Below are 72089 nucleotides of genomic sequence, written 5' to 3'. Positions count from 1 at the left end.
CCAATCATGTGACTCACTCTCTAATTAGTTATATTGTAAGGTCTAGGATGAGATGTCTTTATGTGAGTATCCATTAATAATGTATTTTATATTAAAATGGATAGATATATTTTATTATTAAATTGGTTGGTTTGATTAATACAAAAAACATATTTTATTTTTATTTGCATTTAATTAGGGAAGTATGTGAATTATGAAAATGTTTAGCTATATATTGAAGTGCCTTTATTAGTAAGTGATTAGGTGTAAAAATGTCAAACTTTTGTCAATATTCAAAATTGTGTGTGTCAATATTAGTAAATTAAAAATAACAGTAAAATGTTAGAAGTGCAATAATACAATATAATAATAATAATTGTAGTGAAAATAGGTTTAATAATAATAATTGTAGTGAAAATAGGTTTACAATGTGATAATTATATTACTGAATTAGTGCTTATTACGGTTTAAATAATAAAGTAACAAGTGTGTGAGTAAATAATGTGAAAATGTGTTAATAAATACATTATTATCATAATATGTCTTATATACTAATAAGAATTATAGTATAATTAAAGTGGAAATAAGCGATTGTTTCTATTCAATAACGAGCGGCTTCATTGATTGGTCAGAGCATTGGAATTCTGTTTTGTTTTTGTTAGTATAACACCCCATATGGGTTATAACATGTATGTCTAAATTAGTGGCATTTACCTGAACACGCCTTTAGTGTACTATGCATATGCTTGTACGGCCCTTTCCTCCTACAATCACCCTCTCCGGGCACAATGAGGTGCCAAACATAGTCTGGCAGTCTAAAACAAACAATATATAAATTGCTATGTGGGAGATTTAATTGCCTGCAGCGTGACGCGTATACATCACTCTACGTACATTGCCGCCAATTACGGTAAAAATCTCTGCTCATATTTCCTTGCAGCTCTATGGGGTGTGAGGATAAATGAGCGGAGATTCCAGCCATAACATTGGTGCAAGGTGTCTCTGCTGATGTTTCGGAGACACCTTGCGCCAAATTGAATCTCCCCCTATGTGTCAGCACATACATAAGTATATAAGTAGCAGATTTTGTGCACAGTATTGCCATATTGAGGTAAGCCAACATGAAGGCATCTCCTGTAGGTCATAAATGTGTAACAATAACTGTACTCAGGTTGTCACAGTTAAAACCTTCCTGAGTTTCCATTTGTAAAGTATGCAGCACCCATGAAGGGAGGGGTCTGACTCCCAAGACAAATTACAAAGCAGTGAAACCAAGGAAATATATAGCTATATTATACACAAAATTTCCCACTTGTGTATATATATATATATATATATATATATATATATATTCACTGACACATATTGACTTATATATTGTTTGTTTCTGAGCGCAGACTATCTTTGTTTTCACATATTCAGTGGTCTTAATTGTCCTGGCATCACTTTCTCAAATGATTTTATTCACTTGTACACAATTCATTCATTTAAAGGATAGTCGGGATATGCGGAATTCTTAATATGGAAAAGAGATATGCATTTGTGGTGCGCATGTAAAGTACAAAATTGCATATATTACACTAAAAAATGGGGCCTTGTATCCAGATGTAAATGACCCCCTTAATCTTGTAAATCTACCCTTGCTGCAACACAACATAGTTTTGCCATCTTGCAGAATTGCACATCCTAGCTGGATTTACACTTAGCACTAAGTCGTGCCCTCACTTTCATCGTCTAACTTACACTAGATAGGTAATTGCTGATTGACTGTGTAAATGTTGCACCTAAATGCATGGTTAGTAAATGAGCTTCGATGTGTCCCAAAACTAAGACTTGCATAGTCCTGATTTTCCTCAGTATTCTGGATAGTCAAAAGGATGAAAATTGTCCATTTAAAGTAATTGCCTTGGATTGCATTGTGTTTACTGGAAGGGTTTGGGATGCATTGTATAACCTAATTGGTGGAGACATCTGGCAGTAAAGGTAGATGAAGGTATTCTCCAGAGTGATGCTCTCACCAGAGTTAAAAAAACAGAGGCACCGCTGACTCCGCCCTATGTGTAGCTGCAGCTGGTCCTGTCTATTGTTACTGCACAGGTGATAGTGAAGACGGAAGGAATTCAAAGGTATGTTGAGTTCCATTGAAGTGCTAGCACTGTTTGCTCTTTATGTTAATATTTACAATTCAAAATTATGTATATTGAAATAAGGCTGCATTTTCATTACATGTACTATAATTAGTAAACATATCCACCTTTTACACTCCCCATTTTATAATTGATCTATAGTATTGCATATGGTTATGTTTTCTATGTAAACAATCACTAGTTAATACCAGAGACAGCGTAACATAACATTAGCCATCTCAGAATCACTAGTCACATGACAGGTATAAAAAAGTAAACAGTTTAGAATAACTCTGCAATAGTAGAAAACTTGTGGAGTTGTTTATTTAGAATGAATAAAAACGTATTGTCTTATGAAGAATGTAGATTTTACATCAGCTAAATTCTCCAGTGTTGCTTCAAAGGTATTCTGTGAATTCTCAAGGTACCCGGCAATATCCAGCCCACATAATTGCCACCAGAAAAATAGTGACAGATGTTTCAGAAGCAAATCATATCTTTAATGCAAAAAACATGAATTCTGTTTTTCTTGGTAGATGAGAGGAAGTTATTGACATCCAGCTTCCAGTTTTGCACGCTAAGGTAGTTGAAGTGGAAACAAGTCTATGTTACAGAAAATATGCATACTAGCATAAAGATAGAAAAGTTTCTTGAAGCAATGTTTTACAGCCTATATGTAAATTAAACTTGATATACTGCAGTGTTCTGTCTTTTATCTTTGTCACATGTACATGTTACCTGGTGCACAAAAGTAGAAAAATAAGAATGCTTTTAATTTGAAATTTCCTGCATTATATTATTTGTGTTTCTAATGCAACAGATTTGGTGCATTGTTTTTATTCCCCTTTATATATGAAGATAGATTTATACAAGCATTGCAGCAGTATGCGGTTAATACATATAACATGACCCACTAAGAGCTGATATTTAACCAACAACATGTTATAACAAATCTATATACATGATCAGGAGACAGCATAGAAATGCTTTTAGGATTGATTGATTTACTGAAAGAGGAGCTTGAACATGTGGGGTGCACAATAATTTAAGATGTATTTGCTCACCAAGGGAGCAGTAACTCTAACTATGGCTCTGATCGTGCATGACTATCCTTAAAAACAGTGCTGTCTCTATCAATAATTTGTTGATTGAAGACATTCACTCATATAAAACTTCCCTCGCTCCAACCAGAAGTTGGGTCCCTGAGTTTGGTCATTCAGAAGATGCTTACCAGCTGGTACTTTGCTAATGGGTCCTTTTCCAGCCTCTGGGAGCAGGAGAGCTGAATCACAGGGATGCGGACACTTTTCTGACAGTAGTGCTGATGATTGGGTGGCTAACCGGCAAACAACAAAATTTCGACACTTTTATATTTGATTTTCTTTTTTGAACTACCTGTATGATCCTCAATAAAGTATTAAATAGTTTTGGAAAGTACAGTAAGGGAACAAGTTCCATAGTTGTGGAGTTTGGTCTATTTGTGAATCTATGTGCCCTTTCCTACTACTTGTCACGAGCCGCGGCGGTACTCACAGCCGCCGCGGCTCGCTTCTCATGCGCCCCAGCGTCCCGGCCGTCACCTTGACGACCGGGACGTCATTTCCTCTTCCTGTCCGGCCGTTACCAGGGCAACGGCCAGACGCTAGTACACTAGCGCTGCGTCCCGGCGGTGCTGGTAGCCGGGCGCATGCGCATAGCAGGCAGCCTGTGGGCTGATTAGGCTTATTAACAGGCATTAGCCTGCAACTGTGTAGGTCAGGGGCAAGCCCTGATTGGCCCTGCTGGATACTAGTAAATTAGCTTGCAGGAGTGTGTTCAACTGCTGATTGGTCTGTGTCTGTACTTAAGGCAATGAGGTCTGCTGCCTCATTGCCGGTTATAGCTTCTGTGCTCCAGTCTGCTGACCTGCTTGTTCCAGTCCCTGTATCCTGTATCTACGTTTGACTTCCCGTGTATGACCCTTGGCTTCGTATTGGACTTCGCTTGTGTTTCCTGTGACCCTGATCCTTGGCTTGTTTACCCGTTCTGCCACTTTGCCTGTGACCTCTGACCTCAGCTTGTTCATCATTACTGTTACCTGCTGCCGGCCTTTGACCTCTGCGTGGACCTGACTCTTCTTGCCTGGGTTCTCCCCAGCCGGTACACACTTCACGGCCCTCTGTCAGTCTGCAGCCCAGTCTGTCCCCACCATCAGGGGCTCCAGTGAACACCTGACTGGCAGAGTAGACTCCGGGTTGTGTTGTGCCGGCTGGAGGGGTTCCTAACATTATAACCGGCCCACTCACGGAGACAAGATTAGGATGGATGCAAGTGGATCCACACCGTCTCCGGCACAAACCCTAGCAGGCCATGTTGAGTCTTTGTATCAGATGATGCAGGGATTGGCTGAGCGTATGTCTGTTCAAGAAGAAGCCACAAAAGCTTCACAATCTCCTCCAGATCCCATCTGTGAGCCCAAAATGAATTTACCGGATCGGTTCTCCGGAAATAGAACCTTGTTTCGGAACTTCAGGGAGAGCTGCAAGCTCTATTTTCGGATGAGACCCCGCTCCTCCGGTTCAGAGCAGCAACGAGTTGGGATTATTATTTCCCTTCTACAGGGTGACCCCCAGTCCTGGGCGTTTTCTTTGCCACAGACCAGTCCGGCCATGCAGTCCGTAGACTCCTTCTTTGAGGCATTGGGTTTACTGTATGATGACCCGGATCGAGTGGCCTCCGCGGAAGCTCACCTACGGTCCTTGAAACAAGGCAGACGGTCGGCAGAAGAATACTGCGCGGAATTCCGTAGATGGTCACCTGACAGTGGATGGAACGACCCTGCCTTACGTAGTCAGTTCCGTGTCGGCCTATCTGAACAGATTAAAGATTCGCTGGTGCAATACCCGTCTCCTAGCTCTCTGGAGGATCTGATGCACCTCTCCATTAAAATTGACAGGAGATTTAAAGAGCGGAAAACTGAAAAGGAAACGTCATCACCTCCATCCGCCTTCGTTCCTATCTCCCAGGATGGTGAGGAACCAATGCAATTGGGAGCATACCGTCTTTCCTCTGAGGAGAGAGACAGGAGACGGTCACAAGGCTTATGTTTATATTGTGGCGCAAGAGGCCACTTCTCCCGTTCTTGCCCAAACAAGTCGGGAAACGAGCATGCCTAAGGAACGAGGGGAGAGTTCACTTAGGTCTACAAATTGTCTCCCAGAAAAATGCACTATTGGTCCCTGCACAGCTCACGTTCAGTGCTCGTTCTACGAAACTATCAGCCTTCATTGACAGTGGAGCTGCTGGCAACTTCCTTGACATCGAGTTTGCCCGCTCTGCTGGTATTCCGCGGATTAAACTCCAATCTGCCATTACGGTATGTGGCTTAGATGGTAGTCCGTTGCCAGGCGGCAAGATTACTTGGGAGACCCCACCATTACAGTTGAACATTGGCGCTCTCCATTCGGAATCCATAGTCTTACGTCTTATCGAATGTCCTTCGGTTCCTTTAATTCTGGGCCACCCTTGGCTATTCTGCCATAACCCCGTCATGGATTGGGCAAAAGGAGAAATTGTCCAGTGGAGCCCCCATTGTACACAGTCTTGCTTGACACTACCTCTACGTATTATTCAGTCTATTCCGGAGCAGCTCCCTTCTCAGTATCATGACTATTGGGATGTTTTCTCCAAAAAGGCTGCTGACACACTACCACCGCACCGCAATTTCGACTGTGCCATTGAGCTCATTCCGGGCTCTAAATTACCCAAGGGACGCTTGTATCCTCTCTCTGGTCCAGAGACCAAATCCATGCAGGAGTATATTGACGAAAACTTGGAGAAGGGCTTCATCAGGCCATCCAAGTCCCCAGTAGGAGCGGGGTGTTTCTTTGTACCCAAGAAGGACGGTGGACTCAGACCCTGTATCGATTATCGAGGGCTGAACCTTATTACGGTTAAGAACACCTACCCCCTTCCCCTCATCTCCGTTCTTTTTGATCAATTAAGAGGAGCCACTATCTTCACAAAAATTGATCTTCGTGGGGCCTATAATCTCATACGTATTAGAGCAGGTGATGAGTGGAAGACGGCTTTCAACACGCTCTCGGGCCATTACGAATACCTGGTCATGCCGTTTGGCCTTAGTAATGCTCCTGCCGTATTTCAGGACTTGATTAATGAGGTGTTACGTGAGTTCCTGGGACACTTTGTTGTTGTTTACTTAGATGACATCCTCATATATTCAAAATCGTTGTCTGTGCACCAGGGTCATGTCAGACAAATCCTACAGAAATTACGGGAACATCACCTCTACGCTAAACTCGAGAAATGCGAGTTCGAGGTCCAGAAGGTATCCTTCCTCGGTTATCTAATCTCCTCAGAAGGTTTCTCCATGGACCCAACCAAGGTCCAAGCAATTCTGGATTGGATACAACCGAATAACCTCAAGGCGGTCCAGAGATTCCTGGGATTCGCCAATTACTACAGGAGGTTTATTGGCGGCTTTGCTGATATCGTGGCTCCTATCGTCACCTTGACCCGCAAAGGAGGTGATCCAACTGTTTGGTCACAACAGGCAATAAATGCATTCAAAACCCTAAAGGAAGCTTTTGTGTCTGCTCAGGTTCTCAGACATCCGGATCCTAGGGTACCGTTTGTTCTTGAGGTAGATGCGTCTGACGTCGGTGCTGGGGCCGTCTTGTCACAAAAAGACCCCCAGACCCACCGCTTACATCCATGTGCCTTTTTTTCCCGTCAGTTCTCATCAGTGGAAACCAACTATGACGTGGGAAACCGAGAATTGCTGGCAATTAAATGGGCCTTTGAGGAATGGCGGCACTGGTTGGAAGGTGCTGCACACCAGATCTAACGGATCATAAAAACTTACAGTATATACAGTCAGCCAAACGTCTGAACCCCCGACAGGCTCGGTGGTCGCTGTTCTTCACTCGGTTCAACTTTATTATCACCTATCGTCCTGGTTCCAAAAATATTCAAGCGGACGCCCTGTCTAGAAGTTTCCTGGCACATCATGCTCCGGTCACCTGCCCAGATCCTATTGTTCCTGTGTCTATGATTCATGCCGGATTAACTCAAGATTTGAGCTGTACCTTACAAAGGTTCCAGAGGTTGGCTCCTGATAACACTCCGGCAGGATGTTTGTTTGTCCCAGTTCATCTAAGGAAGACAGTCCTTGCTGAGGCACACAACAGTCGGACTGCTGGGCATCCTGGAGTCTACAAAACACTGGAAATCCTTTCCCGTACTGTATGGTGGCCGTCTCTGTCTGCTGACGTCAAGAGTCACGTCCGGTCCTGTGAAGTTTGTGCCAGGAACAAAGTTCCCAGGACTCGCCCGGTAGGTCAGTTAGTTCCGTTGGCCGCCCCTGGTAAACCTTGGACACATCTGTCCATGGACTTTATAGTCGATCTGCCACCCTCTGCGGGACACAATACCATTTGGGTCGTGGTAGACCGGTTCAGCAAGATGGCGCATTTCATTCCACTCACTAGGCTTCCTACTGCTCGAGATTTGGCAATCTTGCTCATTCAACACATTTTCCGCCTCCATGGACTCCCTACAGACATCGTCTCCGATCGGGGTTCCCAGTTCATAGCGCAGTTCTGGAGATCATTCTGTACCCTCCTGGGAATCAAGGTCAGTTTATCATCTGCATACCACCCTCAGTCAAATGGGCAGACTGAAAGGGTTAACCAGTCCTTGGAGAAGTTCTTGCGATGCTACATATCGGAATTCCATGACAACTGGTCCTCCTTGTTGCCCTGGGCAGAATTTGCCTGTAACAACTCCTGTCATTCATCCACGAAAACCTCTCCGTTCTTTTGCAATTATGGTTTCCACCCCAGATCTAACTCCTTGTATTCACTCCAGTCCGTTGGTATTCAGGAGATCCGTTCCACTGCCAGGGATCTCAGAGTTGTCTGGAAGAAAGTACATTCATCTTTAAAACAAGCCTCACTTGTTGCAAAAAAAATTTCGGACCGACACCGTACCCCCTGCTCTCTTAAGGTTGGCCAGAAAGTCTGGCTGTCTACAAAAAATATCAGGCTGAAGCAACCTTGCAAGAAGTTGGGCCCTAAATTGGGCCGTTTCCCATCATCAAGCAGGTGAACTCTGTTGCATTTAGGTTAAAAATTCCGGGCTCGTTAAGAATTCCAAACACATTTCATTGTTCTCTGTTAAAACCAGTTCTTTATCCAGCTCAAGCCCAGTCTTCAGGCAAGCCACAGAGGTACAGTGTTCAGAAAATCTTGGATTCCAAAAAAGTGCAAGGACAGGTGCACTTTTTGGTACAGTGGAGGAACCGCGGGTTAGAAGAACGCTCTTGGGTTCCGCGGAGACAACTCCATGCTCCCAAACATTTGAAGGAATTCTTCAGGAAATTTCCAAGAAAACCTGGGTGTCGGGGTCCCTTGACCCCTCCTCAAGGTGGGGGTACTGTCACGAGCCACGGCGGTACTCACAGCCGCCGCGGCTCGCTTCTCATGCGCCCCAGCGTCCCGGCCATCACCTTGACGACCGGGACGTCATTTCCTCTTCCTGTCCGGCTGTTACCAGGGCAACGGCCAGACGCTAGTACACTAGCGCTGCGTCCCGGCGGTGCTGGTAGCCGGGCGCATGCGCATAGCAGGCAGCCTGTGGGCTGATTAGGCTTATTAACAGGCATTAGCCTGCAACTGTGTAGGTCAGGGGCAAGCCCTGATTGGCCCTGCTGGATACTAGTAAATTAGCCTGCAGGAGTGTGTTCAACTGCTGATTGGTCTGTGTCTGTACTTAAGGCAATGAGGTCTGCTGCCTCATTGCCGGTTATAGCTTCTGTGCTCCAGTCTGCTGACCTGCTTGTTCCAGTCCCTGTATCCTGTATCTACGTTTGACTTCCCGTGTATGACCCTTGGCTTCGTATTGGACTTCGCTTGTGTTTCCTGTGACCCTGATCCTTGGCTTGTTTACCCGTTCTGCCACTTTGCCTGTGACCTCTGACCTCAGCTTGTTCATCATTACTGTTACCTGCTGCCGGCCTTTGACCTCTGCGTGGACCTGACTCTTCTTGCCTGGGTTCTCCCCAGCCGGTACACACTTCACGACCCTCTGTCAGTCTGCAGCCCAGTCTGTCCCCACCATCAGGGGCTCCAGTGAACACCTGACTGGCAGAGTAGACTCCGGGTTGTGTTGTGCCGGCTGGAGGGGTTCCTAACACTACTATAAATGATAGTTAACTTCATCTCTTGAACGGAAATTACAAATATAGCACTTTGCGCCTTCTGGTAGTGGGAAAGCTATGAAGCTTGCTGATCTCCACCTCTTGTAGCTCATTTAAATATCATGCACCCACAGACGAAATCAGGCCTGATCAATAGGCAAATGGAACACACTGATCCACCCAAATTCACCTACCATACAGAACAGTTCTGTGCTTCTCCCCAAAACTCTGCATCTTTACTCTCAAAGCCTATCACAATGGCATTAAGGCAAGCTCATGATATCACAAAACAGGAGAAAAGAGATTATATGCTGTGTCACTACACTGTAAGAGCCACCCCCTGCTGAAATGATTACAGTACTTTTAAAAAGATGTTTAACATACTATCAGTACTTCAATTACTTTTTTTAGAATAATGAATTGTATACTCTTTAGTAAAGTATGAAATAACAAGTAACAAGTATGAACTGCAAGAACCATAGATATAAATTTATAAACATTACTATTAGATTTATAAAACTAGATTCAATCTTTTGGAATGTAATTTTTGCTTTGGCCTATAAGCAGCTGTTCTTAGTGTTTAGCATTTTACAGCACATAATCATCATACATTATTCCCAACTGGAAAGTAGCATTGACAGATTCCTCTTGGGTAGATTAAACTGTCTGTGTAAAAGGAGAACCATTCCCCTGGCACTGAATGTGTCTGAAGAAAAGTGCTAAAACAGCAATTACAAATATAATATGTATCACACTATCGATAGCATAAAGAAAACTCAGTGAACAGGTGATGAATGACATTAATATCAATATAGGAACTGTGTGTAGTTGTACCCCATGCAAGACAGGTTATTATAATTATTCTGCCCTTTCATTTGTCCTGCAGAACTTCCTAATAAGGAATTTAAGTTAAGCTACTGCACAGAAAATGCCAATCAGATTTGGTTGTGGGATGTCCGTGCTACCAAAACAAAATCTTATTTAAATGCCTCAGACACAGTATATTTCAGTGGTGCTTCTTAACTTGCAGTAGTACATATTTAGGGCGACCATGCTGGGGTGACAAATAGACCCTTTAAAAAGAAACATTTCACTAGATACAGTCACAATTCTTACATATCACCAGGTAAAGTCAAAGTTATAGTTTAATCTTCGGCTGGTGCACATGTGTTACCACTCGCTAGCACCATTTCCATAACTCCATGCAGTCTACTTTGCAAAAAACCCCATTCTGTAGTGAAGTACCCCCTACATGGGCCAGTTTGTGTAGTACATTGGAATATTTCTCAGTGGTGTTTATAGGGACGGATGTCTGAGCCTCCTGCTTGAGTTAAGTAGACCCATGACCTAGGATCCATATGTCTTCCCTGCCAAAGTGACATGTGTGGTATCTTGCCCTTAATATCCACCTAGTCAACATCAGGAAATTCCTCAGATGCATGCAGTTGTTTAACAGGACAGGGCAATGTCCCATGATGCTGTGGTGACGTCCTGCTGTGTGTCTGTGTTGTGCCCAGACAGTTTATAAAGTAATGATTTACTGAGCATCTGTGGGGGGTGAGGTGAAGCTAATGACAGCATCCAAAGTACCATCAGCAACATGAGCACATCAGACAAGTCAATCAGGTAACCTGTGATCACAATCTAACAGGTTTTCATTTGTCTGTCTGCACATCTCAAAACCTCAGTTTGTTCACAGAAGCCTTTGGGCTGAAATATCAGCACACACTGCTATGTATGTCAAGACCTAATAACTAACCAAAAGCAAAGTGCCACCTAAGTTTAGAGGTGCCAGCCGAAAATGAGCGTAATTACCAGCAATGTGCGTGGTGCGATATTCGCGCTCCACATCGCCGGCAATTAAATCTCCACCTTAATCTGTTTCAACCTTTGGTGTATAGAGGGCACAATAAAATAAAAATGACTAACAAGTAACACAAACAACTGAGTTATGATGCAAAATAAACATGATTAGCATGCAAGCATATATTGAGTGCAATTTGAAATGCTTATTTTGTCTATGATACATAAATGTGATTGCAGAACTAACTATACAAAAAAACACTAAATATTATTTAATGTTTCTTGACTGTGGACTTGTTTCATCTCTTCATAGAGGATGGATGAATTAATAAATAAACAAGTTGTAATATACGTGGTAGCTTACTTATTGATTAAGCCATTGGGGGAGATTTTTCTGTGGGACTTTGCGCAAGGTTCTTCCAGGGGATGTTCAGGGTTTAAATCTAAACTTAATTTTGCTCACACCTCATAGAGATGTGAGCAAAAATAAGCAATTATATATATACTGTAATTGTCGGTACAGTGCACATTAACCACTTGCACGAGGTTCCGCTTAATTGGATCTGGATGATCGACTAGGAAGTTTACTTTTATTGTACTTACTTATCAATTACATTTTAAAACATTGAAAAACTAATTATAAAATGCTATATTATAGTGTGCTATCATTGTATAGCATTGTTAGGAACCCCTCCAGCCGGCACAACACAACCCGGAGTCTACTCTGCCAATCAGGTGTTCACTGGAGCCCCTGATGGTGGGGACAGACTGGGCTGCAGACTGACAGAGGGTCGTGAAGTGTGTACCGGCTGGGGAGAACCCAGGCAAGCAGAGTGAGGTCCACGCAGAGGTCAAGGGCCGGCAGCAGGTTGCAATTCCAGTTAACAAGCCGGGGTCAAGGGTCACAGGCAAACAGGAGAAACGGTAAACAGGCCAAAGGTCAGGGTCACGGGATACACAAACGAAGTCCAAATCCAAGCCAAGGGTCATACACGAGAGATCAGCAGAATATCAATACACAGGAGCAGGAACAAGCAGGTTAGCAGACTGGGAGGCAGAAGCTATAACCGGCAATGAGGTAGCAGACCTCAATGCCTTAAATAGTAAGCACAGCCAATCAGAGCCTGGCTCCGATAGTACCTGGCCCCCTGCACCTAAATTCATTAGCCCGCAGGCTAGTAACATTTGATGAGCACATGCGCCCGGCTTCTCATTGCCGGGACGCAGCGCAGAAGCGTCCAACCGTTGCCCCAGCAACGGCTGGGTCATGGGCGGAAGTGATGTCCCGGTCGCCATATCGATGGCCGGGACGCAGGTAAGAGAGTCGCGGCGACTGGGCACTGCCGCGGCTCGTAACAGTACCCCCCCTTGAGGAGGGGTCGAGGGAGCCCGACATCCAGGTTTCCTTGGAAATTTTTAGAAGAATTCCTTCAACTGTTTAGGAGCATATAGTCGACTTCGTGGGACCCAGGATACCTCTTCTAGTCCACGATTTTTCCACTGTACTAGGAAGTGTACCTGCCCCTGCACTTTTTTAGAGTCAAGAATCTTCTGGGCCACAAATTTTTGTGGTGTGTTCCTATTTCCCACAGAAAGCCCTGTAGGCTGGGATTGATTCAGGTATAATACTGGTTTAAGTAACGAACAATGAAACGTGTTCGGGATCTTTAGTGAGCCAGGAATCTTCAATCTAAAAGCTACAGGATTGATCTGTTTGGTAATCATGGACCAATAAATTTCGGCCCCAGTTTTTTACAAGGCTGTCTGAGCTTAGCATTTCGAGTTGACAGCCACACTTTCTGGCCCACTTTGAATGAGCAGGTGGTACGGTGGCGATCCGAATTTTTTTTATCCGACAATGAGGACTTTTTCAAGGAGGACTGAACTTTCCTCCAAATTACTTTCAGATCAGCAGCTGTGGAATGAATCTCCGGGATACCAGCAGATTTGAGAGAATACAGAGAATTAGACCTGGGATGGAAACCGAAGTTACAGTAGAACGGGGAAGTTTGAGTAGATGAGTGAGATGAGTTATTGTAGGCAAACTCTGCCCAGGGCAGCAAAGAGGACCAATTGTCATGGAATTCTGAGGTATAACATCGGAGGAACTGTTCAAGTGACTGGTTAACCCTTTCAGTTTGCCCGTTAGACTGAGGGTGGTATGCAGATGACAGACTGATCCTGATTCCGAGAAGGGTGCAGAAGGATTTCCAGAATTGCGCTATGAATTGTGAACCACGATCAGAAACAATATCGGGAGGAAGTCCATGGAGCCGGAAAATGTGTTGTATGAAGAGAATGGCCAGATCTCGAGCGGTAGGAAGCCTAGTTAATGGAATGAAATGTGCCATTTTGCTGAAACGGTCTACCACAACCCAAATAGTGTTGTGTCCTGCAGAAGGTGGCAAATCAACAATAAAGTCCATGGACAAATGTGTCCAAGGTTTTGCAGGAATGGTCAATGGAACCAACTGACCTACCGGGCGAGTCCTGGGGACTTTGTTTCTGGCACAAACCTCACATGAGAGGACATGACTCTTGACGTCAGCGGACAAGGATGGCCACCAGACCGTACGGGAAAGAATTTCCAGCGTCTTGTGGATTCCAGGGTGTCCAGCAGACCTACTATTATGCGCCTCTGCAAGAACCGCCTTCCTTAGATGGACTGGAACAAAGAGACGTTGCTCCGGAGTAGTATCAGGGGCTAATCCCTGGAATCTCTGAAGTGTGATACTCAGATCCTGGGTTAACCCAGCATGGATTACGGAAGGAGGAATAATAGGCTCTGGGCTTGAAACTGGAACGCGGTGTGCCAAGAAACTTCTGGACAGAGCATCTGCCCGGACATTTTTGGAACCCGGTCGATAGGTGATCAGGAAATTAAACTGGGTAAAGAATAACGACCAACGGGCCTGTCTGGGATTTAGACGTTTGGCCGATTGAATATATTGCAAGTTCTTGTGGTCGGTAATGACAGAGATCTGATGTGAAGCACCCTCCAGCCAATGTCGCCACTCCTCGAAGGCCCATTTGATTGCCAATAGTTCTCTATTCCCGACATAATAGTTGGCTTCTGCTGAGGAGAACTGACGGGAGAAATAGGCACATGGGTGTAGACGATTAGTATGAGGATCCTTCTGTGATAGTATGGCACCAGCACCGACGTCAGAGGCGTCGACCTCAAGAACAAATGCCTTAGCTGGATCCGGGTGTCTAAGGACCTGAGCGGAGACAAAGGCTTTTTTCAGGCTTTCGAATGAGGCTCCTCCTTGGGGCGACCAGTTAGTTGGATCCATTCCTTTACGGGTTAGGGCGACAATGGGAGCCACGATGTCCGCAAAGCCATGAATGAATCTTCTATAATAGTTGGAGAAGCCCAGAAACCTCTGCACCGCCTTAAGGTTGTTTGGTTGCACCCAATCCAAAATAGCCTGAACCTTAGTTGGATCCACGGAGAATCCCTCAGAAGAGATTATGTAACCTAAAAAAGATACCTTCTGCACCTCAAACTCACACTTTTCCAGCTTGGCATAAAGGTGGTTCTCTAGCAATCTTCGTAGAACTTGTTTGACGTGATTCTGACGTACGGACAAAAATTTGGAATAGATGAGGATATCATCTAAATAGAAGACCACGAAACAACCAACGAAGTCCCGAAGAACCTCATTGATCAAGTCCTGAAACACAGCAGGTGCATTGCTAAGACCAAACGGCATGACCAGATACTCGTAATGGCCAGAGTGCGTATTGAATGCCGTCTTCCACTCGTCTCCTTCCTTTATGCGGATGAGGTTATACGCTCCACGAAGGTCGATTTTTGAGAAGACAGTAGCACCTCTCAACTGATCAAATAATACTGAGATGAGCGGAAGGGGATAGGTGTTCTTGATTGTGATAAGATTCAATCCCCGGTAATCAATACAGGGTCTTAGTCCTCCGTCCTTTTTGGATACAAAGAAGCATCCTGCTCCTATGGGAGATTTAGATGGCCTGATGAAGCCTTTCTCCAGGTTTTCTTCAATATATTCCTGCATGGCTTTGGTCTCTGGACCAGAGAGAGAGTACAGGCGCCCCTTAGGTAGCTTGGAACCAGGAATAAGCTCAATGGCACAGTCGAAGTCACGGTGTGGTGGTAAAGTGTCAGCAGCCTTCTAGGAGAACACACCCCAGAACTCATGATATTGTGAGGGAAGCTGCTCCGGAATAGACTGAATCACCCGCAGAGGCAGTGACAAGCAGGACTGTGTACAAATAGAGCTCTACTGGACAATTTCTCCTTTTACCCAGTCCATGACGGGGTTATGACGGGAAAGCCATGGGTGGCCCAGGATCAAGGGAATCGACGAACAATCGATAAGGAAGAAGGTTATTGACTCTAAATGGAGAGCTCTGATATTCAACTGCAGTGGCGGGGTCTCCCAAGAAATCTTGCCACCAGGTAACGGACTTCCATCTAAGCCACAGACAGTAATAGCAGACTTGAGTATTACCATCGGAATTTCAGCAGCGCAGGCGAACCCGATGTCAAGGAAGTTGCCTGCAGCTCCACAATCAATGAAGGCCGACAGGTCCACACAACGAGTACTGAACGTGAGCTGTGCAGGGATCAAGACAGCATTTTTCGGGGAGACAATGTGCAGACCTAGGTGAACTTTCCCCTCGTTCCCTAGGCATGCTCTTTTCCCGGCTTATTTGGGCAGGAACGGGAGAAGTGGCCTTTTGTGCCACAATAGAGACATAGGCCTTGTGATCGTCTCCTGTCTCTTTCCTCAGGAGAGAGACGATACTCTCCTAATTGCATAGGCTCCTCACCATCCGTGGAAACAGGAATGAAGGCGGATGGAGGTGAAGATGCCTCCTTTTCGGTTTTCCGCTCTTTAAATCTCCTGTCGACTTTAATGGAGAGGTGCAACAGATCCTCCAGAGAGGTAGGAGATGGGTATTGCACCAAAGAGTCTTTAATCTGTTCCGACAGGCCGAGACGGAACTGACTACGTAAGCCGGGGTCATTCCATCCACTATCAGGTGACCATCTATGGAATTCAGCGCAGTATTCCTCTGCCGACCGCCGGCCTTGTTTCAAGGCCCGTAAATGAGCTTCCGCGGAGGCCATTCGATCCGGGTCATCATATAGTAGACCTAATGCCTCAAAGAAAGCGTCTACGGACTGCATGGCAGGACTGGTCTGTGGCAAAGAAAAGGCCCAGGACTGGGGGTCACCTTGTAGGAGGGAAATGATAATCCCGACTCTTTGTTGCTCTGAACCGGAGGAGCGGGGTCTCAACCGGAAATAGAGCTTACAGCTCTCCCTGAAATTCCAAAACAGGGATCTATTTCCAGAGAAGCGATCCGGCAAATTTATCTTAGGTTCACAGGTGGAACTTGGAGTGGGTTGTGAAGTTTTTGCGGCTTCTTCTTGAACGGACAAACGCTCAGCCAAACCCTGGATCATTTGATACAAGGACTCAACATGGCCTGCTAGGGCTTGTGCCGGAGACGGTGTGGATTCGCTTGCATCCATTCCAACCTCGTCTCCGTGTGTGGGCCGGTTATAATGTTAGGAACCCCTCCAGCCGGCACAACACAACCCGGAGTCTACTCTGCCAATCAGGTGTTCACTGGAGCCCCTGATGGTGGGGACAGACTGGGCTGCAGACTGACAGAGGGTCGTGAAGTGTGTACCGGCTGGGGAGAACCCAGGCAAGCAGAGTGAGGTCCACGCAGAGGTCAAGGGCCGGCAGCAGGTTGCAATTCCAGTTAGCAAGCAGGGGTCAAGGGTCACAGGCAAACAGGAGAAACGGTAAACAGGCCAAAGGTCAGGGTCACGGGATACACAAGCGAAGTCCAAATCCAAGCCAAGGGTCATACACGAGAGATCAGCAGAATATCAATACACAGGAGCAGGAACAAGCAGGTCAGCAGACCTCATTGCCTTAAATAGTAAGCACAGCCAATCAGAGCCTGGCTCCGATAGTAGCCAGCCCTCTGCACCTAAATTCATTAGCCCGCAGGCTAGTAACATTTGATGAGCGCATGCGCCCCGGCTTCTCATTGCCGGGACGCAGCGCTGAAGCGTCCAACCGTTGCCCCGGCAACGGCCGGGTCATGGGCGGAAGTGATGTCCCGGTCGCTATAGCGACGGCCGGGACGCAGGTAAGAGAGTCGTGGCGGCTGGGCACCGCCGCGGCTCGTAACAAGCATCATAAACATTTAAAGGTGGCAGGAGGTTTCCATAATCTGGAAACACTGTCAAAAACTTCTTACAGTCATAAACTGCTTCCAGCAATCATCTCTTGACCGCAGGCATTTCATATCGTCAGTTTCCTTTATTAATATATTCTTCAATCAACTCTGGGTCCCCATTAGCAAACAAACATAATAATAATAATAATAATTGTAGAATCTCTTTAAAAATAGCATGACTGTAAATTATATGTAATAACTTCCAAAACATACCAATCTTTATTGAGGGTTATATGAAAACAAATCCCATTCTGAAACATATGGAAGCTCAGATGTCTTTTTTGTACAAATTACAAGGCTCATTTACAAATTTTTAAACTTACAAAAATTTACAAAATGTCTACGGGTAAGAGCATGGATTTGTGGGCCAAGATGGTAGTGGTTAGTGTACACCCTACAGTGGGAGGAGCTGGGTGAATCGGAGGTGTTCCTGGCTGTGCATGAATGCACATATTTTTGTAGCCACATAAAAAATGATATTTTATTTTGTATACCAACATTATTTAAATGAAGGCACATTAAGGGGGAATTCAATTAGCCGCAAAGTGTCTCACAGATGTTCCGGAGACAGTTCGCGGCGGATATTTTGACAGAAATCTCGGCTCATTGTTCTTCGTGCCCCATAGAGTACAAGCAAATTTTTCTATAGTAATTGCCGGCAATGTGTGCCATGCGATGTCCACGCACCACTTCGGCAGCGACTGAATTCCCTCCATAGTGTGTGTTTCAATGCTTAGCAGGAGAACGCAGAGGTTACCAAGATCGGGTCTTATACACAGATGCATTTTGCACATTCCAGCTGCACTTCTGCAGAAAACCTCATTAATAGACACTTTGACCAATGTAATAAAACCATTCAAACACACATATGTGACACATGCAATATTAGAGTACAGTCCTCACCACCTTGTGAGATCAGAGCGGCAGAATAACAGGGTTTGCACATCTTTGAACAGTGGCTTAACCTATGAGAAGATATCACAACTAAATCATGGTCTAATGTGCAACATAGATGGTTTGAGTCCACTTTGGTCACTATGACATTACAGTTATTAGGGAGAGGGGACATCTGCCTGATCCAGAGGACTACATGTGCCCATTTTATGGTCCAGTCTGCTGACATTACTGGTCACATTAATCATCAAGGTGAGACCTATCTAAGAGATATGGCACTTTCTGCAGCAGCAAACCAACAAAGAATAAATAATGTAAATTTGGAAACCAGGAATGAATTTCTGTTATGATAGATACTGGGTCACTTCACAGAGAATTGACTAAAAACTGGTCAACCCTGCAGTAACCAACTGAAAGTCTCCCCTGTCTGCCAGCTACTTGTCTCTTAAATAAACAAAATACACTTGTAAGCAACTTGTATGTAACCAGGTCAGAGCCAGTGATTTTGTTACCTCTGAAAATTAGGACACTGCAATTTACTGAGCTCCCTCGAACTCATCCAGGTCTGCCAGGCAAAGGAACGTTAGTAGCCTCTAGCATATACCCCTTGGTATGATCAATACTGTTCTGTGCTCTTACAGATGAGCCTGTATTAGGGTTCATACGGTAGCATGTCCTGTAAAGAAAGGGGCAGCCTTCCATGTCTTAAGTATATTGATCCGCAGAGTAGAGGGTCATAAAAGCTGATCTCCCAGATACCTTGCCATTATTGCATGTTACTTATCTTTCTTTGCACTAAATAGGGCCATATTTTTTAAATAGGACTGTGCAAGTACTTGCAATATGACCTGCCATCTATACTTTCCTATGCTTATTAATTATTTAGCTAGAACTCCTGTCCCTGCACAATCCATTGTCCCTACCAGTAACTGCAATTGTGTTCCTGTGCTCTAATAGCACCTTGGAGTGACAGAGTTCCATGTCTAGCCAATTGGAGCCATCTCTCACTTACAACCTTACAGAGCTGATTTGTCTGTTTTTTTTGAGTAGCCTCTGATGCACACTGCCTGAAAAACCTGGGTTATTGCCGGGGGGAGCCCCGACGACCTGGGTCGAGGCTCAGTGTGAACATGTGTAAGAATCACACCCGGGTCTTCTGGAGTGTTATTACCGGGTCCGACTTGGGTAGCCTCCAGTCTGAACGATGAGATCCGTGTGTAGTGTGAACACGGTCTATCCGGGAATATTGCCGGAGTGCCCTGCACTGTCACCCTGTAATATCCCAGGTTCATAGATGTGGGATATTGCCAGGGCGGCAGTGTGCACATGGTATAACTAGTCATTGTCTTGTAGACTTAGATGAAGTGGGAGAAGTGTCTCCAGGAACGTCTGCGCAGACACCTTGCACCGTGGTTATGGGTCGAATCTCTAATCATTTTGGTGCAAGGAAAAGCAAGCAGAGATTCTTATCTTAATTGTCAGCAATGTGCGCAGCCGAACATCGCAGTGACACCCGCCAACCACATCGTCGGCAATTGAATCTGCCCCCGAGATTTAGCTATTACCTATCAATTGGACCAGTGAAAGTCCATTACCACTTTACTAATAATAATGTTGGTCCTCAGGGTTCAATTGCTGGCGCCAGTACAGAGTGTTCTTGGGACCCCCACCATGGATGACCAGGATAGAAGAAGTGAGCCACCGCATAGTGGCTGTGCATTGCCGTTGTAGGGTCTTGGCCACAAAGTGTTGGGGGGGTGGATGGGCTTTTTTGGACATGACATATTACATATTATACTGTTGCTCTCTCTCCTATGTGTTATTGCAGCTTCTACAACCTGCTACTTGTTTCTTGTTTGGAGCCTGTGTGGGGATCTGTTTGGAAAATGTATAGGTACATCTGTATAGGTACAGATGTTTGTGAGGTATTTTACATATGTAAATTCAGGTTTGTGAATCACTAATGGATTCAGGTTCTGATCTAGAGTCACTGTACCCTAAGGAGTTTGTTGTAAGTGTAAATTCTGGCTAAAATTCGGAAAGTATTCTCACTGTGAGTAAGTTGTTGAATGTAGGTAAGATTAGTACTTACATGTGGCAAGTGCTTACTGTAGATACATAATGGGTAGATGTACATTAATGTAACTTTGTGTAGTGTCACTTATCTGTTTGGCCGTCGAGATCTCTCCAAAGCCCTTAAGTGTGTGTGAGTGTTATCCGGTGTGGTGTTGTATCCTGGAAGTCTCAGCCTGGAAGCCCATCCGTTTCCCTGCTCTAATCTTCCCGCTATACTTCTAAGTTCTCTCTAATAGTCCCTATTTTATCCCACGCACCTGTCGCTCCCTACTACACTAATCCCCGCTTTCTTTGACTTCAGACTTCCCTCACTGTCACTGTGCCTCTTCTTTGTCTCATACATTAATCTTACTTTTATCCTTATCTATCACTATAAAACATTATTAGCTTTTCTCATAATAGTGGCTGCATCCTTGACGCTCCCCTTCTTGAGTGGGCTCTATCCTCAATTTTATTTCTTATCCCCCTGCACCACCTTCTCCCCTCTTCCTCTTACCTAGCCTCCTGTGGATTAATTACCTCTCGCTCATTTATTTTCCTCCTTTTGTCCTTGCCCACTTAGTAACACTCACAATCACTTCTCTGCTGCTGTCCCCTTCCTCCATTCACCGTTCCTATATACCCCTCTGTGTCTTACTAGACCAGAGACAATGGAAGCATGTGGAACGCACAGTTCCACTTTCTACAACCATTTCAAGCACGAGAGCTGTAAAGGTCAAAATATGTCAGTAAAAAAGTGCTGGTAATGTGAATGTGCTGCCCGGCACATTTATGTGATGTATGGCCACACTGCTAGGGGGAAGAGAAGCAGACAGAAGCCCCTCTACTCAACCCCCGCCGGACTAAAGTAAAAAAATATGAATAAAAAATGAATTAAAATAATCAAAGAAAAAACATTAATAAAAAAAAAATCAGAAAAAAAAGTTGCAATGTAATTCAGGCAAACAACAGCGATGGTCTGAGCCCCGGTACAAGACCCATCCAGTTCAATTTTTCAGAAATTCTAATTGGATGCCAAAACTGCTCATCCTGGCACTGCCTTTTTACCAAGAGCAGGCCTTATGTGTGCTGTCTATGAAGTTAACCATTTTATTTATTATCACCTCCTGGATGAGACCTATTGAACTGCATTTCATTCATAAAAAAAAGTGCTCTGCAAATCTGTGTGGATATTTTTTCCTTCCATTGCAAGTAACCTGGACATGACATCCATCGTATAACTAAAACTGGTACTTACAGCTATACCGTGGCTGCATAATATTGCAGCAAAGTTAAAAATAATTATCACATGTTTAACTAGTTTAACAAAAAAGTTGTATAAAATGTTTTATGTTCAATAAAGAACAATGTGCATATGAATGTTCCTTTCTACGGCTGTTGCTCAGTAAATCAAAATTACTTTAAGGATAAAAATGGGTCACATACTCATACAATACTTTTTAAGTATATCTAAAGTATTTTAAACGTATAATATACATGTGTGCAAAATCTGCCTCCTCCTATTAGGAAATAAGAATAACCTACCATACAATGCTTTGTTCATTTGCCAACTGTACAGCTGTCTGACACATGTTACTGCAGGGCTGAACAACCCCCAAGTAGCCAGTCAACCTAAATTACGGCTGGTTCCTAACTTTTGGAAGTTATTTCTGCTGTCAATGAATGCATCTTCCTCTACACCTTAGAATGTCTTGCTGGAGTCTACATTTTGTTTGTTTAAGTCATTAATACCACAACGTTTTGTCTATCCCTGTTCTACTGGCTTACAGAATGAACGTCTTTTCCTGATCCCCACTGTGATAAATAGGAAAACATGTAATTGATAAAAGCCTGGTATAGGATTATAGCAGTATCATTTAAGGGACAATGGCGGCATCTACTGGATGCAAAATGTATCTTCATGTTCATATGGTCAAAGCAGATCCTCAGAAGTATGGACAAATATGAACAGTGAGACAATACTGTTAATTTGTAGGCTTAATTTATAATGGATACTCTATGGGGAATTCAATTCCCCATGATGTACTGCGGAGTGCCTCCAGAACTAACTCCACAGCAAAGTAACATCACAGATAATTCCTTGCACCTCTAAATGTACGCATGAATCTCCCTGATGTTCAGTAGGACCTCGCAGTGATGTGATGCAGCTCATGGTGGGGAATTGAATTCTCCTATAGTATCTTCTTGTTACTAATCCTCATGTTATCAATAGAACATCTGGTGCAGAGTTGGACATAAATTGGGTGTAATTTACAGCCCAAAAAATTACATGCAAAAAAACTGTATCTACTCCTATATGCAGAGCTGCATAGATCATGATTACTTTACTGTATTATTTGACCGGCGAACTACAGGTCCCAGCAGGCCCTGGATGCCAGGGCATATAGTTCTACAAGTGCCAGCATGCTCTGGCAGCCATGTGTATGCTGGCACTTGCAGTTCTACAAACTCCAGCATACCCAAACACTAGACATCCAGGGCTTGCTGAAAGCAGTAGTGCACCAGAAAAAAAAATATTTCACCTTTTTATCCCACACCCACTGCCTGGGGGTATTTCTGGCTCTTTCAGCACCACCTGTGTTTTCTTCTAGTGGAGGACGGGCGCATCTTTTTTTGTGGCCCTGTTTCCCCTAAAGAATTCAACCCTGTGCTGATTAGCTAGGACTGGCTGTCATTATGACAGGGAGAATTTTCTATCAGCCCAGACTGTCATAGTCTAGTGCTAGTAGCTGCTTTTTTGAAAGGAAGACTACTCTGTTTGCCACCCCAATTTTACCGGTAAGAGCCTAGGCTATAGCTTATGGGATATTTACAGCTACCGAAAGGCATGTGTGCAGGTCTGCATCTGTCCATTTTTGAGTGAACACGCCATTACTGTATTTGGGTTGTATTTGCATGCACTTCTCTCCCCAGTTCCGTGGAGAGAAGGACACTCTGCATTAGCACATATGCGTGCAATCTCCGTGTGAGCACAAATTTGCACAATTTACACTAAGCAAACAGGCATAAATCCAACTGAGACCCAGAGTTGCAAGAACAAGGTGTCAGTAAAAAATTATTTTCAAATATTCAGTAAAATGTTCAAATAAATCAAACATAAATTCAGTTTTGGGACTATGGATGATTATTAGCTTATATGCAAAGTGTAGCAATATGCATTTCTTAAAGGGTTCTTGAACCACAATCCTGTGCAATGTACAGCAGATCTCTAGAGGTAGAGGTAGTCGCAGGGATGGAAGTGGCTAAAGGGCCCACCCACATTAACATAGCATCAAAGCTGCAGGAAGTGCACCATCCACACTACAACAGTGGTATTCTGCCACTGCCCGCACCCACTACCATATCACAGCAGGTGTAGTGAAGCCAAAACAGAGCTTCCGTGCACATGCACAAGCCCCCATGCATTCTCAGATGAGTAGGTCGGGGCACTGCAGGAGGGCAGACTGCATGTAGTGTTCCTCCCCTGTCTAGAGAGGTTATTAGAATAGAAATGTGCATATTTATTATTAAGACGAGTTGGATGTATATATGTATGGTATGTTATATAAAGGGTGCATATGATACCACAGTTTTCCTGCACAAGATCGTTAGAATCCTCACATAGTTACTTTGTGCTGTTAGTATGTTTCACTTCCCCTCCTCACATCATGACACTGCCCCTGTCACCTTCAGTCACACAATATGTGTTTTTCCAGCATGTGACTGTGACAAAACAGGAAGTTGTTATTTTGTTTAAGCCAAATGCATATGTAAATGTATTTGTGAACACTTCCTGACTTCATCTGATTTTGTTTGCAATGCATTGCTATTGAGATGAATGTAAGTATTCAACTGTGTTTAATAGAAGCGTCATGCAAGTTAAGTGCAGATAAAAATGCAAATATGTAAGTTTCATTTGGTACAATGTTTTATATTTTCACATCAGTTACATGCGCTTACAATACTTTATAAAGTATGTTAAGTGCATGATTTTAAACACCTTTGTGTACATAGCTTTAAGTCAGCCCATTCATCTCATGCTGCTGTAAACATTCTGATGATCTGATTGGCTACAGGCTCTTCTATCCCCGCCCACTTCAAAAGTAAAGTTATCCTGGATGAGCAGGAGTTGAAAACTGAATATAATAAGGCCTCATACCCACTGGTGTTAATTACATGCATATAAACCATTGTTCCTTCTCAATGCCATTGAGTACCTGGATTGAGATGCTCAGACACTAGTCAATTGTACTTTAAAACATAAAGGGTGATGCTCTACAAAACAGGAAGTATAAGTATGGTCAGTGTTCACAGGCCACATTTACTTTCTGTAACGAAAATGATCTATTTATACCATATTCAACATTTAATTCCTCCCCTCCAGGAGATCCTGGAGGGAAGGTAAAGTGTGAGGCAGAAAGGGGCGCAATGACGTTAAAGCATCATTTTGATGCGGGAGGGGGGGTGACGCGTTTCACCACAAATAGCGTCATGAAGGCTCCCAACCTGCCAACTTCACAAGGAAGTGGGCAGGATGCGGGAGTATGCTCTGCTCTCCCGGTGGTCCGGAAGACCTACCTGGATTTCGGGAGTCTCCCAGACATTCCATGAGAGTGGGCAAGTATTATATACTTCTGTTTATAACTGTATTTGTTTGAATTGTGTATATATTTTAAGAAGTGAAATAGTGAGCCAAGACTCTAAGGAGCATACTCATGTTGCTTACACTGTGCCAATCACCTATCACTGCATTAACATAGCATCAACATTAGAAAGAAAGATCATGAACGGTAAATGTTGGCTATACTGCAAGAACAATACAGCAGAGGGCAGGTATTATTATTAGTTATGTATCTTTCCTATGAATCCTTTTCCGTGGGAATCAATAATCCATATTCTAAATGTTGTTGACAATATGACATGCAGGACAGATGATGGGACAGAATAAGGGCTATAGCTAGAGCTGTGTGGGAAGGATAAACCCTAGGTCGCAAATCTGAGGGGGGCGCAGGGAGATTAATATTTTAGGCTAATTTGGTTACTGTTGAGGGCTAGATGGTGTCAGTTTCCTTTCTTGCCCCAGGTGCTGATTTGCTAGTTACAATCCTTGGAAGAACAATTACTATGTTAACACAGTGTTTTGAATATAAATTGGATTGCCACAGGCACGGATAAATGATGCATAGAATTTTTAAACCCAGACACATGCATTTTCTATAAAATTGGATGGCATAAAATATATGTAAAGGATATATTGTGTCAATGGTTATCATAGTTCCAAATTAAGCAATCAATAAAATAGAATATGTTGCAGAACAAAATATGTAACATAAACAGATTCATACTGGGCCCTTCATAGTAATCACAGGGAAAAAGGGCTAAGCGATATCACAAATGGGTTTTAAGAACAGAAATAAACCATTTTTTCTAATCTTACATATTTTCAGACTTGACAATGAGTGAGAAATCGAGCGATGTGAAAAACGAGGAAGGGATGGAGATAGACACCACCAAGGATGACTATCCCCGAGTCCAGAAGCAGATGGTATGACTTTTAGGGGACGAGGTGCTGCCTTGTGTCTTGGAACAGTTTTAGGAGACACATTGGACCCGATTCATTAAGAAAAGTAAAGCAAAAAAAAGGAGTAATGTTGCGACTTGTTGCATTGGAGGGAAAGGTAAACTTAAAATGTGATGGCAGATTTATAATTGGGGTAGGGCATGTCCTAGAGCAACTTGAAATGTCAGTGTACAAATAAGCTATCAAGTATTAGTGTGCTACATGGAAAAACAGCTAGTAATTAACTGCAAAATAATAAACTAATTTGCACCTTTTGCATTGTAACATGGTTTTGTCCAAGAGAAAACTTACTCATCATCATCTATTTATTTATCTAATTCTGCAGCGCTGTTCAGAGAACTCATTCACATCAGTCCCTGCCCCATTGGAGCTTACAATCTAAATCCCCTAACTTACACACACACAGACCGAGAGAGACTAAGGACAATTTAATAGCAGCCAATTCACCTACCAGTATGTACTCATTTTTTTTACCTTACTTTCCTTAATGAATCAGGTCCATTGTGGCAGAGTTTTTATTTAAATATCTGCTCATTTTCCCTGACATCCCATAGAGATATGAGTAGATTGAATCTTTTGCAAAAACATATCTGCAATTCTATAATAGATTACCACAGTGTATATTAGTACTGTACTTCATTGTCTGGAGAAGCTATAGTTGCAAAGCAACAATATGAACATTGAGATTTTTGAACTTGGATTAAGAAATTTGCAAGTGGCTTTCATATTAATTGACATTTTTAAGAATTACCTCTGTCAGTTCTTGGCAGGGTCACTAAAAATTGACTGATGCCTGAAAGTCAACACATTAAGCACAATCTGTAGTTTATATGCCATATGACTCACTTAATTCCTTTTTTATGCGGAAAAACATACAAATCCAGGCTACAGGGGTCATTTGTCTACAACACCACTTACATAGGTCAGAACATCCACACAAGAACAGTTTAGGGGTCCGAGTTTATAAAGATGCCACCCCTGGGCCCTATTGAGCAAGTTCATGACATACATGTTCATATCAAAGACATGTGTTTAGTGGTGGCAAGTACATTGATAGGAGCAGAAGTTTAGATATAATAACTTGCTGCTCGCCAAAATTAAAAGCAACACTTTATTTTAAATTTTAGTAAAAATGTAGTAAATAGAATTGAGCAGTATTAAACACCTCCAAACGCTATATAGACTAATAGGCTAATTTCCCCTATAATTGGGAAACAATGAGCATGAGGTCCCCTGCTGTAAATGTGCTTATCATGAATGCTTATTTTCTTGGGTACTGCCAGGGAGCAAATGCATCCAACATTACATGAGCCCCATAGTCGGCGACCTGTTCTAAGGCTTTTGTGTGACTCATTATTTGCAGGCACATTTGCCTCCCAAATTATGCAGCATCATGCAGCCAGAACATGCACTTACTGCAGTGCAATATTAACATAACTCTTATGGTGCTGCAAAGCACCATTACCATCCATGGCCCTGACTGATTTCTGTGAGTTGAGGTCATCTTTTATTTATGTTCCGTATAAGTATAAAACAGACATTTGTTATCATGATGCTGCTCTGCTTGTATGGTGAGTTTTGAGCAGCACAATAATGTATAATTACCAATATAAGGCCATACTTCTGTGTTATTTTAAAATAAATTGCTCTGGGACTATTACAGCTTTTTTATCCAACCCTAACATTTACCGCCTTGGGATCATGTCAGTTCTGAATCTTCCATATCATTACTGGCTGTTTTTACAGGAGATAGTGGAACTTAAACGAGCAGGGCCCTTAGCAAAATGTTAAAGGAATCCTCACCATAGCTCTATCCAGCAACCAACAGCGCAGTACATGAATTTTATCTTTGCCAATCAAGACAGGTACCTGAACTAATACATTATATTCATATATCATATTTAGCTTGCAAGTCAAATTGCTGCCTAAATATATATGTTAATATGAAGGGCACCTGGATTTGAAGGATTGTCTTTGAGTAGAGCCTGCTAAGCTGCTGGAACCTATAACAGTTGCATGGGTTGCTCTGAATCCAGTTATGTCCATTCTTACTAGAGATGGGCGGGTCCGGTTCCCCGAGAACCGAACCCACCCGAACTTTGGGTATCCGAGTACCGAGCTGAGCGGCTCGGTACTCTCCCGCCTGTTCCGAATCCAAATCGAGGCCGAACGTCATCATGACGTCGTCGGATCTCGGTTCTCGCGATACTTCGACATTATAAATACACGCCTCCACAGCAATCCATCGCCATTTGACAGAGGGAGAGAGCAGGGTGTAGTCACAGGCTGATTAGAGCAGGGACAGAGAATCCAATATTCTTCTTGCAATTGCTCTAACAAAAATCGCTAGAGAAGAGAGGGGGATAGAGGTTTATTATTTTTTGTTAATATTTGGCACTCCCCAGTGCTTTTGGGGTGTCCCCCATAATTGTGCATAAATATTTCTGGCTGTCAAAAGTCATATCTGTCAGCAGTATCTACCAACTAATTGTTAGCACTCCTCTGTGCTTTTGGGGTGTCCCCCATAATTGTGCATAAATATTTCTGGCTGTCAAAAGTCATATCTGTCAGCAGTATCTACCAAATAATTTTTAGCACTCCTCGGTGCTTTTGGGGTGTCCCCCATAATTGTGCATAAATATTTCTGGCTGTCAAAAGTCATATATGTCAGCAGTATCTAGCAAATAATTTTTAGCACTCCTCTGTGCTTTTGGGGTGTCCCCCATAATTGTGCATAAATATTTCTGGCTGTCAAAAGTCATATCTGTCAGCAGTATCTACCAAATAATTTTTAGCACTCCTCAGTGCTTTTGGGGTGTCCCCCATAATTGTGCATAAATATTTCTGGCTGTCAAAAGTCATATCTGTCAGCAGTATCTACCAAATAATTTTTAGCACTCCTCTGTGCTTTTGGGGTGTCCTCCATAATTGTGCATAAATATTTCTGGCTGTCAAAAGTCCTATCTGTCAGCAATATCTACCAACTAATTTTTAGAACTCCTCTGTGCTTTTGGGGTGTCCCCCATAATTGTGCATAAATATTTCTGGCTGTCAAAAGTCATATCTGTCAGCAGTATCTACCAACTAATTTTTAGCACTCCTCAGTGCTTTTGGGGTGTCCCTCATAATTGTGCATAAATATTTCTGGCTGTCAAAAGTCATATCTGTCAGCAGTATCTACCAACTAATTTTTAGCACTCCTCAGTGCTTTTGGGGTGTCCCCCATAATTGTGCATAAATATCTCTGGCTGTCAAAAGTCATATCTGTCAGCAGTATCTACCAACTAATTTTTAGCACTCCTCAGTGCTTTTGGGGTGTCCCTCATAATTGTGCATAAATATTTCTGGCTGTCAAAAGTCATATCTGTCAGCAGTATCTACCAACTAATTTTTAGCACTCCCCAGTGCTTTGCGCTCAGAATGGATTCAAAGCAGTCCACATATGATCAGAATGAGCAACCAGGTTCTGTCACCAGTCCTGATGTTAGTGTTCCCAGTACGTCATCTGGCCAAGGTGATGTCAAACAACAGAGTGTTTCCAAATTAGTGCAAAAAACAAAAGCCCAAAAAAAATTTACTGTATTGAAGCGAAAAAGAAGTGTAACTGAGCAAAAGTTAAGTGACGATAAATAAAAAATTGCAAGCATGCCATTCTACACAACCAGTGGCAAAGAGAGAATGAGGCCTTCACCTTTGGCTATTAGTGGCAGATCCCAAAAAGTTACCCAGCCTACAATTGGTGCACAACTACTGTTACGCGTCAAAGCCGAGCTGCAAGATAACAGTAAGGCATTAGAGGATAATGTTTGCTCTGATTCACAAATGACACCAATCCCTGTGGAGAGTCTATCCAACAGTGGTATGTCTAATCGTGAGCATTCTGTTAGTGTACCCATAAAGAAGGGCCCTTTCAGCAGTTCTGCTGATGTGTACCTGAACAGCCCGAGTGTAGCCGCTGATACACAAATTGAGGATGCCACTTTGGAAATAGAAGAGGATGAGGGGGAGATTTGTGGAGGTGACGAGGGCGCTAATAAGGATGTTGATTATTATGATGCAGACAGATACCAAATTGCCTTTCTCAATTTCTATTTATATTCTAGACTAGCAGAATACCCGGCGTTGCCCGGGATTTAAAGAATTTTAAGACACAACTGTGTTACAAAGTGTTTCTCTGAGTTTAAAGAGACCAGTTACTGGATGAAGCGGCATTAAACCATTCCCAATATTTAAGAAATGATCAGCAAACTGACCGTCCATTGTGTTGCCATGCAGAGAAACTCTCATATTTGTGTTTAGTCGCAAAGTGCGAACATGCCTGCAAAGATGTGATGATTTAAGGCATGCATTAATTTCATCCGCCATTGTTCCTTTTGGAATGACCGGCAATGTTTGTCGAAAATCTCCAGCCAATACAACAGTGACTCCACCCATTAGTAAATCATTGCCTCTTAAAAATTGAAGTGTTTGATTGAGGGCCTGTAAAGCATTTTTGTGTGACATGGTGGAACTTCTTCCAAGACATTGTTCCAGACATTCCAGAGTTATGGTCATTTTAGATGATTTTTAGTTGTTACCCCCCTCGTAACCCCCACCCTTAGGAGTGCTAGGGGTGTCTTGCCCCCACAATATTTGTTGTCAGACTGTAAGTCATATGTGTACCAGGTTTGGTGTAAATTGTTCCAGACATTCCAGAGTTATGGTCGTTTTCGATTATTTTTAGGTGTTACCCCCCTCGCCACCCCCACCCTTAGGAGTGCTAGGGGTATCTTGCCCCCACAATATTTGTTGTTAGGCTGTAAGTCATATGTGTACCAGGTTTGGTGTAAATTGTTCCAGACATTCCAGAGTTATGGTCGTTTTCGATGATTTTTAGGTGTTACCCCCCTCGCCACCCCCACCCTTAGGAGTGCTAGGGGTATCTTGCCCCCACAATATTTGTTGTCAGACTGTAAGTCATATGTGTACCAGGTTTGGTGTAAATTGTTCCAGACATTCCAGAGTTATGGTAGTTTTCGATGATTTTTAGGTGTTACCCCCCTCGCCACCCCCACCCTTAGAAGTGCTAGGGGTGTGTTGCCCCCACAATATTTGTTGTCAGACTGTAAGTCATATGTGTACCAGGTTTGGTGTAAATTGTTCCAGACATTCCAGAGTTATGGTCGTTTTCGATGATTTTTAGCAGAGTTATGGTCGTTTTCGATGATTTTTAGGTGTTACCCCCCTCGCCACCCCCACCCTTAGGAGTGCTAGGGGTGTGTTGCCCCCACAATATTTGTTGTCAGACTGTAAGTCATATGTGTACCAGGTTTGGTGTAAATTGTTCCGGACATTCCAGAGTTATGGTCGTTTTCGATGATTTTTAGGTGTTACCCCCCTCGCCACCCCCACCCTTAGGAGTGCTAGGGGTGTCTTGCCCCCACAATATTTGTTGTCAGACTGTAAGTCATATGTGTACCAGGTTTGGTGTAAATTGTTCCAGACATTCCAGATTTATGGTCGTTTTCGATGATTTTTAGGTGTTACCCCCCTCGCCACCCCTACCCTTAGGAGTGCTAGGGGTGTCTTGCCCCCACAATATTTGTTGTCAGACTGTAAGTCATATGTGTACCAGGTTTGGTGTAAATTGTTCCAGACATTCCAGAGTTATGGTCGTTTTCGATGATTTTTAGGTGTTACCCCCCTCGCCACCCCCACCCTTAGGAGTACTAGGGGTGTCTTGCCCCAACAATATTTGTTGTCAGACTGTAAGTCATATGTGTACCAGGTTTGGTGTAAATTGTTCCAGACATTCCAGAGTTATGGTCGTTTTCGATGATTTTTAGGTGTTACCCCCCTCGCCACCCCCACCCTTAGGAGTGCTAGGGGTGTGTTGCCCCCACAATATTTGTTGTCAGACTGTAAGTCATATGTGTACCAGGTTTGGTGTAAATTGTTCCAGACATTCCAGAGTTATGGTCGTTTTCGATGATTTTTAAGTGTTACCCCCCTCGCCACCCCCACCCTTAGGAGTGCTAGGGGTGTCTTGCCCCCACAATATTTGTTGTCAGACTGTAAGTCATATGTGTACCAGGTTTGGTGTAAATTGTTCCAGACATTCCAGAGTTATGGTAGTTTTCGATAATTTTTAGGTGTTACCCCCCTCGCCACCCCCACCCTTAGGAGTGCTAGGGGTGTCTTGCCCCCACAATATTTGTTGTCAGACTGTAAGTCATCAGTGTACCAGGTTTGGTGTAAATTGTTCCAGTCATTCCAGAGTTATGGTCGTTTTCGATGATTTTTAGGTGTTACCCCCCTTGCCACCCCCACCCCGTAATGAATTTCAATTTTAATTTTTTTTAGTTGCCTCCGTCATGTTTTAATACACTCGTATGCAAAATTTCTTGATCTTCGCTTGAAAAATGTGGATTTGTATAGAAAGACAGACAGAAGGACAGAAGGACAAATTTTCTCTTTTATATATTAGATTATATAACGGCTGAATAGTTTTCTATTTTACTCCAAGTGGAGAGGGGATCTGATGCAGACAGATACCAAACTGCCTTTGTCCATTTCTTTGTATATTCGAATTTCTAGTTCAACGGTCTATGCAGGCTGTTTTTTTTTCTATTTTACTACAAGTGGATGGGGGGGGGTCTGATGCAGACAGATACCAAACTGCCTTTGTCCATTTCTTTGTATATTTGAATTTCTAGTTCCACAGTCTGTGCAGGCTGCTTTTTTTAATATTCAACTACAAGTGTAGGGTGTAATATACACCCAAAGACGATGGCTACATTGCCAATAATCAAAGATGGAGGAGGTAGACAACCAGGTTTGTCTGTATAATTTGCAGACAAGTGTTCGAATTAAGGGCGGCCTACCAGGGATTAAACTGTTTTTTTCATAATTTATTAACTTTAGAATTACCCCACTTATTTAAGAAACTGGTGGAGCACTAAATTAGGTTATTTTAGACCAAAAAAATTGTATTTTTTGCGAAAATAGCAAAACAAAACCAAACAAAACCAAAACCAAAACCAAAACACGCAAGGGCGGTTTTGCAAAACCAAAACCAAAACCAAAACACGAAGGTAATCCAGATCCAAAATCGAATACAAAACCAAAACACGGGGGTCAGTGACCATCTCTAATTCTTACACAAGATCTTGCTCCAGACCAGTAAAACTTGATATCACTTAGCGGCACCAGTGGTTCACATGAGTTTATTACAAACAATGTATTACTGCACTGACCAAGTTTAAAGAACATGGTTGGATATCCAATCTATAGGCTCCTGAAGTGAGCCTTTATAATTAAGTTTTTAATTTTCTCGTAATATATGCTTGCATGAGCTTCATATATTCTTAAAATAACCATGAAAATGAGGGGACATCGTATCTGACATCATTACTTCTGTCTTTTCTGAGGTCATTGGTTGACAGCCCTAATTGGGCCCCATGTGATATCATGGATGGTCAAATTAGGCAGAAAACGAGTCACTCTGTGCTCAGGTCAAATAACATTATTTGCCTGCAAATGGGCAGTTTTGTTGTCTAAAGTGATTGCACTTCCAGTCTGCCACTTTAAGTCCCTTTTAGACTTAACCAGCCACAGAAGTTCCATTACTTCACTTACTGTAACTATCTTGTGGATTTATCATTTTTCTAATAGACATTATTTTAAGTGGAAGAAGAAGAAATGCACATGTGAGGAGGTGTCTTGTGTCTTTTGGGAGGGATTAGCTTTAGGATTATCGTCTGCTGGTAAGTCGATTCCTCATATTAGCCCCAAACAGTAAAGTACCAAGTCATTGCTCGCTGTATAGTCTGATACAGAAAATAATACCTCTAGATGCAGACTCAGATGAAAAAGCAAATTCTTCTTTACTGTGTGTATACACGGATGTCTAGTTCATACAGGAATAGACATACAACTAGGAGCGAACCTTCAGTTTATATAGCCCATTGTCTTGCACTTATCCAAGCTGTATTGGTTGTAATCAATTTCTAAAGTGAACAAATCATTCATTGGTACAATATTGTGAACTTGTGCCCGTGAAACATAAATCCTAAGATAACAAATGGTTTGACTTTCATTGCCTATTATATACATATCCCCAGTCACAGAACAACTGTTGACTATTTTAAACATTATATTTAGAGCCATATCCATAGATTACATAGATATAACCATGAACTTATAATACTATCTTATTGAAACTAATGTGGCTTATACATAGAGTATCTTTGAGGTAGATAAGTGGTTGATTTTTCAGTCCCTTCATGACCAGAGTGAATTACCAGCATGAATTACACCACAATACATACAGTCATTACACAAGAAAAAGCATATGTCTGAAAACACTCCAAGAAGGGACATTATCAGTAATGAGTTCATCGTGTCTACAGCACATTTGAATAAGAGTATAATATAAAATACTGTCCTAACCATTATCTTAGCCTCAAGTACCTATCTTTTATTTCTCTTTCATCCTATCTGGGGGACACTGCTACCACGGGGTTGCATGAGGGGAGCTAGCAGTTGGCACTTAAACCGTTAATTATTTGTTTAACCTACAGACAGACTCCTCCTCTCTGCATCCTCAGTGTAATTTGAGTGGACTTACTCTGTGCTGCTCTGCAACATTTTCTTACAGACTTAGAGAAATTACTTTTATTTTTCATTTATTTTATCTTTCTCTGCTTAATATTAGGTGCAGGTTCAGCGCTGGTACTTACTGGGGCTGTATTGGAAACACATTTCCTCACAGGACCTCGGCTACTACAAAGCCAGAGCACGGATGGCTCTGGTACTACAGATCACTATAAGAAGTGACAGGAGGGTGACCGGCGCTGCTAGTCGGCAAAGAGTGCCGTGATCCCGATGCAGGTCACCATTGTTAGGATGGTACCAAGTTCCCTGGTAATGATCAGAGCCGGATTAAGGGAATGGAGGCCACCGGGCTAAGGGTACTGTGAGCCCTCCCCTATTATATATAATAGAGCATAATATGAAGCTGTGAGGGCCCCCCCGTGAGGATTCCCAGAGCACTTACCTCCTATTCCTAATCCGTCCTTTCTTCACTGTCTGCAGGCTGCAGGGAGCAGGCGTTCTTCCGTCACTCCCTGTAGATCTCATGAGAGTGAGACTATGACTCATAGTTTCACTCTCAAGAGACCTCCTCAGTAATGTGTACCGCGGAAGCATTGCAGTGACAGCAGGCAGCTAACAGCATAACATTTGCTGTTAGCTGCCTGTCATTCTCCTTGAACAGCTGAAAGCCGGGGGCAGGGACGCCCCTGACCCGATGAATGGCGGTGGACCCCCCAGATGACCGAGGCCCCTGGGCCCTAGCCCAGTTAGACTTCGGGTTAATCTGGCCCTGGTAAAGAGGGAGGAGGACTTTGACCGCACACAGTCACGAATGGGATAAAGGGCACTGCAGGCTTATATATAAAAGCCAGCTAATCCGCCAGAGAGGCAAGCGGTACCGTTAGGCTGCTTGATAACAAGACAAACACGGAATAATGCATATTGGGGGAACAAGGAGCAGCATATAGAGAGGACACTCTACAAAAAGTGGGGACTTGGTGTGTCCCTGAAAAGTGCAGGAAAATGGTAGCTGCCTGTTATCAGCTACTGAGGCAAGCTGTACATCCGCCATGCTGCACACAGACATCTCTCCTCTCCTCACACTGTACATCCGCCATGCTGCACACAGACGTCTCTCCTCTCCTCCTCACGCTGTACATCCGCTATGCTGCACACAGACGTCTCTCCCCTCCTCCTCACGCTGTACATCCGCCATGCTGCACACAGACGTCTCTCCTCTCCTCCTCACGCTGTACATCCGCCATGCTGCACACAGACGTCTCTCCTCTCCTCCTCACTCTGTACATCCGCCATACTGCACACAGACGTCTCTCCTCTCCTCCTCACGCTGTACATTCGCCATGCTGCACACAGATGTCTCTCCTCTCCTCATCACGCTGTACATCTGCCATGCTGCACACAGATGTCTCTCCTCTCCTCCTCACGCTGTACATCCGCCATGCTGCACACAGATGTCTCTCCTCTCCTCCTCACGCTGTACATCCGCCATGCTGCACACAGACGTCTCTCCTCTCCTCCTTACGCTGTACATTCTCCATGCTGCACACAGACGTCTCTCCTCTCCTCCTCACGCTGTACATCCGTCATGCTGCATACAGACGTCTCTCCTCTCCTCCTCACGCTGTACATTCTTCATGCTGCACACAGACGTCTCTCCTCTCCTCCTCATGCTGTACATTCGCCATGCTGCACACAGACGTCTCTCCTCTCCTCCTCACGCTGTACATCCGCCATGCTGCACACAGACGTCTCTCCTCTCCTCCTCACACTGTACATGTGCCATGCTGCACACAGACGTCTCTCCTCTCCTCCTCACTCTGTACATCTGCCATGCTGCACACAGACGTCTCTCCTCTCCTCCTCACGCTGTACATCCGCCATGCTGCACACAGACGTCTCTCCTCTCCTCCTCACACTGTACATCCGCCATGCTGCACACAGATGTCTCTCCTCTCCTCACGCTGTACATTCTTCATGCTGCATACAGACGTCTCTCCTCTCCTCCTCACGCTGTACACCCGCCATGCTGCACACAGATGTCTCTCCTCTCCTCCTCACGCTGTACATTCGCCACGCTGCACACAGACGTCTCTCCTCTCCTCCTCACGCTGTACATTCTCCATACTGCACACAGACTTGATACTCTAAAGAATCCATTAGCCTATTAGAAGAGAGATTGCTCGACCAGGTTAACCCTTGGAATGCCAGTGTGTGATTTGTTGATACATTTGATTAACCAGCTGGGCGTGCTTGTATTTACATTTGTGTAACAGTCTGGAGGTGTGAAGATGTAACCCTGTGTGTGCTGGTGTGGGTCTTGTTAGTTGGACAAGTTCTGCTTGTGAAACAGATCCTCTGGCGGTAGCAGTGGACGTAATGACCATGCGCTGGAAGTTCCAGCTGGAATATCTGTTCCTCCCATTCCAATGCTGACCCGAGAACTTAGATGAGTGAAACAAAAAAGACTACCCATAATCCTGGTGGCTCCACATTGACCTTGTCGGGTCTGGTTCACAGACATTCTGTGACTGGCAAGTGAGCAACAGCGGTGTCTACCACTTTGTGACAACCTGCTACTACAGGGCCCGTTTCGGTTCCCGGACCTTCATCGTCTATCTTTAATGGCGTGACTATTGAAGCCAGTCTTTGGCAGACGAAAGGTTTAACGACCAGAGTAGTGGACACTATGTTGCGAACTAGAAAGTCAGCGTCTGCCCGTATATATCACCGAGTGTGGAGCATCTATATCAGATGGTACGAGCATCGTTCTTTCCACACGGGGAATTTCGACTTTCTAGACACTTGGCCTTTCTCCAAGATGGTTTGTCTGCGGGTCTTAGACTCAGCTCTCTGAGAGTCCATGTATTGGCCCTCTCTATATCCATAAGAAAATTGCACAATTGCTGGAAGTGAAGACCTTTCTTAAGGGGGTCTTGCATATCCAGCCTCCTTATGGTCAGCTCACAGCTCCCTGGGATCTGAACTTCTTGCTAACTATGTTTCAGAGCGTACCCTTAGAACCATTGAGCACAGTCGAGTTCAGGTTTCTCACGTGGAAGGTGGTTTTTCTCTTGGCCATAGCATCTGCACGTACAGTGTCAGAACTTGGAGTCCTCGCTTGCCGGTCGCACATGATAGGGCTGTTCAGTGGATGGTTCCTTCTTTTCAACCTAAGGTGGTTTCAGGTTTCACCTGAATCAGGAGATCGTAGTCCCGATCTTTGGGCCGCCAATACAAGAAATCCTTGGATGTTGTTTGTGCCCTTCGCAAATATGTCAAATGAACTTCAGACATTCGTAAGACAGATTCTCTCTTTGTGCTGTTGCAAGCTTATAAGTGGGGATGGCCGGCTATTAAGCAGACCATGGCCAGGTGGATCAATTCCACCATTAGGCAGGCCTATGTCATGATACATCAGCTTGTGCCTAGCCATATTGCCGCCAATTCCACCAGCTCAGTGGGTGCTTCTTGGGCTGCATGAAATGGAGTTTCAGCAAGTCAGCTTTGCGGAGTGGCCACCTGGTCCTCTTTCCACACCTTTACTAAGTTTTACCTGTTTAACGTTTTTGCGTTCTCAGAGGCCAGTTTTTGCTGCAGTGTTTTGCGTGTCGGGCAATCAGAGCGGCCCCTACTTTAGGGGACTGCTTTAGAATGTTCCCATGGTAGCAGTGTCTCCCAGATAGGATGAAAGAGAAAGAAGGATTTTTATACTTATGAGAAATCATTTTCTCTGAGTCCATCTGGGGGACTCTCCGTTCCCTCCCTTCTGCACTTTTCTGGGTTGTCTTACCGTTCCTTGAGGCTTTATAATTCCACTGAGGTTGCAGGGGGATGAAGAGGGGAAGAGTCTGGTTAAGCAAATAATTAACTGTTTAAGTGCCAACTCCTAGCTCTCCCCATACAACACCATAGTAGCAGTGTCCCCCAGATGGATTAAGAGAAAAGGATTTATCGTAAGTATAAAAATCCTCCTTTCCAATCAGCTTCTATTATTCACTATTCTCTCACAAGTCATAGAGTTAAATAGATCATTTGAAGCTATATTAGATCAAAAGTAAAGCAGTAGAAATCTCACTGCTGGTACTGAGGGAGGTCACATGTCAGAAATATTTGCCCCATGTAGGATAGCTGTAGCAATACTTCTGAGAAGGGGTATTTTGTTGACCACCTGCCAGTGTATGTATAAATACTGCTTGTCTAGTGTCTGATGAGAGGCACTCTGAACATACTGCTATAGTGAAAGACACCATGGTATGTCCCATGAGGTTAAGTATCTCTCAGGGCCTTCCCAAGGGAAAGTTTCAGATCTTTTCTTTTACAGCTGTTTCTTGGTGTTAATCGAGCTGCCATTGAACCTGACAGTTGGGGTACAATTATACCTATAATGATGATCCCTAGAGTAACCTTTGATGTAATCCAATTAGGGTATCCTATTGCTATAAAATCTGCATTCTGCATTGTGTGTGTTACATTAGAAGGTATTACATTCTGTCAACTTTGAGTTATAGTGAATTGAAGTTATTGACATTTTGGGGGGAATTCAATTGGCCGCGTTACTTTTTACAGTAACAAACTATTACGATAATAGTGCACTTAAATATCTTTGTCACAGTAATTTCAATGCTGGCTTTTTGCTTGCAGCTCCCCAAACCATGAGCAGAAAGCCGTGTTGATTTTACTGTGATAACGGTAATAGAGTTATTGCAGCGCTAATGTGGGGGGGAATTGTTTCTTAAGCTGCTGGTGATTACAGTATGACTTCCCTTTCTCTCGTGGCTCTTCCACCTCAACCAATGAAAGGTGGAGACTGGAGAAGCTTCTGGGGGGTGGGGTCTGTAGCTGTTGCCAGATCCACAGCAACATATAGATTTACTTGTATGAGATAACAGAATAAAACAAAGTAGGTGATCTATTGTCATAGCTGCCAACGTTTTAATAGGAGGATCATTTTGCTGCTGCATAGATACAGCTAAGCACATTGTGGAAGAAATCAAGATCAGGAGGCTTATAAGAAGTGAGAATGACCAGAGCCATGTTTATCTAGCAATCACTGGAGATCATTCACACCAGCATAAATTCAACATAAAAGTTAAAGAGAGTTTCCCAGAGAATAAATCCACTGGCATTTATAGCATAAAACACTACATATAAACCTAAGCAATATAGTATATGTGCAGTACACAATAAGATTTCCCTGAGAAAGCAGTTACTCTTATCCGAACAGAACACATTTCTTTTTTCTTGGCAATTTTCCCAGGAATTGGAACTTATATTAATAAATCTTTATCATTGTTTATTTGTAAAATGACAGAAATCTTAAGAGTTAGAGTTACAAATCATACAAAATACAAATAGCACATAAAACAGAACAAATACATACAAGGATGATAAAGGAGGTGCAAATGTGAGACAGAGAGTAGAAAGGGCCCAGCTCAAAAGAGCTTACATATGGTCTGGCCCACCTGCATTGCTAGTTAACTGAAAAACAGGGATTAATACATTCATCCCACTCCATAAGCCCCCCACCAATGTTCCTTTGCCCAAGTCACATAAAAGCATATCCATACTTCATACCTCCCAACATTCCAAAACTGACATTGGGACAGGAAGTGTGGCCATATCATGATGGACATGGCTATACCCCATTACAAAGCCCTAAAATCAGTACTGTCCCACTGAAATCTGGACAGTTGGGAGGTATCAAATAAAGCACACACATAGGACATTGTATGTATTTATAATACTTTAATATCACTATTGTTATTGTTTTGGCAGCAAATTGAGCGACAGTTGAAATGTTTAGCATTTCAAAATCCTGGGCCACAGGTTGCAGATTTCAATCCTGAAACTCGGAAGCAAAAGAAGAAAGCCTACATGTCTCAGATGAACGGGTACTACCCTACCAGCAAGTAAGAATGTAATATCATGTGCAAGCTGACAGGACCTTCGTTGGTTTCTATAACCAATCTATATAATAATAATAATATATCACTATGCACCATGCAGCGCCTGTATTCTGTGTTCTGGCTCTTCATCTGTGTATAGACATTCCAGTTTACAAAAAATCTGAAAATTATTATTATTATTATTGTACTTACTCTGTCTGTCCATGTGTAGTCATTTAGGAGGTTCCATTCACTTGCAGAATGACATCACTCAGTATAACTGTACAATATGCAACAGAAAACGTTAATCACACCTAAATATGAGGACCTAATTATGTCTAAATATGTAGATAGCACATTACAAACTACATCACTATTATTGTGTATTGTTTTATATTTAGATATTTAGAGTATCATTCAGTCCAAACATTTTAACTAATATCGTGTAGTGGTTTGCTGATCAGTAACTGAGGGTGAATGGAATTCCAGGGCAGAAATTAATATAAATGGACAGGATTGGTAGGTTTGGAGACTATACAGAGAGGGATTAGGATTTAGGGTGGGTACACACTGCAAAAACTTTTGACCAATTTGTTGTCACTAACGATTTTACAAAAAACTGAGTTCCAATTAGTTTACGGATTCATGTGTACACACTAAAGCTGGGTACACACTGAAGAATTTTTCCGACCGACATGTTATCTCAAACGATTATACCTACGACTGAAGTTCCGATCAGTCTGGCAATTCATGCATACACACTTACACGATTTATCTTCAGATCTGTGCTCTTCATCTGGTCCTTTATCTTGTTCTCTAGTCCGGAGAATGACAGCACAATATTCATTCATTCATTCAGTACTGTTACATTGTCACAATGATTAAAACCACCTTGTTACAGTAATCCACATGTCCTAATGAATTTCGTTAGCATATGTGACTCTAAACTAAATATTCTGTCTCAGAACGAACAAATAAATTATTCCTTCTACAGCACTCTCTACATTTATTCACTCTGACATTCAGTGCTAACATCGGCTTAAAAGAGCCCGACTCTGTAAACTCTACGGAGATCGTCAGCATGAGTACATATACACTGCATGATCGTTAGGTGATTGGCCGGAAAATATTAAACAGTACGACCAACCAAATGAAACGATGATCGGCACTTTGGGACGACTTTACATCATCGTGTCACTATACACGCTCACACGATATCTGACCAAAAGGTCGGATGACGGCTGATTTGTCCAATTATTGGACAAAATCCTGTAGTGTGTACCGGGAATGATTTACCTTCAGATCTGTGCTCTCCATATGTGGTCTAAGGGGATGACAGCACAGTTACCGATCACACGGGAAGGGACCACTCACTCACCTGCTGCACAGTCACCGATCACATGGAAAGGGACCACTCACTCACTTGCTGCAGAGTCACTGATCACACGGAAGGGACCACTCACTCACTTGCTGCAGAGTCACTGATCACACGGGAAGGGACCACTCACTCACCTGCTGCACAGTCAACGATCACATGGGAAGGGACCACTCACTCACCTGCTGCACAGTCAACGATCACATGGGAAGGGACCACTCACTCACCTGCTGCAGAGTCACTGATCACACGGGAAGGGACCACTCACTCATCTACTGCAGAGTCACTGATCACACCGGAAGGGACCACTCACTCACCTGCTGCAGAGTCACTGATCACACGGGAAGGGACCATTAACTCACCTGCTGCACAGCCACCGATCACATGGGAAGGGATCACTCACTCACCTGCTGCAGAGTCACTGATCACACGGAAGGGACCATTCACTCACCTGCTGCAGAGTCATTGATCACACAGGAAGGGACCACTCACTCACCTGCTGCACAGTCAACGATCACATGGAAAGGGACCACTCACTTACCTGCTGCACAGTCAACGATCACATGGAAAGGGACCACTCACTTACCTGCTGCACAGTCAACGATCACATGGAAAGGGATCACTCACTCACCTGCTGCAGAGTCACTGATCACACGGAAGGGACCATTCACTCACCTGCTGCAGAGTCATTGATCACACAGGAAGGGACCACTCACTCACCTGCTGCACAGTCAACGATCACATGGAAAGGGACCACTCACTTACCTGCTGCACAGTCAACGATCACATGGAAAGGGACCACTCACTTACCTGCTGCACAGTCAACGATCACATGGAAAGGGACCACTCACTTACCTGCTGCACAGTCAACGATCACATGGAAAGGGACCACTCACTTACCTGCTGCACAGTCAACGATCACATGGAAAGGGACCACTCACTCACCTGCTGCACAGTCACCCATCACACTGGAAGGGACCATTTACTTACCTGCTGCAGAGTCACTGATCACACGGGAAGGGACCACTCACTCATCTGCTGCAGAGTCACTGATCACACGGGAAGGAACCACTCACTCACCTGCTGCACAGTCAACTATCACATGGGAAGGGACCACTCACTCACCTACTACACACTCCCCAATCACACATGAAGGTACCACTTACTCACTTATTGCACAGTCACCAATCACATGGGAAGGGACAGCACACTCCCCTGCTTCACACTCACCGATCACACAGGATAGGACCACTCACTCACCTTCTACCCAGTCACCGATCACACAGGAAGGGACCATTTACTTACCTGCTTCACAGTCACAGTAACAGAGATACAGAGGTAGCTGCAGCCTGTCCCAGAAGGTGAGTGTGGGCATCGCAACTTAAATGGGCATCTCAACTGCAGTCAATCAGAAAGGGAGGCATTAATGAGAGGGCATCATGCTCGTCTATCTTTGATCTCAATCAGCTCCTGGCTGCACTGGCAGCACCAACCAGGGACTAATCCGAAAGTTTGTAAAGGTCCTCTCCTCTGGTGCAGGAGTGGACACCTGCACCATGGGCCCGTTACACTGGCACGCAAGGTGGTCACAGTGCATCTGATCCGGCCAGGCAAAAGCCGTACTGGCACATAAGGAGAGCACAGCCTGCACGGACTCGTTCACACACACTTCGGGAGGGTGACAGCAGCTTTTTGCATTCCTCCAGGTAGATCGGAGGGTACATGCTGCACAGGATGAATTTGAGATCAGGAGGGCATTTACACGTAGTTGTAGCCGATGCCCTTATACAGAGGCACAGTGATCTCTTGGCAGGTCAGGTCCTTGGAGCTCTGGGCAGCCATGACCCAGTGATCAGAAGCAGCAACAAGTACATCTCCAGCCAGCAGAAACTCTCCATTGCGCATAGTCTCTGTTATAAATCACTATAACACACTCTGAGCTGTCCGTAGATTACCTATTACATCCTCTGTCACAGCCCAGGCGGTAGGGTCCTCTCCTCACCATTCTAGCCGAAAGTCGTGAAAGTGCATACACACAGCAGGATCAGAAGCTGATCGGAACAGCAAAAATCAAACATTATGACCAACCAAATGAGACGTGATCGGCACTTTGGGGCAACTTTCGATCATCGTGTAAGTATACACACTCACACGATATCTGACCAAAGTCGTATGTTGGCTAAATGGAGGTGTTTCTAGCCTTATGGACATAGCAAGACAAATATAGTAACCAAGAGAAGGATTAAGATAATTGTCTGATAGAGAAGGTGCAGGAGTCCAGAACATGCAGTAATGTATATCTAAGGGTCACACCGAAACATGTCAGGCATGAGTCAACACCAGAGGAAACATAAAGAAGAATACAGACACAACAAAGGAAATCAGAAAAGAATGTGGCAGGAATAACACAAGGGTGTGGAAGGTACTTGTCCACCTAACCACTAGTGAAGAACTGAGTTCCTGCTCTCAACGTGCTCTTTAGCCACATTTTACCTTGCTACTGGCCTTGGAACACTTGGATAGCATGGAGGGCTTCAGTAGAGTAAACTGATATGCGAGACAATAGGGTCTACCTGGTATGAGTTTCCAGATCCTTGTGGACTATATAAGGCTTGATAGTATACTAGAGGTTACTGAGGCATTTTGTGGCCTGTTCGAAGGTCCAGCTCTAATTTGGATCTGGACTTAGTTCTCACCTTAGTGCTAGTCTGTGGCCTTATGTCTCATGTTTTGGTGTTTATCTGCATCTTGTGTAGCCTGTTTTCCGTGTTCCATTGTTTAGCCTGTGTCTGCCAATGCTGTTACTATGCTGTTACTAATGCTTGAGGCGATGTCTGATGGTACCTTGCCGTGCATAGCAAATGCAGTGTAACACTTTTCCTTTGCAGTTCTCAATTGATAAGAGTTGTGGTGCTGTCTCTGCTTGCTACTGCCTATGACAATAAATTTGTTTTGTTTATCTTTTATTAATTTCTAGAAATTCTCCAGTAACAATACTTCTGAAATATGTTAGGACTGGAAAGTACATTAGAGGTAACCTACTGTAATACAATAACATCTATGAAAGCACTTTGTATAATGACTATAACACAAGCATAGTCTGAAGATCACTAGCTTTAGCTAAAAATACAATGCGGATGTATGGGGCTTCCTACTACAAATTGGCTTAATTTTAATGAACGTCCCATAATGAATTTATAAAAGAACAAGTCAGGGTATATTGTGCTTTGTAAGAGTACAAATAGATAAATTGCTAAATCTGCAAATCTAATAAGGAGAAGTCATTGAAACCTGAGACAGAATGTATTGTAATAGGATTCATAAATTGCAAGTCTGCAAGCACCACAAGATCTATGGAACTACTGTATAAGTTCCCTAGTCCGTAGGATATGACTGTGAGCTGAGAGCGACATCAGGAGCGTGTGGGCTAAACCCCAACTTACACTGGAGCAAATCAAGGCTGCAGATATTATATTACAGCATGTTGTAAAGGAAATATTGCAAATAACTAAGTTTTTGTGTAGCGGTGATATTGTCTGGGAAGATGTAAATCATATTAATTACAAACTGAACTTTTTAAACTTTTTGTTTGATATTTAACAGTTTGGAAATCCTAAAGGCTATGGGCCTGATTCATTAAAGCACGTAAAATGAACATAATGTACTTTTTTTTTAAAATGCATGTAAATTGGTCATCCATCCATACTGAAGCATAAGCAGATGTGAAGAAATGTCTCTTGTTGAATATAGGTGTAGGTATGCTCTGCATATACGGTACTTGCCGCATTGAGACAGACAATACACTGCAGGATACGAACATTACATATGTGCAATATAAAGTCTCAGTAAAACGCACACAAAAAAAAGTATTCATTTATTGCTACCTGTTAATAATAATAGTCATTAATGAAAAAAAAAAAAAATTATTTCACCCCCCTCAATAAAACACATTTATCAGGACGTTATTAATGTCTACTGTACATAAAATGCATTTTTATAGTTGCTCATGATTGCAAACACATGTTCTAGCAGGCATACATGACCGTCATCACTATCACTTGGCACTTACACCTGCTCTGTAGCTAGTGCAAATGACAGGAAAAACACGAACTTTAGTGGTGCCCAAAGTTTGAATCGGATGCTGCTGCGTGCACTTGACCTTGGCATACCCTTACTGTACATTGACTATGTGCATATGCCGCTTCCCCTCCCCGTTCCGCTCTTCAAAACGTAGGCAGTGGGAAGTGTCATTTACGTGGGAACATGAATTGTGTTCTTTGGCGTATGTTTCGGTTTCGCGCATGTACAGAGTGAAAAAATGCAAAATAAGCCACGTAAATGGATTTACATTCCTAATGTAATAATAAGTAATATAGTAGTTATAAATACAGTGTACAAAAGAAAGAGGTGCAAGAAAAAGAAATCTAAAGTATATAGAATGTACATATACATTTTGTGCAAGTAGTCAAAATGTGACAAATCATATTATATCCTCATTCTCTGACAGGTTCTTGCTCTTAACTCTCACTACTAACATTTCAAAAATATTTCTATGTAAATTAAATTGGCCTTCTGGGACCTTTCATCATAAACGCTATTGTTCCAACCTATAGATCAAAAATAGGTGGCAATGTAGAGCAGCTGGCTTATTAAGAAGTTATGTAATTGGACAAAATTTGAGATCGTAGGATCAGCCTGAAAGAAAATAAGGTACTATTACCATAGAAACTTAAATGATAGCAACAAACGATACATTTTTTGTACATCATTCAGTAACTAAACTGCAGCCATCTCTACTTCAGACACTAGTCCTGAACCAAGGCTTGTGTTCATGCTTCTCATCATTGCTGCACAAATGTAGAGACCTTTTGCTTAAGTGGATGGTAACAATTTGATGTTTTGTTTACTTTAAAGGGTAGGAGAAGCAACTGCAAAAATGCCTTTGGTCTGCTTTAATATATTTTCTGCAATGTTAATAATATTAGCCTATAAACTGACTGATCTGTATCATTAACCAATACCAACTTTAATGTCTTTCTCAGGGTTTCTGTAAAGAAATATGACAAGCGTGGTAAACTCCTGTGTAATAACCAGGATTTGTGTGACTGCCTGGAGGAGAGCTGCCAAGGTTGTTTCTATCCTTGTCCTAAGTGCAGCTCCAAGAAGTGTGGACCTGAGTGTCGTTGCAACAGGAAGTGGGTCTATGACAGAATACAGACAGAGGCTGGTGACATCATAAGCAAGCTGCCTTTTTATATTCCAGATTAAGTCAGTTGACTGATTTTCTTAGCAAAAAGTCTGTGTGAAGTTCCTTTGTGTATCATGCAAATGTGGGTTCAGAGGCTATTTCTAGATAGTCAATATGGTGCATGCCAAATATAAGTTAGGTCTTTATGACGATTACCCGTTATATGAGTGCTGGCACAAAACCTGTATATCATACCCTGAAGAGTTCTTTTGGTGGGATAAATGGAGCAAAGGGGAGGTGGTCTATCAGATTTGTGGGTGTTTTCATTTTAAGTTGGTTGAGCATCTGGGTTAATAAATGCATGACTTGGGAGGATTGGATCATGGACAATTTTGTTCTAATTTCCCCAATTTTCATACCCACACAAACAATTATGCTATAAATACTCTTCCTCTGGTCCGTAGTAACCCTGCTCCCACCGTAATGGCTGAACCAGGTCTTAGCATTTCCTCTCTGGACGGTTTTGTCTATGATGCACTGTAACATTCCTTTAGTACTGTAGGCAATAGTCAATATATGTTCTTACTCTTTGTACCAAGTTATTGAACATATTTAAATGGAATAGATTAGTAGTCTGATCATGTCCCTTGGTCATGATAGATCGGTATAGGTGTAGTGTCCTATGTTTGCATAGATAGTACAACATGTTGAGTACATAATTTCACCCTTAAGTGTCCTTGGAAACTTAACTTAAACATTGCCAGCTATGTAATATAAAAAAGAGCAAGATAAGGTGGAGCTGGATAAACAGTAGTCTGGGTAAAGAGAGCAACTTCTTAGTGTCTAGGCTACATATACACTGGGGTTAAAATTCTGCATTTAAGATGTGATTCTTACACAATCTAAACACATGTAAACAGGTGTGAAAATATGTGTTTGCCTTGAACAAAGTAACAACTGTCTGTTTTGTTGCAGTTGCGTATATAATAAAATGCAGGTTGCACTCATTTTTAAGCGCATTTCTAAACATATGGTATGTATTTCAGATGCAGTAAAAATGCATTGCAAATGCCAGTATGATTATAGCTTAGTGTTAATAATCTAACAAAAATTAAACATTCCTGGACAACATGCCTTAAACTTCTCAGCTTTACGTTTACTAAGATTGGTTCTGTCAACCTGTTCTTAAAAAGGAAGAAAACTTATTGCCAAATAAATTAAAACACCACAGATGAAAACTTCAGCTTGTGGCCTACATCCCATACTATCTGTGATCATTTCTTTTCAATGGTTTCCCAGCTTCATGTAGTGGTCTCAATCATAGGACATATATTTAATAGTCTGGATAAAGTGCTTGTAATTGTAAAATATATATGCAAAAGAACACTTGAACAGCACTATCAGACTACAAAATAGGGCTGCCTTTTTATTATTCAATGTGTTATAGCCTTGCGTGCGAAGTATTGATAGAACCAGTATGTCACAAAGCTCAAGAATTGTATTTATTTTTATGTATTTTTTGCACTTTGACACCAGTTTTATATTTTGTGCTAACAATGTTTACGTTTTTTAAATGGATAATAATTTATATTTTTTTATAGCTTCAGTATTCAGTTATTGGGACTGCAGCATATTGCAAGATTGATGTGTGCATTTTGTAATAAAATAATTTGTTGATATTTCTAGTCTGACATTTTTGTGTCTTTTCTACTAGCATATAGAGATGAGCGCACTCGGATTTCTGAAATCCGAGCCCACCCGAACGTTGCCGATCCGAGTCGGATCTGAGACAGATCCGGGTATTGGCACCAAATTCAAATCTGAAACTGAGGCTCTGACTCATAATCCCGTTGTCGGATCTCGCGATACTCGGATCCTATAAATTCCCCGCTAGTCGCCGCCATCTTCACTCGGGCATTGATCAGGGTAGAGGGAGGGTGTGTTAGGTGGTCCTTTGTCCTGGTAGATCTTGTGCTGTGCTGTTTAGTTCTGTGCTGTGCTGTTTAGTTCTGTGCTGTGCTGTGCTGTGCTGTGTTCTGCAGTATCAGTCCAGTGGTGCTGTGTGCTGTGCTCTGTCCTTCTGAGGTCAGTGGTGCTGCTGGGTCCTGTGCTGTGTCCTGTTCAGTCCAGTGGTGCTGTGTCCTGTGCTCTGTGCTTCTAAGGGCATAGTTATTTCCCCAATATTCCCCTGTGTTTAAAAAAATAAAAAAAAGTTATTTAAAAAAATACCAAAAACTAATTAAATTTTTTTTTAATTACCACAAAATTTGCACAACCAATCCTGCAGTATAAGCCCATTGGTACTGCAATATTACCAAGTTCACACATTCAGCAGTAAAAGTCCAGTGGTACTGCAATATTACAAAGTTCACACATTCTGCAGTATCAGTCCAGTGGTGCTGTGTCCTGTGCTCTGTCCTGCTGAGTTCAGTAGTGCTGCTGGGTCCTGTGCTGTGTCCTGTTCAGTCCAGTGGTGCTGTGTCCTGTGCTCTGTGCTTCTAAGGGCATAGTTATTTCCCCAATATTCCCAAGTGTTTAAACAAATAAAAAAAAGTTATTTTAAAAAATACAAAAAACTAATTTAATTTTTAATTTCAACAACATAAGGGTGGGTGTGAGGGCCCAAGGACAATTCCATCTTGGAACTTTTTTTTTTGCATTATATGACCAATCAACAGTCGTTTGCCATGTTCAAAAAGTAAAACCAAATTTAAACAAATTCAAGAAATTAAACCAAAAGTAAAATGCCCTGTCATAATTTAAAACAAGAGGTATTGACGTGCTCTAAAACTACTGTATTGTTGTTTATATTTTATAAACACTACACTTGAAAGCTTGAGTCTTTCAATGAAAAAGTAACTCTCCATTACACGAATATTTGCAACAGGGACAATTTTAGGGTTAAGAAAGTCAACTAATAACACTTCGACGCTGTCTGTCTTTATAAACACTACACTTGGAAGTTGGAGGAGGTATTGTGGCCCCGGCACCAAATTTACTACCGGGGCCACTCCACTGTGCAGTCCATATTTAGGTGTATCAGATATTAAACAACGGTGACAGTTGATGCCCAATTTTTTAATTATATTGTTGGCGCTGTAAAAAATTGTGTTCCGGGCACACTACGCAGTCCATACCCTTTTTTGGTGGAATTCTGACCCGTGGAGGGTTTTTTAATTATATTGTGGCCTCGGTACCAAATTGTGTACCGGGGCCACCACACTACGCAGTCAAGATAGATAGATGCGTATCATAGATAAAGTACATTCAGTGGTGTGGGGCAAATTGAAAAATATTCAAAATGCACTGACATTATCAAAAACAAGAGGTTTTCACACGCTGAAACTCCAACATGTATATGATGGAGAGGATGGAGGAGCAGCCGTATGTGCAGTGTAATGCAGACCTGTTGAAGGTTTTTTTATATATTTTATTGTGGTGCCCAGTGCCCACTACTCTACGCAGTCCAGATACTATTTTTGGGTGTAATTCTGACCTGTTGAAGGTTTTCTATATATTATATTGTCCAATGGGGCAGGGACTGATGTGAATGAGTTCTCTGTACAGCGCTGCGGAATTAGTGGCGCTATATAAAATAAATGATGATGATGATGATGATGATGATATTGTGGTGGCCAGTGGCCAGTCCTCTATGCAGTCCAGATACTATTTTTGGGTTTAATTCAGACCTATTGAAGGTTTTCTATATATTTTTTATTGTGGTGCCCAGTGGCCAGTCCTCTATGCAGTCCAGATACTTGTTTGGTGGAATTCAGACCAGTTGAGGGTTTTATTATTATATTGTGGGGACCACTCTATACCACACTACCACTCTATACCACTCTATTTAATACTTTAATTCTATTACTAATTCCCATAAAGAGGAACTGCCGCTTCTATTTAATACTTTAATTCTATTAGTAGTTACCATAAAGAGGGACAAAATAAACAAATTTTACCAAAAGTGTAATATGACTTACAAACACTACACTTGAAAGATGGTGCCTTTAAATGAAAAAGTCAGTCTTCATTGCACGACTATGTGCAACAGGGACAGTTTTTTGGTTTACTAAGTCAACCAATAACACTTCGACCCTGTCTGTCTTTAACATACTTGATGGGATCTCAATGACGAATGGTCTGTACCATGTTTGGAGGAGGTATTGTGGCCCCAATACCAAATTGGGTACCGGGGCCACTCCACTATGCAGTCCAGATAGAGGTGTATCAGATATTAAACAACGTTGACTGTTGCTGCAAAAATTTTAAATAATATTGTGGGGAACACTACACTACGCAGTCCATAAACTTTTTGGGTGGAATTCAGACCTGTGTAGGGTTTTTTAATAATATTGTGGTGACCCACTCCTCTACGCAGTCCAGGTACATTATTGGTGCGAATCATACAAGTTCAGGGTTTTTAATTTATATTGTGGTGACCCACTCCTCTACGCAGTCCAGGTACATTATTGGTGCGAATCATACAAGTTCAGGGTTTTTAATTTATATTGTGGTGACCCACTCCTCTACGCAGTCCAGGTACGTTATTGGTGCGAATCATACAAGTTGATGGTTTTCTTATTATATATATTGTGGTGACCCACTCCTCTACGCAGTCCAGGTACATTATTGGTGCGAATCATACAAGTTCAGGGTTTTTAATTTATATTGTGGTGACCCACTCCTCTACGCAGTCCAGGTACGTTATTGGTGCGAATCATACAAGTTGATGGTTTTCTTATTATATATATTGTGGTGACCCACTCCTCTACGCAGTCCAGGTACATTATTGGTGCGAATCATACAAGTTCAGGGTTTTTAATTTATATTGTGGTGACCCACTCCTCTACGCAGTCCAGGTACATTATTCGGTGCGATTCATACCAGTTGATGGTTTTCTTATTATATATATTGTGGTGACCCACTCCTCTACGCAGTCCAGGTACATTATTGGTGCGAATCATACAAGTTCAGGGTTTTTAATTTATATCGTGGTGACCCACTCCTCTACGTAGTCCAGGTACATGTTTTGGTGCGATTAAGACCAGTTGATGGTTTTCTTATTATATTGTGGGGACCACTCCACTACGCAGTCCAGAAAGATAGCTCGTTGCAACATTTTGGACTAAGAACTATATTGTGAGGTGTTCAGAATACACAGTAAATTAGTGGAAATGCTTGTTATTGAATGTTATTGAGGTCAATAATAGCGTAGTAGTGAAAATAAGCCCAAAAAATTGATTTTTTAACTTTTTATGCTTTTTTCAAAAAAAATCCGAATCCAAAACCTTAAATCCGAACCAAAACCTTTCGGCAGGTGTTTTGCGAAACAAATCCGAACCCAAAACATCGAGAAAATCCGGATCCAAAACACAAAACACGAGACCTCAAAAGTCGCCCGTGCACATCCCTACTAGCATATTGCATAACTGATTTTTTTACTTGTCAAAATTAACAGAGCTAAGTTAATGTTATAAATTACATCAAACTGTTAAAGTTAGGAAATCAAGATTTCCTTAGAATGCAGAACTTCCCGCTCATATTTGTCCCAATTGACATTGTCACCGTTTTTTCTGTATTTCTCTTGCTGGCTTGCCAGTAGTACAGAATTTAAATCCCCCTAACTTGTCTGGTAGTAACTCTTAAGTATTGAGCACAGAGCAGTGCCCATTGTCTCATATGCTCAAGTGAATGATATCCATAGTACTCCTTTCTATTTAACTATAATAGTCTCTAGGACAGTAATTATCAATATTTTAAATAAAGGTATTGAGCAAAGACATAAATCACCCACCAATCCCACTATCCTTAAGCCAAACAGCTGGGGGGAGGAACACTACCCAGCAATCTGGCACACATGGTACAATGCACCACTTGTGTCCAAGAAGGTGTGTCATACAGGTATAAATAGCCAAGTAGTCCCACCTATCTACTTGGATGAGTGTTATTGCAAGTGAGTGTATTGAGTCAATGTATTATTAAAGTAATTCTATCGTTTTAAAATAAGCATTGCCCAATCAATTGAATGTGTGTCCAAAGCACAAAGTAATTTATTTTAGCAGATGTAAATAGTCAACATTTCAATACATTATTATATTATGATAAAGTACAGTACAGCCCAGCCAATACCAAAAGATAAATACATACCAAATGCAATCGCTTGCGCACGCTGCGCACCCACGGGACCCGATGGACAATATTCTGTTTAAAATACTGTGTCAGAGTTGACTGAGGCCCCATTGAGATGCAGCTAATATATATACAGTCAGTGTTTCATTGTGAACAATAGAGATGACGTAGATTGTTTCTATAGGTCCAGACGTTGGGTGGGTCCAGGCCAGACAGGTAATAGGTTGATTCAATCTAAGGAATCCAAAGGTGGGGGTCTTCTCTCCAGGGGGTCTGCTCCTTTTCATAGCCAGTATCATACAAAGGTTTACTCTCTAATATTAATAACTAAAGTATGCAATGTGCGATCTCTTCGCCGACTGCACCGGACAGCTGCTGATGATTAGGGCTTCAATATGATATCAGGCATGACACCTTTCCTATTACCTAAACCTTTAATAACACTACAATGTACATATAATCACTATATATATATATATATATATATATATATAGACTAATAATAAACCAAATACTATCTGCTCCTGAATTACAGTGTAACAGAACCAATATGAAATTATATAAATAACTAACTGTTGTAATGCGAGTGTGTGCGTGCGTATTTTACCGTGCGAACGCACCATGCCACGTAACACGTGGCGTACGCTTCGCAATACGCACGGCAAACCAATATTAAAATAATATACTTTTGTTCATCCAATTATACGACTTCAACAGTCCACCCTTTGATAGTATAATAAACTTTCACCTTAAAGATGTTATATGCAGGATCTCAGTACCACGTTTCATTGTTATGTAATACAAATCCCCCTTGGTGTATGACCACGCTGTTTGTAGATCTAAACAAGTTATCATAAGAGAGAGTCTTAATCCTCTAAACGACTTCTTCTTTTACTATAAACCGTACACTTCTGGAGCTTGGAGATAACCTTTTGTATGCCCTTCAAGGGTGCAATAAAACACTTAATACATTGTTTGGAAAGGTACAAGGTACAGTAGAACGTGTATCAGCTATACAGAATTCTCTACTACAGTTCTTCAAGTTTAACAGGTTCTTCTGTCCAACGCATGTCTTTAAGCTCAGAATACATTTAAACACTTCATGTTCATCAATAGCATGCTATGTCTATCAATAATGTCATATGCAATCTCCTTCAGCCTGCGTTAATATACACACATCTAATAATGTCACCAGTTCTTTTCATCAACACTTGTGGGCGGGCTATTGTCTGTTCGTTCCTCCCAGTCTCTCAATACTCAGATTTAACAGTGATCGGCTTGCAAAGCATTGGGAGACTTCAGACTAAGGGACCTAGGTGTCCTACTTTTTCCCTTAGTGACCTCCCGCCTATAGTTCGGGTACCTCAAGAATATTTAGTGGAAAGAGAACTAATCCTACTTGATATAATCACTGAGGCACGTGTGAGCACGCCCAGCACTTTGTTTGGTCTAAAACCTTACCCTCCCAAGAATGATAATCATTCTCAAGGATGCCGGCTCAAGTCCGAATATTACTGGACTGGCATCGCTGGGTGTGTCTCTTCTTAACTATGGGGTCACCGTACTTACGGACGTAATGCTGCTCAGACAATAGCCCCTCGCACTTTCTCCAAGCTTTCCAAATTTTCCTTTACCCCTGAATTGAATAGAGTAATTGACTGGACTGATTAAGCTACTAACTTCTTCCTCCCCAATACCTCCTTATCATTACCTGAACCAGTCTCTGTCACCTGCTAATAATCAAAAGAATTAACCGTCCCTGGAAGAGAGTGAAATGTGTGAACACAAAAGAGGAAAAACTACAACTTCATGCTGGACAACAGTCTTAGCCTTTGGCTCAGTTGCTACTAACTGCATTTGAGGCCTTCCAGTACAAACTCATGAGTGCCCTTGGACCCTTCTCTGAGTGTTGGCACCTCTGCAGTGGGTGGTATGGGCACCAGTGTGTCTCTGCTACCCTTGAAGCCGTGAGGCTGGTAGCCAACACCTGGTACCTGTCTGGCAAATAACCTAAGCTTAAGAGATTTCTGCTCCACAACTTACTCTCCCGATCCAACATCCTGACAGTTAGTGTGACCTTTCAGGAAACAGTGTTTTGGACGTTCTTGGTTACTGTCTCACTATTTACCTTCACTCAAGGTCTAACCTAGCCTCCCAGTTACAATCTCATCTCACGAGGGGTCAAGAACATTTCAAAAACTGACAGGTTAGGAGTCTGCCCAGGGGTGATCTTTTGGTAGCGGGAAAGGACTAGTGGCACTTCAATCAAGTTCCAACTCTTATTCTATTCAATTCATTCTACCGAGTACCGCTACTTTATGTTCACACTGGTTTATGGCTAACTGAAAGTATGTGATTTGTTACCACTACTCATACATTATACATCTATTATCAATAACATGAATACCCCTATCATCTATTATAACTCTAGGACTATCACATTAAAGAACAAAAGCTTTGAGTATGATACAGTAATACATTAGACACATTTCAATACACCTCTACCCAGACATATTTCATTGGTACACCAGTGTATACTTGAGGATCTTGCATGGTGGTAATTGGATGACGTGTATTTGTTTTACCTGGAGGAAAACCCATTAGCAGGAGGGATATGGGATGGCTCTATTGGTCTACCTTGTCCATCTCTCCAGAGTCCACCAGACTCCTCACCACATCTCTTCACCTTCCAGACAGTTTATCCCTCGAGTAACACAAATCTTCTTATATTAACCAATATGTGTATGCGTGTATGTGTGTGTGTGTTCACATTTTAAAACTAAAACAATACAATGAAAAACAAAACAAAACATAGATTTGTTAACTGTCACATAAAACCCTGCTGTGTATTTGACAGCTATGTTCTCCCTGGTGTGACAGCCCTGTATGGTTGTGCGTGTAAGTGTGGACCTTACTAGCAGCTACTCCAGTTGGTAACTGTGTCACTGTCTAAAGTCCTCTATGTAGTGTCCTAATCATGTGCTGGTATTGCTATAAAACGATTTCTCAGTCACCTCAACATCGCCCTCTAGACTAGAAAAATGCTAAAGACCAATATATATCAATCGATTTTCCCTCTGCCAACTCACATGTCATTCTCAGTACCTCATATTCAGCTACTTGACTAAGTGGTAAAGGCAAAGGGATCTTTTCTATAACACTTTCTTCAAATATAACAGTATCCAGTACATGCCTGTCTAACAGTGAAAAAAAAATATAAAACATGAAAATTCTACATTTTCTAGGGTTTCACATTATGTCGTATCTTGTGGTAAAAATTCTACTCCAATGTTCTATACAGAGATGCATATCTGTATGCTTAACCTCTAGCATTCTTCTGTCCTCCTGTCCTCCCCACCCTTTGTGCATCCATATAAAGGCACAATTTTGTACAGGAGGCCCGAATCATAAAACAAAAAAAACAAAACAGATATGCAATCTATAAAACATGAATCGTATTTCCACAACAGAACCTTTCTGCTTAAAATCAGCAGTTTCTATTCACATGAAAACAAAACCCCTGACTGTTTCTGTAACTCATGTCAATCTAGTGTGTGTATCTCTGAATTTGTCTTATGTAAAAAAAAAAAAAAAATGTTTTAGCCCCATTGTTGAGACTGTGTCTGTATCTCTACCAGAGCAGAGAGAGAGAGAGAGAGAGAGAGAGTGAGATGGAGAGAGCGGGAGAGAGAGGGAGAGGAGAGAGAGAGAGAGAGAGAGAGAGAGAGACTAGCTTTTGTGTAAAGAATGGGAAATAGGAAAGCAATGAATGATGGGAATACAAAGGTTTCAATAGAAACGTACATGTAGAAAGGGAGATTTTTACAACAAAATGACAGCTGGATTGGACTCTGACTCTATGGGGAAATGGCTGTATTCATTCTACTGTTCTTCTTAGCTATTTGCTAACTATGACCCCTCCCCATACTTGACTAGGGGGTCTTAACAGTGCAATCCAGTGTTGTCCGTCATTTGTTCATTAAGAACTCGGTATCTCATTGACTACATACCTTTTCAACGGACTTTTCTAACTTATGATAGAGAAATGTAAAAATGTACACTTAGTGACTCATATTTTCTCTGAAATACATAAAACGATATTTTGGAGCAAAGTATGTACATACTTCATTGTTGGATAATGATTCTCAGCCAAACAAATTATCATGAGACACTGCAGCCTAAAACAAAAGAGTGGTTCAATTGTCTATTGTTAATTTGTCTTTCAAGAGTGATTCTTCTATTTCTCTATCTCCCCTTTTGATCACTAAGTCTATACTCCTTTTGTGTCCCCTTTACCTGTGAGAAGAAAAACAAGATAGTTATCTTAAAACAGCAAACAAAACAAACATCTCTATTCTTTGCCATCGGCTAGCGATTTAGGGAAACAAACATGTGACAATATAAAATGAACAAACAAAATCAACAAAGGTTACCTTTTAGAAATCAGTTTCCTGCACACTACTACTTACCACAGTTTAAACCCCACCTGTTTGTAGGACTACAGGTCTGACCTAACCTCCAGGGTTGACTATGGTTCTCCCCCAAGGCATTGGCTATGAGGTGCATAGGAAACTGTTGAGAAGTCTCAGAGACTTGTGTGCGCCGTCTCTGTGGGTGTCTATGTGATTCCCCCTTAGATGGGCCAAGTCTCTTTGCTTCGTGTCCCATTTTCTTAGCCTTGGCTCTAATATTTTCTTTGCAATCTTTCCTCAAATGTCCCTTTTTAAGACAGTTAAAACACTTCAAAGATTTCTGTTTCTTTCGTCCCTTATAGTGGTTTTTATAATTCTGAGGTTGTGGATGTAGTTTTTCTAATGCCTGGATACTCAACATCATTAACTTATCACTCTGTGCTTTTTCCTTTTTACATATATTTTTATCATGTTCTATAGCATGCTAATATCAGTTACCGTGAGACCTCTCCAATTAGGAAAAGAGGTTTGTATCCAGGTCCTTAGATCCTCCCGGAGGCCGTCCATTAGTACTGCAACAGTTACCTCCCTGTAATGTGGATTTACCATTATATACCATATTCCTGTGTACCTAATAATGCCCGCTAGCGCCCTTGAAAAATAATCAGTTGTATTCTCATTACCTTTTTGTTTGATGTTGTATATTTTGCCCCATTCCACAGTCACTGGAAAATATATGGCCAACTCTTTGATTATACGTCCAATATTATGCTGATTGTTATCCTCAGTTAAGGGTTTATCCTTTTCCAAGCTACAACCCTCAAGGAACTTCTGTATATCAGTATCGAGAGGAAGACAAGCTCTAAACAGCACTCGCCAATCTTTATTAGTAGGTTCATGTGCATTACCTAAATTTCTAATAAATTTCTGACACTTGGCCAAATCTTTTCTAGGATCAGGGAAATCAGACATAATTGTAAATAGTTCCGTCTTAGTCCATGGAGAATACACTGCTACCTGTTTCATGGGAACTACACCATCTCTGTCCGCTTTCCCATTGGGAACTGCTGTTCTGCGGATAGGATATAAGCCTACTAAATCACTCTGTTCTGACCTAGTTGCTGTAATTGCTGTTGCGGTATAATGAATGTCTCCCCCTGTGTTAACCTTTTCATTATTCTCACCACTTTCAGCAGCTGCCCCTGCTGGTGGGACCGTTCCTCTTCTTTGTCCTGAAACATTACTTTTAACATTACTTAAAACACCATACAAGTTACTAGTTACCATTTTTACATTTTTGGTATTGGCTGTACTTCCCGCCCCAACCGAATTTATCGGGGGCGTGTTTGCGCTCAGTTCGCCACGCTTTGCAACGCACACTTCCGGAATGCTTGTTTCCGGTACGCTTACTTCCGCTGAACACGTGTTTTTCGCTACACTCACTTCCGCTGTGCGTTCGCTGCTCTGCCACGTGTTACCTTCCATTTGCCACAATTTTAAACAGTCATCATGTTCAATTCTCGTTTTTGTTGATTTAATCAACCGCACTTTATCTCTAACATTATTTAACACCTCTGAGTCAAGAGTACCTATGTTTGGGAAAGGTTTCACACACTCCCGGGTCATCTTGACCCATTTGTCGCAATATGCCGTAGCATATGCACCGTATTTATTATACATAACATATTTTGCCGAACCAACCGGCCATACATTAGGCAGCACAACATGAACTATCTCTAGCGTTTGCTTCATATCCATTGTGAAAACAACCTATTTCTCAACGCTACACAAAAAGACTTTTACCTGTTCTCCTTTGAAACAGAACTTACTAGAGATTTTTTTATTCCTGGACGTTTTCAACAGGCACGTCCCCTTAAGATATCAATGCCCTTCCTAGTTTGAGTACTTTACCACTGTCAGCACCCGATATCAATCAAGAATATCAGTGGTTGCAGCGTATTTCCTCCCACATCTCCCAAGTCGCAATCACGGCTGCACTAAATCAACCATGCGGTCCGATCGCACGGCTTACGGGTACTAACTATCGGTAAGCTTTGCGATTAATATTTGGGAATGCCGCGAAAACCTGTTATTTTCGCTTCGAGTATGCCATGCATACTCTGTGGTGTCTCTTTATCACCTGCTCTTATTAGAACAGAACACCACTCACACAAAGGTTTCTTTATATCCTGCTCAGTCCTAGAACAGAACCTTTGTTGTCAGGTCACCTTTTTTTAACATGCCCAGTCAGACACACCTGAACTAAAGCGCTAGGAATTTTAAATAGTACCACACTGCCCTCCCAATACTCAATCACGGCCTTGCCATGCGGTCGATTTGCACAGCTCAATGATTCATTATGCGGACCACAGATAAGACCGCAATGCTCTGTCTCTTCCAGCAAACGATACCCTTTATCAGTGAATGTCGTGATTAGTATTGGGTGCACGTGCGAAAACCTATAGTTGCCTATAGTTACCAGTATATTTTTGCCTTTATGTATTTATTCACATACACACACATAACCTTTGTTTTCTGTACAGAAAATAACTTTCCCAAACAATGGCACTATCTTTTCAGAGACTTTACCAAGTGCTTACAGTATGCATATAACAACTATCAAAACTATTGTTCAACCACGTGGAAAATCTACTGGAAGTTCGCGTACGCACAGCAGGAACTACACATACGCACAGCAATGCAATACACTTTAAAACGTAAAACGACAATAAAAAGAAACATTTTTCTTTCTTGTCCCTAGATTCTAATTAGCGTTCCTTCAGTCTATGCAACAACGGACATTCGGTTTCGCAACACACAGTGAACCACAGGTCTTGAACACATTACATTCTTTCCTGCTTTATGCGACGCGTCCATCAATCCACCCTTTGTTGAGGAACCGAATATCGTAAGCGTTGCATACCTGCCGGCAACGTAACTCCTAACTCACGAGCCCCCAAATTATTAAAGTAATTCTATCGTTTTAAAATAAGCATTGCCCAATCAATTGAATGTGTGTCCAAAGCACAAAGTCATTTATTTTAGCAGATGTAAATAGTCAACATTTCAATACATTATTATATTATGATAAAGTACAGTACAGCCTAGCCAATACCAAAAGATAAATACATACAAAATGCAATCGCTTGCGCACGCTGCGCACCCACGGGACCCGATGGACAATATTCTGTTTAGAATACTGTGTCAGAGTTGACTGAGGCCCCAGTGAGATGCAGCTAATATATATACAGTCAGTGTTTCATTGTGAACAATAGAGATGACGTAGATTGTTTCTATAGGTCCAGACGTTGGGTGGGTCCAGGCCAGACAGGTAATAGGTTGATTCAATCTAAGGAATCCAAAGGTGGGGGTCTTCTCTCCAGTGGGTCTGCTCCTTTTCATAGCCAGTATCATACACAGGTTTACTCTCTAATATCAATAACTAAAGTATGCAATGTGCGATCTCTTCGCCGACTGCACCGGACAGCTGCCGATGATTAGGGCTTCAATATGATATCAGGCATGACACCTTTCCTATTACCTAAACCTTTAATAACACTACAATGTACATATAATCACTATATATATATATATATATATATATAGACTAATAATAAACCGAATACTATCTGCTCCTGAATTACGGTGTAACAGAACCAATATGAAATTATATAAATAACTAACTGTTGTAATGCGAGTGTGTGCGTGCGTATTTTACCGTGCGAACGCACCACGCCACGTAACACGTGGCGTACGCTTCGCAATACGCATGGCAAACCAATATTAAACCAATATACTTTCATTCATTCAATTATACAACTTCAACAGTATGTATGGTTTTATCTTAAATAAATCAATTTAGGTAAAAAAGGTATCCAAGGTCTGAACATTACTTCGTTATATATGATGATGAAAGTTATACATCCACCTTTACCATAGCAATGCCCAGGGCCATACAGTGGGTACATTGGTGTTCAGAGTTTAGCATGGAAGGTTCATGTAATGTTTCATTAATGCTCTGCGGTATTTGCCTCCGGGTTCTCTAAATGTAATCCACAGCTGTTTAGTCTGTGCTAGTATGAATGGCTTTGTGATTCTCGTTCTGCTTGACTAGTCTTAGGTAAGGATGAGCGGGCTCGGATTCCGCTAATCCGAGCCCACCCGAACAGTGCGGATCCGACGGGATCCGAGCACTGTTCGGGTACTTCCGGCCGCCAAAGGAATCCGAAACGAGGCTATGACATCCAAGTCTCGTGTCGGATCGAGCGATACTCGGATGTCATAAATACTCACCTTGCGGCCGCCATCTTCATTTCGCCTGACATCAGGGAAGAGGGAGGGTGTGTAGGGTAGTGGTGCTCCTGCGTTATCAGTGCACTGTCCTTGCTGAGTCTAGTGGTGCTTTATGCCTGTGTCCAGTGCTCTGTCCTTGCTGAGTCCAGTGGTGCTTTTGTCCTGTGCTCTGTCCTGCTGAGTCCAGTGGTGCTTTTGTCCTGTGCTCTGTCCTGATGAGTCCAGTGGTGCTTTGGCCAGTGTCTGTCCTGCTGAGTCCAGTGTTGCTTTAGTCCTGTGCTTTGTTGTGCTAAGTCCATACAAATTTTATAATTATTAAAATCTCTTAAAAATTACTAAAAGAATGTATTTTAAAAATGATACAAAATTACAAAAAAAAAAAAAATTTAAGCAGTTCTAAAGAATAGGTACTGCAATCTATATTACATTTAATACGTTCAATTTTTAAGCAGTTCCAGAGAATAGGTACTGCAATCTATATTACATTTACTACGTTCAATTTTTAAGCAGTGCAAGAGAATAGGTACTGCAATCTATATTACATTTACTACATTGATTTTTTAAGCAGTTCCAGAGAATAGGTACTGCAATCTATATTACATTTACTACGTTCAATTTTTAAGCAGTGCAGGAGAATAGGTACTGCAATCTATATTACATTTACTACGTTGATTTTTTAAGCAGTTCCAGAGAATAGGTACTGCAATCTATATTACATTTACTACGTTCAATTTTTTAAGCAGTTCCAGAGAATAGTTACTGCAATCTATATTACATTTACTACGTTCAATTTTTAAGCAGTGCAAGAGAATAGGTACTGCAATTTATATTACATTTACTACGTTGATTTTTTAAGCAGTTCCAGAGAATAGATACTGCAATCTATATTACATTTACTACGTTCAATTTTTAAGCAGTGCAAGAGAATAGGTACTGCAATCTATATTACAATTACTACGTTTATTCTTTAAGCAGTTCCAGAGAATAGGTACTGCAATCTATATTACAATTAATGCATTCAATTTTTAAGCAGTTCCAGATAATAGGTACTGCAATCTATATTACATTTACTAAGTTCATTCTTTAAGCAGTTCCAGAGAATAGGTACTGCAATCTATATTACATTTAATACGTTAAATTTTTAAGCAGTTCCAGAGAATAGGAATTGCAATCTATATTACATTTACTACGTTGATTTTTTAAGCAGTTCCAGAGAATAGGTACTGCAATCTATATTACATTTACTACGTTCAATTTTTAAGCAGTTCCAGAGAATAGGTACTGCAATCTATATTACATTTACTATGTTCAATTTTTAAGCAGTGCAAGAGAATAGGTACTGCAATCTATATTACAAGAGAAAGTGAGGGAGGAGCTGGTAAACCATTGCGATTCCACCAAGCATGTAGCTCTTGTGGTTGAAGCCCTTCGTACGCTTTGATGATATATTGTTGCCCCGGTACCAACTTGGGTACCGGGGCCACTCCACTACGCAGTCCAGATAGATGCGTATCAACTACATTCAGTGTTGGGGGCAAATCCAAAATTAATGAAAATGACCTGTCACCGTCAAAAACAAGAAGTATTGACGCGCTCGAACTACACCCTGTATATGCTGCAGAGGATGTAGGAGCAGGCAGCTGTGCAGTGGAATTCAGACCCATTGAGGGTGATATATTGTGGCCCCGGTACCAAATTGTGTACCGGGGCCACTCCACTACACAGTTCAGATAGATGCGTATCAGATATTAAACTACATTCAGTGTTGGGGGCAAATCCAAAGTTAATGAAAATGACCTGTCATCGTCAAAAACAAGAGGTATTGACGCGCTAGAACTACACCCTGTATATGCTGCAGAGGATGTAGGAGCAGGCAGCTGTGCAGTGGAATTCAGACCAGTTGAGGGTGATAAATTGTGGCCCCGGTACCAAATTGGGTACCGGGCCCACTCCTCTACGCAGTCCAGAAAGCTACCTCGGTGCAACGTTTTGGACTAAAAAGAATATTGTGAGGTGTTCAGAATAGACTGGAAATTAGTGGAAATGATTGTTATTGAATATTATTGAGGTTAATAATAGTGTAGGAGTGTAAAAAAAAAAAAAAAAATGGATTTTAGCGCTTTTTATGCTTTTTTAAAAATAAATCAGAACCCAAAACCCTAAATCAGAACCAAAACCTTTTGTCAGGTGTTTTGGCAAAACAAATCAGAACCCAAACCTCAAGCTAATCAGAACCGAAAACCCAAAACACTAAAAGTGCCCGGTGCACACCCCTAGTCTTAGGTAGGCCAAGAGCAATTAGCTCCTGGACTTCAGCACATTATCCCCAGCTCTTTGTTTATGACATGCCAATCCCCAGGAAGTTACATATTATAAAATAACCAAATAGCATTGCCTCCAGGAGTCCAGGTCCTTGTTAGTCCATTGTGGCAAGTACTTAGTCCAGTCTTGAGCTTTGCCCACCATTTCTCTATTATTAACCCGTGTCCCTGTCATTAAAAATGTCCCCCTGCCCATATCTGCAGCAATAGACCACTTTTATTAGTGATCTAATGGTAGCTGACATGGCAGCTAGTAATAGATTAATATTATCAGTTATTTATTAATGCAAAATTAATGTACCTTCTGGAGCACCACAGTGGCCGAGTAAGTAAGGTTAGGTGGATTTTATGAGGATGAAGGTATTAGTAAAGAACGATGATAATGATGAAAGGGGGTTAGAGATAGTGGATGATTGAGGATTAGGGAGTATATTTACTAAACTGCAGGTTTGAAAAAGTGGAGATGTTGCCTATAGCAACCAATCAGATTCTAGCTGTCATTTTGTATAATGTACTAAATAAATGATAACTAGAATCTGATTGAGGGCAGGGACAGGTCTTTAAAATGCTAAGACGAGACACAGAAAATTTGCAGACTTTTTGGGAAATCAATTCACATTTATATCTGTATGCCCTGTACTTTTGTATATTAAATTTATAATTTAATATGTTGCGTCCTTGATACTCGATCCATTAGCCTGTTAAGAAAAAATAGCTCGACCAAGTTAACCCCATGTGTGATTTGTTGATACATTTGATCAACAAACTCTGTGTGCTTGCATTTACATTTGTGTAACAGTCTGGAGGTGTGAAGAGTTAACCCTGTGCGTGCTGGTGTGGGTCTTGCTAGTCTTGGGTAGCCAGAAGCCTTGTGTGCCAGTGTGGGACAGTATATTGGGGTCCTATTGCCCGTATTCAATAGGTGGTGGCAAACCTGAAGTCTCTGGGAGTGTGAGCGCTGTTTGGGGGCGATTCAGTAGGTCTATAACCTGTGTGATAGGTGGAGAGAGACTGCAGGCTGGAATCGTGTGCAACCTCATATTGCAAACAACCCAAAGTCACCTCAGCTGGGAGCGTGTTCGTGAGAGTTAGTAAACTGCAATATTGCTCTATAAAATCTGGAATAGAGATGAGGTTGTTGGGGCACATTTTTTGCCAGGAAAAGGGTGACTTTATTCAGTTGGTTTTATAAACTAAGTTACTTTCCAAAGCTATCCATTTGTACCAGCTCCTCTGCCTCAATATGTAACAATCAGGTGCCAAGGAAACAAGTCAAATGGGTCCCAGGCACAGCGCAGATAGTGAGGCTATCATTCTCAATCTGTTTCCAGCACTACTATAAGCCATAGTTGCCAACATTGGCAGCTCGTGTGCCAGGAGGTCAGGGGGGCAGGTGGGTGTATGGGGGCGGGGCTCGAAGAAGCTTGTCAAGTATGGTATAAGCAGGACTTTGAAACAACCACCATTTTCAGGTGTCGTTCATATATGACAGCTCGGGCTTCACAGCAAGGATCTCCCCTAAAATTACACCCCTTTATCTCATTTCAATAAAGTTTCTTAATTACTTTACGAACCTAGGTGCACCAGTGTGCTTACACCATACTTTTCACTCCAACACCTCCCATTAAAACTTCTGCTCCTCTGCAAGTGCCATCATTTTGCACCACAAACATATACACAATGGAGGAAACCTAGGCGCACTTCTGCAAATCATGAAACAACATAGCTAATTTTGCACGTCATACGTGACCGCATGTGTGTTTACATAGGTGTCAACATTTTAAAATAATTTCCAGAAACTCTGCTATTTGGCAAAACTTCAATCCCTGTCATGATTTATTTACAAAACTTTATTCGAAATCATCTTTTTTTGCACTTTAAATATTCTTCAATAATTAACACAAAATAAACATAATAAAAGAACAGATAATGGGATTACAGCCTTCATATATAGAATGAGAGGAGCTGTCCTGCAAGAATTGGACAAATAGCGACAATAACTGATTGGGGACAATTATCAGCAAATTAGTCTGTACTTTTTAGGAAGAAAATGACGTAGATAATATAACGACGAGTGTGTAGGGAAATATATAGGAAAGGGAATGTTCTGTATTCTCCAGTTGTTATACCCTGAACAGAGCTATAGTTCCACAATGTCTCAGAATCACATATTGCCTAATACAGCTCTAACGAAAACCAGATAGAAATGTGTTCATCAAACTATAACTAGAGAACTCGATAAAACGGCTTTGGCACATTTTGAAGCGCGCGAGCCACCGTAGAAAACTAGGAAGCGTGTGGTCAGCTGACTGCTCCTGCAGGTGTCACATGACGTACACTGAGCAACCACTAGATTGAACCCTCATCGGCGCGAACCGGTGCTAGAGCGAGGTTGTTACCATGGCGACAGCGATAGTCAAGGAGAGTGCGAGGTAGTAGAGGCAGGAATGATGGTGGTTATGTGTGAGTGTGCTGTCACACTGAGGAGGGGCCACAGCTGGTGTGCAGCACCTTAGTTCCTGCAGTGCAATAACCCTGACATTTATTTGCTCAAATACTGTTATATAAGCTACCTGTGCAAATGTGACAATAATTTGCAGAAAGACTTTGATGTCGAATAGGTTAATCTCATTTAAATGCTCATCTTTAAAGCCTTCTAACTTTTACACCGTACATAATAAGAAAACGTATTAAAAACTGCAGTTTTAAATATTGACAAATCAGAAAACTGGGATTTTCCCTGGGAGTCAGGACAGTTCATCTATGTAACATGTTTAATTTCTATGTGTCATGCTACGGCTCTGAACTTGACACCCCTGTAAACCGCTGTATGTTCCTCATACTCTATTTTAGGGGTTGGCAACCTTTTTCTAATTAGTGTGCTTGCTAAAATCTAGTAAAGCTCAGGTGTGCCAGTTGGCGTGCGTGCGTGTGTGTGTATGTATATATAATATATATAATGTCTTATTTTATGATGCTAATATCATCATCACCATTTATTTATATAGTGCCATTGATTCTGCAGCGATGTACAGATAAACGATCATGTTATGGCACACAGTAGTGCCCCAGTTCAAATTATGCCACATAGTAATGCCCCACATTAATATTATGTCTCATAATTGTGCCCACAATTCATATTTTACCACCAGTTGCGCTCCCCCAATTATAATATGCCACATGGTTGTCACCCCGTATTCATAGTATGCTACGTAGTTGTTCCCCCATATTCATAGTATGTTACGTAGTTGTCCCTAGCCCTATTCATAGTATGCCACATAGTTGCCCCCGTCCTTCTGCGCAAGACGTCATTGGCTGCTGCCAGACAGAAGGGGTCCGCGTGCCACGTCTGGCATTGCCGACCCCCTGCTTTATATACTGAACTCAATTCTCACTCTTTATAAATACTCTCTTGGTCTTGTAAGTTAGTATTTTTTGTTGCCATTTTTACTCTCCGATGATCAGAGTGTGTAAGGAAAGGTGCAATAAGGGTATTACATTTCAGTTTAGTTTAGTTTAGCATTAATTGAAATAATTTGTATTCTTGTATGTGTTATCTGTAAAGTAAAAAATAGATGCATTTCTTCATTATTCTCACTGGGACCTGTCTTCTAAGAGCTAAACAGCTCCCATTCATGAAGATCTATGAAAACATGCAGATAAATTATTCTGTCTGTGCAGAATGACCACAAGTTTTACAAAACATTTATACAAAATAAAGTAAACAAAAATAGGTATACAATCTTGTCCTTATATCACTCAATCCAGATTGAAACAAATCACGTTGTTTTGTAAGTGTGCATTTCTATTTGATGTATATAAAGTTATAGAACAGATAAACCTCAAAATGTACATGTTTAGATATGAACCATACAGGTAAAATACCTTGCTCAGTATTACCCTTAAGATCCAGTGCAGATCATTAGTAAATAATAATCTCCCCCAGAGCTGGATTAAGGCTTCGGGGGGCCCGGGGCACTTAAGACAGGGGGGCCCCTAAGATCTAAAATTAAGGGCATAGTGACACATCCTGCATTACATCACCTACAGCCCACAGTATGACACTTACAGCTCTCCCATAGGGCTCGCTTAGGTTGTCTGCATAAGAAAAATCATTGCTTCCACAAACTAAAATACTGTACATTAAAACAATCATCAAAACACCACGTTAAAATGGGTATTGACACCACACATTAAAACTAGCAATGATATCACACATTAAAAATACCATTGATAATGTACACTAAAACTAGCAATGATACCGCACTTTAAAAATAAAATTTATAATGCACATTAAAACTAGCAATTATACCACAAATTAAAATACCATTGATAATGCATCACTGGGCGTGGCCAGGCCACCCTCCTACAGCCAAAAAAACTGCATTGTTGTGTACACCATTGAACGGTCACCAAAAATTGGGATTGTCCCACTAGAATCACAACATTTCACAGACTTTGCTGCTCTCTCCTACCTGTTCTTCTCACTTTCACCACCTGTGCTGCAGGTTTCTTTAGTTGCGGCTTGTCTGGATCCTGGAATGTTAGGGGCCCTATTTGGAGAAAAAAAATGGGTACATTTAGAAAATTACAGCCACCCCCGGCGTTAAATCAGTACCACCCATGATTAATAATTAGGCCTTCCTCCAGCCCCAGCATTAAAATAATAGTATTCACATTTAATAAATAAACCTATTTCCCTCCCTACAAACAGCCCCAGCAATAAATTAATAGTATTTACATTACCTATTTCCCGCAACCGTCACTGCCATTAAATAATTCATAGGCACATTTAATAAAGGGACCTCATTCTCCCCAAACCACCCCATCTTAAATTAATTGTCCCCACTATTGTGTCTCTCCCCCCCCCCTTTTTCTCCCCCTTTTTTTCTCATGCTGTGCCTCTCCCCCTTTTTCCTTACTGTGCTTCTCTTCTCCCCCTTTTTCCCCCATAGTGTGCCTCTCTTCTCCCCCTTTTTCCTCCATAGTGTGCCTCTTCTTTCCTTTTTCCTCCATAGTGTGCCTCTCTTCTTTCCTTTTTTCTCCATACTGTGCCTCTCTTCTCCCCCTTTTACCTCCATACTATGCCTCTCTTCTTTCCTTTTACCTCCATACTGTGCCTCTCTTCTCCCCCTTTTACCTCCATACTGTGCCTCTCTTCTTTCCTTTTACCTCCATACTGTGCCTCTCCTTTCCTTTTTCCTCCATACTGTGCCTCTCCTTTCCTTTTTCCTCCATAGTGCCTTTCTGCGTTATTCCCTTTTATTTTTACTTACCTTTCTGTTAGCTTCATTCTTCTCCTCTCTTCTGTCTTCTTTTTTCTTTCCCGGTCCTCTCCGCGCTGTTTCTCACTGAATGACAGGTGTGACTTGATGACGTCACGCCTGTCATTCAGTATCAACAGTGCAGAGAGGAGGGAGGAGGAGGGATGCCAGCGCCGCGGTGAGGTGAGTAGTGTATCTTTTTTTTTTTTTTTTACTACCCGGCTCCCCCCCACCAACGAAGGGAGCCCCGAAACCCCCCCCCCATTCCGCCGCCGCCATCCCGCCGCCGCCATTAAAAAAAAAAAAGAGTAAAAAAAAATCAGTAGAAGTTATGCGCGCGGCGGCGGGGGGCCCGGGGCACGCCCCCTGTGCCCCCCCCCCCCCCCCTTAATCCGGCTATGATCTCCCCACTCCATTACAGATGACAGAAGCTCCTCCCACATCTCTAAGGCAGAGACCTGATTGGATCTCACAGGGGTAAAAAAAAATGCTGATTCTGCAGGCATTTGAAATACTTTAATGACATTATTGGTTCTGTCCAGTGTATGAATTAACCAATCCACACAGTACATTTTTGCACATAAGCCTGCCAAGCTGTCAGGCAATCTCTGACTGCTTAGGCTGTCTATACACTACAGAAATTTTCTCCCGATGTGTTATCTATACCAATTTTACCAAAGACTGATTAAAAGAAAAAAATGTCCTGATCAGCATGCCGATTCATGTGTACTCACTATACACGTTTTACTGCACTGATTTATCTTCAGATCTGCTGAAAATAATGTAGTGCAGTGATGGCTAACCTGTGAAACTACAAGCCCCAGCATGCTTTGCCAGCTATCTACTGGCATAGTATGCTGGGGCTTGTAGTTTCACAACACCTGGAGTGTCACAGGTCAGCCATCACTGCTGTAGTGTATACCTAGCCTTAGTAAAATAAGTATGTTGCTCCTTACATGGCAGCCTGCTCCAGCGAAGTAAAATAGCATGCTGGACATATTTAGCTAAGTGTAAGCACATCACTTATTTAATGTATATTTTTCACCTCTGTAATACCCCGTCATTGCTATATATTAATGTCAAATTGTGGCCTTTGTTGCTGTTTAAAATGCATGTTTTTTCCTAGTATTAAGCAAGCAGTATCAATTATCAATGGAATGGATGCAAGCAAATTCCCCAGATTGCTTTCCCGCATACTTCAAAAGCTTCATCTTAAGGTAAGTAGCTGGAGTTTGTACTAATAAATATATATGTTCATGTTTCTTCCTGTGGGAATACATAGAGGTTACATGTCTAACACTTGTGTAATATGTTTTACTGTGCTTTTTATAATTGGCCTGTAAAACACATGAGCATAAGTATTCCTAGAAGAATATTACTTTCTCTGTATTTTTTTTATTTAGCTACTAAATGTTTTAAAGCGCTTAGATGCATAATTTATGTATAAACAAATAAAATAATAATTAGAATTCCTATGAACATAGAAATATTTATGACAGCAATCAAATATGAGGAACTGACAAGCGCTCTTATATACCTAGAGATCTGGGTGTGTCAATCAAATAAATTATACACAAACATCTAAGGTAAAATGCAGTGTTTACTACTTGTAACACATAGGCCATATAGTCCTCAATGGATGGATATAGTACTCCTAGTCCTCAAACAATATATATAAATCCGGTGGACAAAGGTATAAAACATGAGCAGTATAAACTATATATGACCCATAAGCAATAGAGTTCTCACACAATATGGGACAATAGATGTAAAACAGTACTTATCATCTGGTAAAGTGTCCTCAAATGTACGATCAAATAATCCAACGGTGGAGTGTGAGATAGTTCGCCGCTATTTCAACAGCTGGGTAGGTAAAAAGCTGCTCCGTATAACGTGACTCCCAGAACTCGAAAGCAGCGCCCAGAATGCCTCACAGTGACATCATTCATTCTACCTCCAATACTCAGGCGTCTCTGGAAATGGCCACCACCCATCTCAGATTTTTTAGAATTTTTTTTAGTTAAGAGAGGATGTCAAAACAACTATTTCTGCCAAATATCTCAACTGTCTGACAATTAGTTGATTAAATATTGATTTTTCAATTTATTAAATAATTTACTAATCGCGGCTTCTTTATCCAGTTTATCATCAAAAAAAATAATGAAGTTAATGTTCGATTACTGTTGTACCGCATACATAATTAACACAAGAAACCATGAAATTTAAAACCTTTAACTTAAGTCCTTAACTGAAGTTGAGTCAATAATCTCATTATTTTTCCCTTGTTTGGAACTTGTTGTAACGGTCTGTAATTTTCCTTAAAGTGTCAGCAGAAAGTGTATACTGCCTTTCAGTACTTCCTTGGATAGTGGGCACTTCCGTTACACAGAGGACGTGAATAAAAGGAACAAAACACTTATCTCTTGAAGGCCAGGACAGCACATTTGTTGATTGGTTTCGTTTAATGAAGTGTATCAGCACATCTTGTTCCTCATTACATTGAATGATATACCCAATGTACCAGATGTTATCATACACTGCTGCTATATATGTTCCAGGTTACAGATCACTTTTGTCCACATTTTTTGTGACTGTGGTCATAGTGACACTAACTTTGGTTCCTCCTGTCTTTATGTCGTCTGATGACAATCGATATATGTGTAGCTCATCATTACTAATAGGCCGAAACCTGTGATGAGAACGTGTTCCTGCCACAGTGTTTGCTATTTCTAGACGGCTATGCAGCTT

General features: G+C 42.0%; 2 protein-coding genes across 5 annotated transcripts in view; both read left to right on the top strand.

Moving 5' to 3' along the window:
• Positions 1 to 24068: 24068 nt before the first annotated feature.
• Positions 24069 to 48523, top strand: ARL14EPL (ARF like GTPase 14 effector protein like). Its single transcript, XM_075193058.1, has 4 exons — positions 24069 to 24138; positions 25746 to 25843; positions 40250 to 40383; positions 46777 to 48523. The coding sequence occupies exons 2-4, from the start codon at positions 25754 to 25756 to the stop codon at positions 47000 to 47002; spliced, it is 450 nt and encodes a 149-aa protein (XP_075049159.1). The 5' UTR covers positions 24069 to 24138; positions 25746 to 25753; the 3' UTR covers positions 47003 to 48523.
• Positions 48524 to 66362: 17839 nt separating this feature from the next.
• COMMD10 (COMM domain containing 10) overlaps positions 66363 to 72089 on the top strand; it is a 262491-nt gene continuing 256764 nt past the window's right edge. For all 4 annotated transcript variants that reach the window (XM_075179456.1, XM_075179448.1, XM_075179470.1 and 1 more), the window contains exons 1-2: positions 66363 to 66509; positions 70468 to 70558. In XM_075179456.1, the coding sequence (XP_075035557.1) occupies positions 66478 to 66509; positions 70468 to 70558 (123 nt within the window). In that variant the 5' untranslated portion in view covers positions 66363 to 66477. The remainder of the gene's footprint in view (positions 66510 to 70467; positions 70559 to 72089) is intronic.

The sequence above is a fragment of the Mixophyes fleayi genome, chromosome 1 (genome assembly GCF_038048845.1).
Source record: "Mixophyes fleayi isolate aMixFle1 chromosome 1, aMixFle1.hap1, whole genome shotgun sequence".
Taxonomy (NCBI): domain Eukaryota; kingdom Metazoa; phylum Chordata; class Amphibia; order Anura; family Limnodynastidae; genus Mixophyes; species Mixophyes fleayi.
This window is presented reverse-complemented; position numbering and strand designations above follow the sequence as displayed.

Bases quoted from the DNA above. Each gene is read 5' to 3' on its own strand.
- ARL14EPL (XM_075193058.1), top strand. From the start codon at position 25,754: ATGAGTGAGAAATCGAGCGATGTGAAAAACGAGGAAGGGATGGAGATA. The intron at 25,844-40,249 runs GTATGACTTTTA...TTGTTTTGGCAG, and splicing joins CCCGAGTCCAGAAGCAGATG to CAAATTGAGCGACAGTTGAA. The intron at 40,384-46,776 runs GTAAGAATGTAA...TGTCTTTCTCAG, and splicing joins GGGTACTACCCTACCAGCAA to GGTTTCTGTAAAGAAATATG.